This window comes from Malus sylvestris, chromosome 14 (genome assembly GCF_916048215.2).
Source record: "Malus sylvestris chromosome 14, drMalSylv7.2, whole genome shotgun sequence".
In the NCBI taxonomy this organism is placed as follows: Eukaryota; Viridiplantae; Streptophyta; class Magnoliopsida; order Rosales; family Rosaceae; genus Malus; species Malus sylvestris.
In genome coordinates this window covers 28,734,377-28,805,891 of record NC_062273.1, presented here as the reverse complement: position 1 = coordinate 28,805,891, position 71,515 = coordinate 28,734,377, and the positions used below count along the sequence as shown (strand labels likewise).

The following is a 71,515-nucleotide window of genomic DNA, read 5'->3' as shown; positions in this document are numbered from 1 at the left end:
CGAAAGATAGCTTCCTTCTTCCTCTTATTGACAGACTTATAGACTCTACGGCCGGGTGTGAACTCCTGAGCTTCATGGATGCTTACTCAGGATACAACCAAATCCTCATGAACCCTTCGGATCAAGAACACACAGCCTTCACTACCGACAGAGGACTATACTGCTATAAAGTCATGCCTTTCGGCCTAAAGAATGCAGGAGCGACTTATCAGAGACTAGTCAACTCAATGTTCGCCGAGCAGATTGGGAAGAGCATGGAAGTTTACGTTGATGATATGTTAGTCAAGAGCAAACATGCTGACCAACACATCACCAACCTATCTGAAACTTTCACTATTTTGAAGAGGTATCGAATGAGGTTAAACCCCAACAAATGTGCCTTCGGCGTAGGCTCTGGCAAATTCTTAGGTTTCATGATTAGCCAACGAGGCATTGAAGCTAATCCCGAGAAGATCAAAGCAATCCTCGACATGAAGGAACCGGTAACTTCAAAGGACATCCAGAGCCTTACTGGCAAGGTGGCAGCCTTAACCAGGTTCATTTCTAAGGCCACAGACAAATGTGCTCCCTTTTTTAAAGCACTTAAGGGAAGTAGGAAGTACATTACATGGACTGATGAATGTGCCGAGGCATTCAAAAACCTCAAGGAGTACATGAGTAAAGCCCCTCTACTCTCCAAGCCCGAGGTAGGAGACATTCTCATTATCTACCTATCGGTATCAGCTTCAGCCGTAAGTTCCGTTCTCATTCGAAAGGATGGGAATATTGAGCGACCTGTCTACTACGCTAGCAAAGCCTTACAAGATGCGGAGACACGGTACTCTAACATTGAGAAATTGGCTCTGGCATTGGTCATGTCTGCTCGAAAACTCCGCCCTTACTTCCAAGCGCACTCCATCATCGTGCTTACCAATTATTCTCTTCGACAGATACTCCAAAGTCCTGACACTTCAGGGCGAATGATCAAATGGGCAATAGCGTTGGGTGAGTTTGACATCTCCTACCAACCAAAGCCAGCTGAGAAGGGCCAAGCAGTGGCAGACTTCATTGCCGACTTCACATATCCGGTTGACATTGCTTCTACACCTGAAGCAGTGGCTTCATTACCCCCGGAAGCTCAGAAGATAGAACCAACAACCCCAGCATGGAGTCTGTATGTTGATGGCTCATCCAACCAACAGGGCTGTGGAGCGGGACTAGTCTTGACTACACCCGACAAAGTAGCAATGGAGTATGCTCTTCGTTTCAAATTCAAGGCATCAAATAATGAGGCCGAGTATGAAGCCCTTCTAGCAGGATTACGTTTGGCCAAACACCTCGGGGTTAAACAAATTGATATTTTCAGTGACTCCCAATTGGTGGTCAACCAGGTTACCAACAACTTTGATGCTAAGGACAGCTCCATGGCAGCATATCTTGCGCAAACACAACTTTTGCTCAAGCACTTCCACTACCAGATCACCCAAGTTCCTCGAGCGGCAAACAGTCATGCAGACGCCCTGGCTCGCCTCGCCTCGGCTGTGGAAGACAAGATTGGAAGAAAAATTCATGTCGAACTGTTGGCAACACCAAGCACCATGGCCGCAGAAGTATGCAACTTACAACAGGGGGATAGTTGGATCACCCCGATCTATAATTTCCTTGCTCATGGCACCCTCCCAAATGATAAAGTCCAGGCTAAGCAAATTCGATACAAGTCTACCCGCTACCTGATCATCAATGATCAACTCTATAAGCGAGGTTTTAGCCTGCCATACTTAAGGTGTCTTACGCCTGCCGAGGCGGAAATCGTCCTTCGGGAAATACATGAGGGAGTCTGTGGAGATCATGCTGGATCTCGGTCCCTAGCACACAAGACTTTTCGCCAAGGATATTACTGGCCAACACTCCACCAGGATGCCATCAAAGTATCCCGCTCATGTGACAAATGTCAACGATATGCAACTATTCCTCATTCCCCTCCAGAGCCTCTTACTCCTATGATCAGCCCTTGGCCCTTCGCCCAGTGGGGACTTGATTTGATCGGCCCAATGCCGGCAGGGAAGGGCAAAGTCTGTTACGCAGTCGTTGCAGTGGACTACTTCACAAAGTGGGCCGAAGTAGAACCCTTGGCAACCATTACTGAGGCAAAGATAGAAGACTTCGTGTGGAAGAACATCCTTTGTAGATTCGGCATTCCCAATGCGATAGTCACTGACAATGGGCGACAGTTTGACAACAAGAAGTTCAGGTTGTTCTGTTCTAAGTTCAACATCAACTTATATTTTGCCTCTCCAGCTCATCCCCAGTCTAATGGACAAGTTGAGGCCATCAACAAAATAATCAAGCGCACTTTGAAAATCAGCTTGGACAAAGCTAAAGGCTGTTGGCCAGAATTTGTACCCCAAGTTCTTTGGTCATATCGCACTTCATATCGGACTTCAACAGGAGAAACTCCATTCTCACTTGCCTTTGGCACAGAGGCGGTTGTCCCTGTTGAGCTCGAGCAAGCAACATTCCGAGTCCAGAACTACATTCAAAGTGAAAATGACAAACAACTCACCCTCAACTTGGATTTAGTCGAGGAACACAGAAACCAAGCTCACTTGAGGAATGTCGCCTACAAGCAGCGCATCTCCAACTATTATGACTCTAGGGTCAAGCCTCGTTCTTTCAAAATAGGAGACTGGGTCTTAAAGAAAAGATTACTCTGCGACAGAGTCCCGAGTGAAGGCACACTTAGTCCAAACTGGGATGGACCGTATGAAGTCATTGGCATCAGTCACCCTGGCTCTTACACACTTAGAAGCTCCGATGGCAAGACCCTTGGCCATCCATGGAACGCTGATCACTTGAAGTACTACTACAAATAGACTCACGATGTACAAGTGTTGAGCTATAGCCGTTCGGCATCCTATGTAATGAAGGCCATTTGGCAATGAATTCAATAAAGAGGTAATTTAGCCAACTCAGCCCTCACTCTTTTACATTCCTAGCAATGGAACACTCAAGTGTTGAAACCTCAAAGCAGATATATCCAACACGAAACAAAATCTAAGTATGTGTCGACAAGACTATACAAAGAAAGGAACAACCAAACAAGGGCTTATATCCAAACAATAGATCTATTCATACATAGCCAAACATGCATTAATAATAGTGCAAACACTCATAAACACCTAAAATCCAAAACTCTCAAGCTTATAACATGGGCACATGTTATACACACATCAGACTACTACATCCAGAATACATGCAGATAGTAAAGACACTGTTATTCATTCTCATCTGAAGCCGAACCCCTGGCAGTATCACTCTGCGTCCTACCATCATCCTCTGCATCCCCAAGATCCTCTTCACCATGCTGAGTCTGTGCATCAGCACTACCTTCATTATCAGACTCATCTTCGCTGCTAGGATCAACAGCAAGGACAAATGTCTCGCCCTTTCGATGATGCTCATCTATATCTTCGTGGTATTTTCGAAGAATGCTCCCATCATCATAACGATCAAGGACGGCCATCCATTTCCTTTTTTCAAAGCAAGCTTCTTGAGCACAGTGGGGTTTAATAGCAAGATGAAAGGTCGAAGAACTTAAGTATTCTTGCACAGCAGCCTCCCTTTCAGTTGGAATGCTCTTCTCCAGTTCAGAAATCTCAACTAAGGCACCATCCAATTCTCCCCTAACCTTGGATACCTCCAAGGTAGCCACCTCCAACTGTTTTTTAGTTGCCTCAAACAATTTCTTAAGCCTTAGGTTCTCACCATTTCGCCTTTTCAAGCTCTCCATGGTTTCGTCCTTCAGTTGGAGAGCCTGAGTCAAAAGTCCCTTATTCCTTCGGGCCTCGTCCACAAGCTGCTTATTCTCCTTCAGTTTTGCCTTGTACCGCTCAACCTCTTGCAGTCTGTCGTGATACTCGGCCATGACCTGCATGGCAAGACGATCATCACTACCTAAATAATGATAATAAAGAGGAAAAAGTAAGGAAATGACAAAGTAACACTCACATATGAAGAAAGCTTCAACATCCGGTCGCAATCCGATTCATCCTTAGCTAAGGGCTCTCCGAGCTCATCGAAGGCGAATCGACGCCCTGCCAGGCAATTGTTGATATCCCCAAAATCCTTTGGCCGCGTGGCAACCCTCAAGTCCTTCCACGGGACACTGCCAGCTCTTTCCTTGCCTTTCCCCTCATGGCGGGAACCGGGATCATTTTCCTGGACAATGTGCTCCATAGTAAGAGGAGGAGGCAACAGTCGGCTCCCTTCTCCTACAACTACGGCAGCAGCATTTTCAACGGCCTCGACTCCAGTCTTTCTAAAGGCAGGCCCCTTAAGGACCCTATCTTGGGACTTAGGTCTAACGGATGGTTCCCCTCAGAACTTATGAATTTTCTTATGCGGTAGGATGTCTTCCGAAGGAACTAACACTGGTGCTTTCCTTTTATGGGTGCTAGTCCCTGTTTTCTTGCTTACCTTCTCCACTGCATAAGGAAAATCAAAATAAGAAATACAACTTTCCAAATAAAGTAAGGAATTGAGCTAAGTTTACATGAAGGATACAACTTACTCGATCGTCCCTGGCTCTCGGAAACTAAGGGTTGGAAACCGTACCGACGAAATAAGGGTCGTAGCTTGCTTAAGTGTTTATCCTCTTTGGGCACCCTCAACACCTTCTCTATGTCAGATAGCTCCTGCCCAAACAGTTGGATGGTGCCCCGCGTCACTACATGAAGCAAAGTGTTAGAAGCAAGAAAAGACCACAACAAATAGCAAATAGTACGAACGGTTGATACGTTACAACCTACAGTCTGGAAGTGAGTAAGCACACGTCGCTCAGGCGTGACACCCTTATCATACTCCCAATCATTATACAGAAAGCACCAACGGTTTTTCCATGTGTAGTATGCCTTTTTCTTACCATACACAATACGCTCTCTCTCACTCCGACATGCACACTCGGCATAACCAGTGCATGATTTTGCTGGGCGCATCTTGTAACAGTAACGCCACTGATGGAAGGAAGGCTCACACAACCCACACTCCATCCAAATGATATAAAATCCAATCAAAGTATCCCAGAAACCAGGATTGAGTTGCCCAGGTGCATATCCGATCAAAGATAACATCTTTTGCAACCACGGATGTAAAGGTAGTCTCACCCCTAAAGTCAGTAATATCTGGGTGTAGAACATAACATGACCCTGGGGAGGCTCAGAAGGCCATTCTTCATCATGTACCAAACGTATCCCTACACTACGAGGGATATTACATGACTGCCTTAGCACCTCAACCTGCTTCTCATTATTTAACAAGTTATTCTTTAGATGGTCTGCTGTGAACTCAGAGCGAACTATGGGTATGGCATCAAAAACAACCCCCTCACCCAACGCCATGGAGGAAGAACTAGCAATAGCTAAAGTTCGACGGTTGGGAAGATCATCCAATGTTTCTCTAGTACAGGACTCTAACAAAGACCCTGAAGACTCCGACATTGCAGACTCAGACTTAGAGCTAAAGCTAGAAGAGCCCTCATCACTAGAACTTCCAGGCTCTGACATCTACAATAAGAAGAAACAAATTCTATCACTACATGCATGATCAAAACATAAGGAAGTTCCTATATTACCCACATGAAGATGGTGCAAAGCGATGCCGGAACCCTTCTCAATCAGAAAGCAATCCGTCTTCCACAGTCACTACAAAACAAGCAAATGAAGACCGTGTCAAGCGCCAAAAAAAAAAAAAACAGCTTCATCCAAAAAGCTTCACCCGAAAAGCTTCACCTCCAAAAGCTTCACCCGAAAAGCTTCACCTCCAAAACTTCACCCAAAAAACTTCATCCAAAAAGTTTCACCCAAAAAGCTTCACCTAAAAAAGCTTCACCCAAAAAAACTTCACCTCCAAAAAGTTTCACCCAAAAAGCTTCACCTAAAAAAGCTTCACCCAAAAAAACTTCACCTCCAAAAAGCTTCACCCAAACAGCTTCACCTAAAAAAGCTTCACCCAAAAAAAAACTTCACCTCCAAAAAGCTTCACCCAAACAGCTTCACCTAAAAAAGCTTCACCCACAAAGCTTCACCTAAAAAGCTTCACCCACAAAGCTTCACCCAAAAAAAACTTCACCCGAAAAGCTTCCCTTAAAAAAGCTTCACCTACAAAGCTTCACCTAAAAAACAGCTTCACCTCCAAAGCTTCACCTACAAAGCTTCAACACAAAACCTTGCTCCAAATAAACAAATTTTGTTCACAAAACCCAAGATGCCCTTGAACTTGTACAAAAACACTTGGGTCAACATAAACATTTTTTGTTTTACACCCACAAGGGCCCAAAATTTTCCTTCTTATTTATTCACTTATATATGTTCCCAAACATATTATGATAGATCAAATAATAATTCAAAGTCCAAAATTTAGTTATGGACAAAAATACAAGCAATTCACCAGTACTGAAGTTGCTACAAAAACTGGAATCTTCCCCAGCCTAGAAATCCAACAAAGCTTCGCCTCCTTTTCTCTATCAAATTTTTGCAGCTGCTGCTTTTCTCCAATGGAGCTGAATTTTGGACACCCTCTAGTTCTTGAGCAGATGAACAACTTTCAAGAAGGAACCATTTCTGTTTGAGCCACGGAAATTAAAGTGTTGAAGCTCCAAGCATGACAGTCGGATTCTTGCAGATTTCGAAGCTGCTGTTATGTTTCGAAGATCTGGAAATATTTAACCATTAGTTCATTCTGAATTTTTGATATGTTATGAAAGAGACGATGAGGAACAACTTCAATGAAGAAATCATGCTGATCTGAACAATAGAAAATGGAGTTTCGAAGCTCACAACAAATCTGACGGGTTGACAGAAAAATAATAACCAGTCATTCATCATACCTGAATTTCTTGAGTTATACAGCTCCGAGGGATCTCAATTTTGGATATGTTGTAGTTCACAAGTTAAGGAACAACTTCGATGAAGAAAGTATGTTGATCTAAGCAAGAGAAAATGGAGTTTTTGAAGCTCACAACAGGTCTGACGTGTTGACAGACAAATGATGAACAATCACTCGTCGTACCTGAATTTCTAGAGTTGTACTGATCTGATGGCTCTTAAATTTGGATATGTTGTAGTTAAGGAATTAAAGAACAACTTTCATGAAGACAACTTTGTGATTCGAGCTACAGCTGATGGTCTTATATTGAAAACCAATTCAGGTTGTTAGGGGAAATGAAAACCAATTCCACCAAAGAAACATCATTATGATGTTTCATCATTATGGTGTTTTCATCATTATGATGCTTTCATCATTGTGATGCTTCCATCATTGTGATGCTTCCATTATGATTGTAATGCACCAACGGTTACACCCTCTATCATAGCAGTATGTGTGTGTATCTCCCTATAGTCATCATGTGCAAGACTATCGTAGTCAGATGGCTTTCCATAAAACAGCTACCAACCGTTACACCTTCTGCAATTCCACTTATTCGGGCCTAGCAACCTTCATAAACAAAATATATGAAGAAAAAGTCCGGGGCTACCACTTAGAAAACAAAAGAATGAAGTTTTGGTACTTACGACATGGACTATTAGCAAGACACCTCATTCGTCAACTCCCTCGACTAGAGACTTGGGGGACTCCCACCATATGCTACTACGCCTTGATACTCAAAAGTTCGTGACTACTCAGTGACTTGGATTTTTCAAGTCTCCAACCGAGAAGTTTTCCTCACTCGGGAAATTAAGGGAACACTACCTCAAACTACATGCTTCACTCACAAAGCTTCAACAATACAGGTTTCAACAAAAGCAAAAATTCAAAGAACTTTATGAAGAAGGCTTTGGTGTATTTAACACAATATGTTGAAATGAAGCAAAGCTTATTTATTAATATTTTCGATAAGCCACAAATATGTACATATACATGAGTCAAAATAAACAAACAAAAGGGAGCCTTCACAAAGGTTGCTTAGGGGAAGTCTCAGCAGTCGGTAGAGCCCCAGAAAGAGAAAGCACCGGAGGGTGGTTATCCGGAGCCTCAGTACTTGACAAAACCCCAGAAGGAGGAGGCATTGGAGGTTCATCATTTGAAGCTTCATTACCAGGTACAGCCCCAGAGGACGAAGGCAATAAATGCCTTTGGAACAAACCCACAAACCGCTGATGATCAAGTAAAACCTTACCATCAGATTCCTTCATCTGGTCAAGCTTCCTCTTCATGTTTGTAGCATAGTCATGGGCGAGCCGGTGCAACTGCTTATTCTCATGCTTGAGCCCTCTAATCTCCTGTTTGAGACTCATCACTTCAGCAGCCAATGATTCAACTTGGCGGGTTCTAGCAAATAGGCGTTGGGCCATATTAGACACAGAACCTGCACACTGAACACTAAGAGCCAGAGAGTCCTTAACAGCCAACTCATCAGACCGTTTGGAAAGTAGTCTGTTATCTTTGGGAGTGAGAAGGTTCCTGGCCACCACTGCAGCAGTCATATCATTCTTCATCACAGAATCCCCAACGGTAAGAGGACCAGTAGGGGATATGAAGGATGGGCGCCATATGTTGTCTGGAGAAGCGTGGCTGTCTCTTCTCCAAGGTTCAAGTCAAAACGACGGTCGGAGGGTCCAGACATTTTCAAATGTGTTGAAGAAGGAAGAGGTCAGACAAATCAAGATCTTAAAAGTGCAAGAAATGAGCTTCTACTGGTAGAGATTCAAGTGTGCTGTGGAACTTAATGCCAGCCTCTATAAAAATCTGCACTCGACGGAGCTTCAGAAATCGAAGAGGCGTTTGCTTTCTCAAAAGCTGGGCTGCTCAGAGACCACGAGGGCCGATCTCAGAAATCGAAGAGGCGTTTGCTTTCTCAAAAGCTGGGCTGCTCAGAGACCACGAGGGCCGATCTCAGAAATCGAAGAAGCACCTGCTTTTGCAGTCTCGTCAGCACCTGTCACATGCACAATCAGCTTTGCGGAAATTACGGGCAATCTGTCGAAGATTTCTGGTGAAGTAGAAAGCACGTGAATCTTACTGATCAATCACCGCTCTCCATATGCACCATCAACTCCTCAGGTACCACATATAACTTTGTCAAAGATCTCTGACAAAGTTTAGGCACGAGAATTTCGAAGTTCCAGCTACCCTACTATTACCCATAAGGGTAAAGGAACAGCACCACTGCTTGACAACTGGAAAGTCCCTATGTGTGTCGACCTCCGTGTTTTGCGGCAAGACAGGTTGGCAAGAACGTCCAACCTTTACTCACATTCGAGAAAAGACTCCCAACATAATTACTTTCTAAAAAACCGGAGTAGCACCGCTTTCCGAATCTCGAGAGTCAGATCCTCGACGGGATTGCTTGTTCGAAAACCGAAGAGGCACAACTCTCAGAACTTCGAGAGCCAGATTTCCTTAGATAAAGCTTGTCTGTAATCTCCACACGTAATATCAGCTTTCCAGATACCACATACCACTTTTTCAAAGTGCTCTGACAAAATTAAAACACGTGAAGCTGGCAGCTCCCACTACATTGCTGTGACCAAGAAGGGTAAAGGAATAGCATTACTACTTGTTATTGGGAAATCCCTATATACATTGACCTCCCTCCTCAACGGACAGGTAAACCTGCAAAAATGCTCAACCCTTTCTCGCATTCGAAAGGGCACCCTCAACATAACCTCTCGAAATACTCAGCTTTATTTCCCCCCGATAATACCTCAGCAAATAAGCCACACCAAGAACAAGAGTATCTCATATCATCAGGGTCGAAAGCAAGAGTATCCCATATCATGCTTTCTCCCTGTCTTTGTCTTTGTCCTTGTCCACACCTGCAGGACAAGGAGAAAGAGAGCAGTCAGTCGGAACCTGAAATCAAACCTCCAATTTGGAACTGACTGCCTTGAGCCTTTGCCTGGTTGCTTACTTAGCATTGCTCTCGAGTACTCATCCTCAACTGCTGTCAAGGTCACGAATTCCACCGGCAAATACCTCATGACAGTTGATCAGATATTGGCTCTTTACACTGAAGCTGCCAAGCGTGGATGAGTCACTATGAAGGAATGTTCTGAAGGACCATTTAAATGCAAAGGTTGCACACCACTTCTGCCATGCAAAAGATTGAAGCAGAAGGTTCAACGGTGAGCTGAAACAGATCACTACAGCACGACACCTTTCCATACCACATTCATTATTCCGTCAACAGCAAAAGTATCCCATATCATCAAGGTCGAACGTACTCTAGATTTGATGGACTTGTTTTGACCCTCAAATTTTTGAGTCGGCCTTATACTCTGAAGGGCACCAGAAAACCCTCCAGCACAGTTCAAGAATAAGCCTGTGGAAAGTTACTTCTTCAAAAGCAAAAGTATCTCATATCATCTCTTATCCATTTGCTTCTCCTTATCCTGGCAGTTGAATGAGAGACAAGGAGAATGAAAACAATCAACCGGAAGCCGACGTCAAACCTCTGATCCTGGGTTGCTTACTTGGAAGTTTGACTGCTTACCTTGTCTGTCACCTCTTTCGGCAGATCTCCTAGCTCGGCGACTTGGGGGACTCCTACTATAGGGTTTGTATCACACTTGACTAAGCCCGAAACTACAACTAAGCTTCAAGTGAAATTGATACATTACCTTGTACGTCAACATCAGCTAAATACACCATTCCCGGATGGAGGAAAGGTACTTCCAGAGAAGGGCAGATGAAGATCAGACCACACTTCGGTACTTAGAAGTTTCGTGATTACTCAAGGGATTGGATCTTGCAAGTCCCCAACCGAGGGTTTTCCCTCACTCGGGAACTTAGGGGAGCACTGTTTGTACCATACTTGACCAATCCCGAAACTACCGAGCACCGGCCAACGCTATACTGTCAAGGACCCAGAAGAGTTCCCCTCCGACCAGGAGGCCAATCACTACTCGACACGTGTCAAGATTAGAAGCCAATCAGAGCGCAGCACGTGTCAACATCAAGAACCAATCATAACATGACACATGTCAATGTGACAAAGCTACAAGTTTTTCTATAAATAGGGGTCATTCCCCCACAATATTGCCTAATGCCATTTGTGTTAAATCATTCACAAGAACTCACTAAATTGAGAGCTTGATCCTTTGTACTTGTGTAAGCCCTTCACTACTAATAAGAACTCCTCTACTCCGTGGACGTAGCCAATCTGGGTGAACCACGTACATCCTGTGTTTGCTTCTCTGTCTCTATTCATTTACGTACTTATCCTCACTAGTGACCGAAGCAACCAAGCGAAGGTCATAAAACCTGACACTTTCTGTTGTACCAAAGTCTTCGCTGATTTTGTGCATCAACAAATATGAGCAGTAGCCTAACTTACTTATAAGCTCATGCAAAGTCTATCATCCCATCAATGTGGGACTCATACTCAACCCATTTATGAAATAACAAGGCCTGAACTTTTTTTAATCATTTAGATTTATTCCACCAAATTTGTGTATTCAACATTGCAACTAATTGCAATGGCCTAAAGGGGGAGGAGACGGAGAAGAGATATCGGCACAAAAGATTCACCGACATCGTGAAGAAGCCACAAGAAAGTGGTGGGCGTAGACATGTTAGGGCTTGATATGGGTTGATTTTTTTTTAATTTTTTTTTCACATTTATTTATAGGGATATAGGCCAAAACGTAGCCCGTTTTGACACAAAATTCGTCTCCAACCGAGGGTTGGGCCAAAAGGCTTGCGAGACCCACTAGGCCATAAATCAGCCACAAGGATTGCAGGCTGGCCAAAGAAAGCCAGCCAGCCAGCCAGATTTGGGTAGGCACAATCCAGTCCAGTGTCGGGTTATAAAACGAAAAATCACAATTTAACGGTTATTTTAACTCCGATTTTGATGATTTTTTACAGCTACACTCATTGACCCTATATGAATACAATGAATGAATTTGATCTTCAATTAAAAATATTTACACAAGTGGATACCACAAAATCTTATGTTGTACTTAATGAAAGTATAAATAAAAGTGTTAGTGAATCTATCGTTTTGATGAGATACGCATTCTACAAACTAATTTCAACGATCCAACCGTCAAACTTGTTTGTACATGCTTCGAGATCGCATACGCCAAAAATCGCAGAAAACAAACATTCAGAGATCAAGTAACGGGACAAACTTTTCGACAGTTATAAACAAAAAATCACAATTTAACGGTTATTTTAACTTTGATTTTGATGATTTTTTATATCTACACTCCTTGACCCTATATGAATACAATGAATGAATTCGATCTTCAATTTAAAATATTTACACAAGTGGATACCATAAAATCTTATGTTATACTTAATGAAAGTACAAATAAATTCTTAAGTGTTAGTGAATCTATCGTTGTGATGAGATACGCATTCTACAAAACTAATTTCAACGATCCAACCGTCAAACTTGTTTATATATGCTTCGAGATCGCATACGCCAAAAATCGCAAAAAACAAACATTTAGAGATCAAGTAACGGGACAAAGCTTTTCGACAGTTATAAACGAAAAATCACTATTTAAAGGTTATTTTTACTCCGATTTTGATGATTTTTTACAACTACACTCATTGACCCTATATGAATACAATGAATGAATTCAATCTTCAATTAAAAATATTTACACAAGTGGATACCACAAAATCTTATGTTATACTTAATGAAAGTATAAATAAACTCTAAGTGTTAATAAATTTATCGTTTTGATGGGATACGCGTTCTACGAAACTAATTTCAACAATCTAACCGTCAAACTTGTTTGTATATGCTTCGAGATCGCATACGCTAAGAATCGCAAAAAACAAACATTCAAAGATCAAGTAACGAGACAAAACTTTTCAACGGTTATCAAGGAAAAATCACAATTTAATGGTTATTTTAACTCTGATTTTGATGATTTTTTTACAACTACACTCCTTAACCCTATATGAATACAATGAATGAACTCGATCTTCAATTTAAAATATTTACACTAGTGGATACCACAAAATCTTATGTTATACTTAATGAAAGTATGAATAAACTCGTAAGTGTTAGTTAATCTATGTATTAAATTAAATTAAATTTAAAATTTTGACTAGTAGTGTATGGATGTTTTTTTATTAGGCTCTTATTTTCGAGTATAGATGTAGTACTTAAATGATAAATGTTTTTTAATGTTTTGAAGTAATATTTATGTGGCAATGTGTGGTATGTGCAAATTTAAGAAAAAAAATATAGTTTTCTTAACGAATCATAACGGATCATAACATGTTGGGTCACTTTACCCGTTGAGTAAAGTGACCCGACCTGTTAAGATAACAGGTGTGGCACGACACGACCCGTTAAGATAACATGTGTTACATGAAAACGACACGGGTAAAGTGACCCGACCTGTTAAGGACCTGTTAAGATAACAGGTGTAACACGAAAATAACACAAACACGATAGACACGACATATTTGTCAGGCCTACCTGACGTCAGTGTAATATGATGAATGAATTAAATATCTATTGTAAGACACGAAATTTATGATGAATGCATTGAATATCTGTTGTAAGACACGAAATTTATACGATAATGTACATGTCTTTATCACAAATTTAAAATTAATTTATACGTGGAAATATTGGGCGGCCAGATAGCCGTGTACTGTAAGTACATCGATGTTACTATTAGTCAATAACTACATTTCTCAGAAGGATCTAATTCATTTTCATGTAGGGCCTCTAAATTGTGTGACGTTTTGATTAATTAACTACTATACTATAAACTTATAACAACAAATGCTCCATGGTAAGACAAAAAGTGAAATAGTACAAGAAAGGAAAGAGATACGTATTGCTCCTTTTGCCAGGGAGCTTTGTCACTGTTTAGTTAGGTGGGCAAAATTTCAGATCTTTTGGATGTTGAAAGTTGAAAGTAAATCACGTCGAAAAATTAAGTAATCTTGCATGTGTTTATAACAAAATTAAGTTAATTTTTGTTATATTGTCAATTTATTTTAATATTAGAGTATGTTAATTTACATGTTGAGTCTAACAGTTCGCGTGTTCTCACGTCACTCAATATGCGTTGTTTACATGTTAAACTTAAATGATCTCACACAAATTTCAAATTCTGATTTGACTGCCGTGGAAAGTGAATTCTTATGCATACAAGCCAAGAATATTTCGAGAAAAGTTTGCTTAAAGAACCAAGGTAATTCCTCACTTTAAGTACTGTGTTTGACTAAATACGCAATATTTTTTCTGCGTTTGACTGTGATAACTAGAGTCTAGAGAGAAATCATGATCTCAAGAACTCAATGATGTTGGAAATTTTGAGTAGAAATTTCTTATGTGGGGTTTGTCCCACATTGACCATTCCCACAAGGTCTCCACACTTTATAAGGCTTTATCTCTTATAGAAAGTGATTGGAAGATAGGCCTTGGAGAAGAAAATTGGGCTCACCCTTGAGGTTGGGCTTTGGGGTGTATTACTTAATTGGTAATTAATATATAATTAATTATAAATAATATATAATTAATTATCAAAAGATGGGCCTTGGGGCTCTTGAGCTCGGGCTCTAATAATTAAATTATTTAATTAATTATTTTTCAAATTTAATTAATTATTTTTAATTAAATTCAAATTTAATTAATTTTTTTTATGAAAAGACTCATCCTTTCAGATGAAGTCTGAGAGTTCTTTTTGAACACAGAGCAAAGCACCCCTCTGAAGAGATGTTTCCCAACAGTCACACCTCATTCTCATACCTGTTGCAAACAAGCATCCATATGCTATATATACATCTATCTGCATGGCATTTAGAACACAGAAAATAATCAACTTCATCTTCTACATTCCTAAACCTTCATACTGAGAGAACCACACTAAATTCGCCAGAAGTTAAATTGTCCGGTGCTGGAATTTTAACTTGATCGTTGAATCGTAGTGAAGCAGACGTCCGTAGAACTACAAGCACAGAGTAGGGACAAAATTTCTGTTTCAAGGACATTATGGTACACAAGCATCGATCTTCAAGTTGTCTGTTTTTATAATTTGTATTCTAGTTTATATTTTGTTAATTCCTATTGCATTTATTATTTATTAGCATATATAAATTATCACAGATTGTTGTTAATTCCTATTGCATTTATTATTTATTAGCATATATAAATTATCACTGATTGTTGACATATATCCAGCAAATGATCCATCAACGAAACAGAAATGAAGAATAAGAGAGAGAATGAGGTTTAGATAGAGAAAGAACTTGGAGAACAAGTTGTATTTTATTGCAATGAATGAATACAATTACAAGTGGTTATCCCACTATATATATGGCCTTAGAATTACAGCTGTTACCTTTTGACAACTTAACCACTAAGCTAACTAAATGATGACGTGTACAATTCTAAGCTAACCAAATGCTAAGGTGTACCATTTAGCCAAATGCTTAGGTGTCTTATACTCCCCCTCAATCTTAACTGGGGTAACCCAGTCTGAGATTGGAACAATGATGAACAAACAAAGGACTGTGTAATCCTTTCGTTAAGAGATCTGCAACCTGAGCTTCTGTAGGAATGTACTGAACCTCCATATCACATTTTTGTACTCTTTCATGAAGGAAATGAAAATTAGTATCCAAGTGTTTAATCCGAGTGTGAAACACTGGATTAGAACATAAGGCTAATGTGGAAAAATTATCACAATGCAACAAAGGAGTAGAAGGAAAAAACATATGAAGATCCTTAAGAACCATTCGAAGCAATATCAGCAACTGCACTAGCCAAGACATTATATTTAGCCTCCGTTGAACTTCGAGACACACTACCTTACTTCTTGGACTGCCAAGAAATAGGATTATATCCCAAGAAAATAACATATCCAGTGGTTTATCGTCTAGTATTTATGTCAGCTGCCCAATCAACATCACTATAAGCAAGCAATTTCAATTTGGCAGTAGCTGAATAAGTAATCTTACAATTCAAGGTACCCTTCAAATATTGGAGTATGCGCTTCACCAAACAAAAATGAACCTTAGTAGGAGTATTCATAAACTGACAAGCATAATTGACTGCATAAGCAATATTTGGCCTAGTAAAGATCAAATATTGCAAAGCACCAACCAAACTCCTATAAATTGTGGGATCAGACAATGGTTCTCCTTCATCCTTCAATAACTATGTATGAGGTTTACTAGGAGTAAAACAAGGCCTACAATGAACTATACCAGCCTTAGTAAGGAGATCAGTAACATATTTTGACTGACTAATAAAAATATCCCCATTCTCCCTGTAACTAAATTGAAGTCCCAAAAAATAAGTAAGTCTACCCATATCCTTCATGTCAAACACAGAGGCCAAATCATCAATTACTTGCTACACTAACTTTGGAACATGAGCCAGTAATAATAATATCATCAACATATAGAAGAATAATCACCACATCTCTGCCACTGAACTTCACAAACAAGCTTGAATCCGAGTGAGAAAACTGAAACTCCAAAGTAGGAAGATAACTAGTAAACTTTGCATTCCAGGCTTGGGGTGCCTGTTTCAAACCATACAAAGATTTAAGAAGTTTGCAAACATGATTAGGATATCAAGGATCTTGAAACCCTTGAGGTTGCTTCATAAACACCTCTTTTTGTAATTCACTATGCAAAAATGCATTTTCACATCTAATTGCCTTAAATCCCATTTATTCGTAGCAATAAGAGATAAAACAAGTTGTATTGTAGTATGTCGAACAACCGGACCAAAAGTTTCGTCATAGTCCAAACCTTGTTCTTGACTATACCCTTGTGCAACCAGTCAAGCCTTGTACCTAGAAATCTTCCATTCTTGATCTTTCTTGATTTTATACACCCATTTGCTGCCTATAACATTTTTATTTTCTGTATAAGGTACAAACTCCCAAGTCCCTTGTTTGTGCAGTGCATTGAACTCTTTTGTCATAGCATTCCTCCAATGCTCAGATACAACTGCTTGTTTATAATGAGAAGGCTCAAAAGAATCATGAATATCTAATACAGAAGTGAAACCATAAAGGACTACATCATCATTATGTGACTAAGGAGATAACTGTATATCAGATAACGACACATGATAAGCTGCATAATTCCTTCTCTGTATTACACCACTTTTCAACCTTGTAACCATATTATGTTCAGAATAAACATATACTACAGTACTAGGCATAACAGTGGTTGAGACATCATGTTCATTATCTAAATGAGTGGTGTGAGTATCAAATTGTGTAGGTGTATGCAATATCTCTGGGGAAGAAGAAGATACCTGAGTTTGGGAATGAGTATAGATAGGCAACACTTGAGAGGAAGAATGAGTTGATAGTGGAGTAGTAGCTTGAGTAGTAGTTTGTACTGAGACACTGTCTGAACTTGCAAAGACACTTAAACTTTGAGAAGACAAAGATGGCACTTCCATATTCTGACTACACACATAATTCTCAGACAACTGATCTGCGAACTCATTCGAATGCCTTGGCAAAACAACAGGCATTGTTCTAATTGACAATCTTTGGGAATTGGAATCAGCCAGAGATGAATTAGATGTATTGATGGTTGTAGGACAAGGAGCCTTAAAGGGAAATCTACTTTCATCATGTATTACATGCTTACATAACAACAGCCTCCTTGTAGTTCTATTGTAACACAACACCCCTTTATAACCAACTGAGTATCCTAAAAATACACATTCATCATTTCTAGCTTACAGCTTATTAGCATTATAAGGTTTTAAGTAAGGGTAGATAGTCATACCAAAAACATTAATATTTACTAAAGAATGAGACCTTCCAAACAACTTAGCATAAGGATATGATATTTGAAAATTTAGGCATGGCATTCGATTCATCAGAAATACTACATGACTACAAGCATGATACCAAAATTACTGAAGTAAAGAAGCAGCACTGAGCAAAGTCGCAACAGTCTCAATAATATGCCTATTCTTCCCTTCTGATAACCCATTTTGTTGGGGCGTATATAGACATGAAACAAGGTGCACAATACCATGTAAATCCAGAAATTTCTTAAACAATCCACTCATATATTCACCTCCCTCATCTGTTTGTAATGACTTAGTGGTTGTCTTAAATTGATTCTCAATAAGAGCATGAAATTTAAGAAACACATCATATACATCAAATTTATTCACAAGTGGGAAGATCCAAGTAAACCTTGTGCATTTATCAACAAAGATTACATAGTATTTGTAACCTTCAACAGAGATAGTGGGTAAGGGTCCCCATACATCAGTATGCACTTTTTCAAATGGAATACTAGACTTAGTAGTACTAGAACTAAATGGAAGTCTAGACATTTTGCCCATAATACATGATGAGCATATCTGTGGATGTACATCTAAACAAACAGAAATAGAAAAATCTTTAAGCATTTTGGATTAAACCTCATTGGTTGGATCACCAAGTCGATGATGACAAATAGATGTCTTCACAAGCTGCCCCAAGAGAGCCTGTGGTAAAGTGTCCAAAAACTGCGAATACTTGAAAAAATGTTGTTGAAGAATGTAATACAAGCCACTACTACTACTTTTTCCTCTCAAGATGATTTTCTTTGTTGCCTTGTCCTGCACCCAAAAACCAAACTCATCAAGAATAACATAACAATTGTTATCTTTACAAAGTCTATAAATAGATAATAGACTTGTAGCCAATTGAGGAACATGTAAAACCATTTTCAAAGTTAACATTTTTTAAGGAGTTAAAATGGAACCCAAACCAGTGTTAGCAACCAGAAGTCCTTCACCATTGCCCACTATGATTCTTTCATTTCCTTCAAAAGAAGCGATCAGAGTCAAATTATCCAAATCTGCTGTCATGTGGTGTGTAACACATGTGTCCAACACCCAGTTTGGTTGAGAACAACAACAACAACAACAACAAAGCCTTTTCCCACTAAGTGGGGTCGGCTATATGAATCCTAGAACGCCATTGCGCTCGGTTTTGTGTCATGTCCTCCGTTAGATCCAAGTACTCAAGTCTTTTCTTAGGGTCTCTTCCAAAGTTTTCCTAGGTCTTCCTCTACCCCTTCGGCCCTGAACCTCTGTCCCGTAGTCACATTTTCGAACCGGAGCATCAGTAGGCCTTCTTTGCACATGTCCAAACCACCGGAACCGATTTTCTCTCATATTTCCTTCAATTTTGGCTACTCCTACTTTACCTCGGATATCCTCATTCCCAATCTTATCCTTTATCGTGTGCCCATACATCCCACGAAGCATCCTCATCTCCGCTACACCCATTTTGTGTACGTGTTGACGCTTCACCGCCCAACATTCTGTGCCATACAACATCGCTGGCCTTATTGTCGTCCTATAAAATTTTTCCTTGAGCTTCAGTGGCCTACGACGGTCACACAACACGCCGGATGCACTCTTACACTTCATCCATCCAGCTTGTATTCTATGGTTGAGATCTCCATCTAATTCTCCGTTCTCTTGCAAGATAGATCCTAGGTAGCGAAAACGGTCACTTTTTGTGATCTTTGCTAGATTGCTCTGGTCATTAGTGTGGATAAGTATATAAATGGATATAATTAGGAAAGCAAACACAAAATGTACGTGGTTCCTCCAGATTGGCTACGTCCACGGAATAGAGGAGTTCTCATTAATTGTGAAGGGTTTACACAAGTACATAGGTTCAAGCTCTCCTTTAGTGAGTACAAGTGAATGATTTAGTACAAATGACATTAGGAAATATTGTGGGAGAATGATCTCGTAACCACGAAACTTCTAAGTACCGGAGTGTGGTATCGTCTTGACTTGCCTTATCTGTCTCATAGGTAGATGTGGCATCTTCTCTGGAAGTACTCTTCCTCCATCCAGGGGTGGTATTTGTAACTGGTGGAGATGCACAAGGTAATGTATCAATTTCACTTGAAGCTTACTTGTAGTTTCAGGCTTGTTCAAGCGCGATACAAACCATGTAGTAGGAGTCCCCCAAGTCGCCGGGCTAGGGGATCTGCTGAAAGAGGTGACAGACAAGGTAAGCAATCAGAGCTCCAGCTGATTGTTCACATTCTCCCTATCTTGCAGGCAGCATGAAGGATAAAGAGAAGAAAAATGAGAAGAGATGATATGGGATACTTTTGCTTTTGAAGAAGTAACTTTCCACAGGCTTATTCTTGAACCGGGCTGCAGGGTTTTCTGGTTTCCTCCAGAGTATAAGGCCGACTGAAGAATTTGAGGGTCAAAACAAGTCCATCAAATCTAGAGTACGTTCGACCCTGCTGATATGGGATACTTTTGCTTTTGACAGAGTAGTGGATGTATCGGCACGTGTGCTGTTACGCTTGTCTCCACATGCTTCCTTGTATCCTTCTCACTTGCCCTATCTGTTCCTTGTATCCTTCTCACTTACCCAGTTTGGTTGAGAAGAGGAAGCAAAACTTGGCTGAGTTTGTGTAGTAAGAGCAGTGATAGAAGATGGTGGTTGAGCACCCTGATAAGCATAATTGCTCATGTGGTAGCAGTTAAGAGTAGTATGCCCTCGCTTCCCACATAGTTGACACTTTGGAACTTGAGGAGCAGTGTTAGAACTTGTAGAATACCTAGAATAATAGTTTGGTGTAGTATGACCGCACTTGTTACAAATCTATCATTCAGGAATCATAGTAGACTTAGAACCAGTGTTGCCATTCCAATTCTGCCAACTAGATCCTCTTTTTGAACTAGAACCTCCACTATTACCAAAATTTCCAGAAGACATGGTTGAATTCCCAAAAAATCTGCCATTGTTACCACCATTATACCTTGGTCTATTATTAAATCTTCCATTGTTGCTGCCATAATTTTGATCACTCCTCTTATTTTGAAAATTACCATTTCCTTGTGGATGAAATTGAGGCAATTGAGCTTGAGAAATTATCCCACCAGTGAGGCTTGAACCATTAGTCGAAGATTCAGCACTGCTTTTACCGACATAACCACAACCTCCATCGAAATATTATGAAGAGTAAATTGTACAAATGGTCCCTCAACTTTAATCAAATTGGAGCAATGGTCCCTCAACTAAAAATCCATTACCATTGGTCCCTCAACTTATCAAAATGTGTAGCTATAGTCCTTTTCATCAATTTTGTCAAAATTTTGTCAAAATAAGCTATGTTGGAATGACTATTTATATAATTAGGGTCCCTTAACTCATCAAAGTGTATAATTATGGTTCTTTTCGTCAACTATGTCAAAAAATTTGTTAAAACGAGTTATATTGGAAGGACCATTGCTACAATTGGGTTAAAGTTAAAGGACCATTTCTCCACTTGAATTAAAGTTCAGGGACCAATGGTAATGGATTTTTAGTTGAGGGACCATAGCTGCACGTTTTGATAAGTTGAGGGACCAAAGGTAATGGATTTTTAGTTGAGGGACCATTGCTCCAATTTGATTAAAGTTGAGGGACCATTTGTACAATTTACTCTATTATGAAGAACCTTGAGAATGTTGAGCAACATTAGAATATTCACCATGACAATACATTGTTGACATTAGAAAAGTCAAAGTAGAGTGAGATTCTTCAGCAGTTCTTTCAGCAGCCAACAATTGTGCCTGAAATTCCTTTAAGGAAATTGGAGTCTCACAGGCTACAATCACAGTTCGAATCATATTAAACTCAGCAAGTAAGCCAGCTAAAACAGCTACAATTAGATCATTGTCAGATACTACTTCACCAATGGCAATTAATTGATCTTTAAGAGCCTTGAGTCTGAGCATATACTTCTCTACACTATTAGCACCTTTCTTAATAGTGTGAAACTCTGTCTTCAAATGATTAATTCGAGCCCTAGACACAGTAGCATATCTATCTTGGAGATTTGTCCGGGCTTCATGAGCAGTTTTGCAACCAACAACATACTCAACTGCTTCATCACCAAGTGTGGCCAGTTAAAAACTAACAAGAGCTTAATCTTATTTAATCCACTCCTTATAAGCTTTAGTAATTCAATAGTAATCCCAGTCTCCTCAGTAAACACAAACTTCGGTGGACACACAGAAGAACCATCAAAATGATCAAATAGGTCATAACCTTCAAGAACTGATCGAAATTGAAAAGACCACAACAACAACAACAACAAAGCCTTTTCCCACTAAGTGGGGTCGGCTATATGAATCCTAGAACGCCATTGCGCTCGGTTTTGTGTCATGTCCTCCGTTAGATCCAAGTACTCTAAGTCTTTTCTTAGAGTCTCTTCCAAAGTTTTCCTAGGTCTTCCTCTACCCCTTCGGCCCTGAACCTCTGTCCCGTAGTCACATCTTCGAACCGGAGCGTCATTCGGCCTTCTTTGCACATGTCCAAATCACCGGAGCTGATTTTCTCTCATCTTTCCTACAATTTCAGCTACTCCTACTTTACCTCGGATATCCTCATTCCCAATCTTATCCTTTCTCGTGTGCCCACACATCCCACGAAGCATCCTCATCACCGCTACACCCATTTTGTGTACGTGTTGATGCTTCACCGCCCAACATTCTGTGCCATACAACATCGCTGGCCTTATTGCTGTCCTATAAAATTTTCCCTTGAGCTTCAGTGGCCTACGACGGTCACACAACACGCCGGATGCATTCTTACACTTCATCCATCCAGCTCGTATTCTATGGTTGAGATCTCCATCTAATTCTCCGTTCTCTTGCAAGATAGATCCTAGGTAGCGAAAATGGTCGCTTTTTGTGATCTTCGCTAGATTGCTCCGGTCATTAGTGTGGATAAGTATATAAATGGATAGAGATAGGAAAGCAAACACAAGATGTACGTGGTTCACCCATATTGGCTACGTCCACGGAATAGAAGAGTTCTCATTAATTGTGAAGGGTTTACACAAGTACATAGGTTCAAGCTCTCCTTTAGTGAGTACAAGTGAATGATTTAGTACAAATGACATTAAGAAATATTGTGGGAGAATGATCTCGTAATCACGAAACTTCTAAGTATCGGAGTGTGGAGTCGTCTTGACTTGCCTTATCTGTCTCATAGGTAGATGTGGCATCTTCTCTGGAAGTACTCTTCCTCCATCCAGGGGTGGTATCTTTAACTGGTGGAGATGCACAAGGTAATGTATCAATTTCACTTGAAGCTTACTTGTAGTTTCAGGCTTGGTCAAGCGCGATACAAACCATGTAGTAGGAGTCCCCCAAGTCGCCGAGCTAGGGGGTCTGCTGAAAGAGGTGACAGACAAGGTAAGCAATCAGAGCTCCGACTGATTGTTCACCTTCTCCCCATCTTGCAGCAGCATGAAGGATAAAGAGAAGAAAAATGAGAAGAGATGATATGAGATACTTTTGCTTTTGAAGAAGTAACTTTCCACAGGCTTATTCTTGAACTGAGCTGGAGGGTTTTCTGGTTTCCTCCAGAGTATAAGGCCGACTGAAGAATTTGAGGGTCAAAACAAGTCCATCAAATCTAGAGTACGTTCCACCCTGCTGATATGGGATACTTTTGCTTTTGACAGAGTAATGGATGTATCGGCACGTGTGCTGTTACGCTTGTCTCCACATGCTTCCTTGTATCCTTCGCACTTGCCCTATCTGTTCCTCAAGCAGATGCGGAATCTTCCCTGGAAACATAAGATGTTGAAGATGAGTACTCGAGAGCAATGCCAGGTAAGTAATCAGGTAAGGGGTTCCAGGCAGTCAGTTCTTGGCTGGAAGCTTGATTCCAAGTACTGACTGATTGCTCTCTTTCTCCTTGTCTTGCAGGTAAAAACAAGGCCAAAGGAAAAGACAGGGAAAAAGCATGATATGGGATACTCTTGCTTTTAACCCTGATGATATGAGATATTCTTGCTCTAGTATAGCTTGTTTGCAGAGGTATTATCGGGGGGAAAGAAAGCTGAATATTTCGAAAGGCTTCGTTGGGAGTGCCCTCTCAGATATGATGAAGGGTTGAGCATTTTTGCAGGTCTGCCTGTCCGTTGGGGATGGAGGTTGACATATATAGGAGTCTCCCTAACAAGTAGTAATGTTATTCCTTTACCCTGCTTGGTCATAGCACGGTAGTGGGAGCTATCAGTTTCACATGTTTTAACTCTGTCAGAGCACTTTGAAAAAGTGGTCTGTGGTATCTAGCTCTCGAGATTCGGAGAACGATGCCTCTTCGATTTTTGAGAAAGCAATCATGCTGGGGGTCTGGCTCTCGAGATTCGGAGAGCAGTGTCTCTTCGATTTTTGAGGAAGTAATCATGTTGGGAGTCTGGCTCTCGAGATTCGGAAGGCGGTGCCTCTTCGATTTTGGAGCAAGCAATCTTATTGGGAGTGTTGTCTCGAATGTGAGTAAAGGTTGGGCATGTTTGCTAGCCTACCTTGCCACGAAGCACAAAGGTTGATACACAGGGACTTTCCAATTATCCAGCAATGGTACTGTTCCTTTACCCTCTCTTCGATTTTGAGAAAGTAGTCATGTTGGGAGTCTGGCTCTCGAGATTCGGAGGACGGTGCCTCTTCGATTTTGGAGCAAGCAATCTTGTTGGGAGTGTTTTCTCGAATGTGAGTAAAGGTTGGGCATGTTTGCTAGTCTACCTTGCCACGAAGCACAGAGGTTGACACACAGGGAGTTTCCAATTATCCAGCAGTGGTACTGTTCCTTTACCCTTGTGGGTAATAATATGGTAGCTAGACCTTCAAAATTTATGTGTCTAAACTTTGTTAGTGTTGTTTCTTTGCTATTCTTTTACCTTTCTTGGTCAGAGCGATGTAGTGGGAGCTGCAAGCTTCACGTGCTCAACTTTGGCAGAGAACTTTGGCAAAGTTATCTGTGGTACCCATGAGCTATTGTTACGTGTGGGAAGTGGGTGATCGAACAGTAAGATTCATGTGCTTTCTACTTCGCCAGAAGTCTTCGACAGAATGCCCATAATTTCTGCAAAGCTGAGTGTGCGTGTGACAGGTGCTGACAAGGCTAGAAAAGTAGGTGCCTCTTCGATTTCTGAGATCGGCCCTCGTGGTCTCTGAGCAGCCCAGCTTTTGAGAAAGCGAGCGCCTCTTCGATTGATTCGAAGAACGATGCCTCATCGATTTTTGAGAAAGCAGTCACGCTAGGGGTCTGGCTCTCGAAGATTCGGGGAGCAGTGTCTCTTCGATTTTTGAGAAATTAATCATGTTGGGAGTCTGGCTCTCGAGATTCGGAGGGCGGTGCCTCTTCGATTTTGGAGCAAGCAATCTTGTTGGGAGTGTTTTCTCGAATGTGAGTAAAGGTTGGGCATGTTTGCTAGTCTACCTTGCCACGAAGCACAGAGGTTGACACACAGGGACTTTCCAATTATCCAGCAATGGTACTGTTCCTTTACCCTCTCTTCGATTTTTAAGAAAGTAGTCATGTTGGGAGTCTGGCTCTCGAGATTCGGAGGACGGTGCCTCTTCGATTTTGGAGCAAGCAATCTTCTTGGGAGTGTTTTCTCGAATGTGAGTAAAGGTTGGGCATGTTTGCTAGTCTACATTGCCACGAAGCACAGAGGTTGACACACAGGGACTGTCCAATTATCCAGCAGTGGTACTGTTCCTTTACCCTTGTGGGTAATAATATAGTAGCTAGACCTTCAAAATTTATGGGTCTAAACTTTGTTAGTGCTGTTTCTTTGCTATTCTTTTACCCTTCTTGGTCAGAGCGATGTAGTGGGAGCTGCAAGCTTCACGTGCTCAACTTTGGCAGAGAACTTTGGCAAAGTTTTCTGTGGTACCCATGAGCTATTGTTGCGTGTGGGAAGTGGGTGATTGAACAGTAAGATTCATGTGTTTTCTACTTCCCCAGAAGTCTTCGACAGAATGCCCATAATTTCCGCAAAGCTGAGTGTGCGTGTGACAGGTGCTGACAAGGCTGGAAAAGTAGGTGCCTCTTCGATTTCTGAGATCGGCCCTCGTGGTCTCTGGGGAGCCCAGCTTTTGAGAAAGCGAGCGCCTCTTCAATTTCTGAGACCAGCCTTCGTGGTCTTTGAGCAGCCCAACTTTTGAGAAAGCAAACGCCTCTTAGATTTCTGAGATAACCCTCGTGATCTCTAAGCAGCCCAGCTTTTGAGAAAGCAAACGCCTCTTCGATTTCTGAGCAGGCGCCTCTTCAATTTCTGAAGCTCCGTCGAGTGCAGATTTTTATAAGGGCTGGCATTAAGTTCCAAAGCACACTTGAATCTCCACCAGTAGAAGCTTCATTCTTGCACTTCTAAGATCTTGATTTGTCCGACCTCTTCTCTCTTCAACACCTTTGAAAATGTCTGGCCCCTCCGACCGTCGTTTTGACTTGAACCTTGTTGAAGAGGCAGCCCCGCCTTCTCCAGACAACATATGGCGCCCATCCTTCGTCTCCCCTACTGGTCCTCTTACCGTTGGGGATTCCGTGATGAAGAATGATATGACCGCTGCGGTGGTGGCCAGGAACCTTCTCACTCCCAAAGATAACAGACTACTTTCCAAACGGTCTGATGAGTTAGCTGTTAAGGATTCGCTGGCTCTCAGTGTTCAGTGTGCAGGTTCTGTGTCTAATATGGCCCAACGCCTATTTGCTCGAACCCGCCAAGTTGAATCATTGGCGGCTGAAGTGATGAGTCTCAAACAGGAGATTAGAGGGCTCAAGCATGAGAATAAACAGTTGCACCGGCTCGCACATGACTATGCTACAAACATGAAGAGGAAGCTTGACCAGATGAAGGAAACTGATGGTCAGGTTTTACTTGATCATCAGAGATTTGTAGGTTTGTTCCAAAGGCATTTATTGCCTTCGTCTTCTGGGGCTGTACCGCGTAATGAAGCTCCAAATGATCAACCTCTGATGCCTCCTCCTTCTAGGGTTCTGTCCAGTACTGAGGCTCCAAATGATCCCCCTCCGGTGCCTTCTCTTTCTGGGGCTCTACCGACTGCTGAGACTTCTCCTAAGCAACCTTTGTGAAGGCTCCCTCTTGTGTGTTTATTTTGACTCATGTATATGTACATATTTGTAGCTTATCGGGGATATCAATAAATAAGCTTTCCTTCATTTCAACGTATTGTGTTAAATACACCAAAGCCTTCTTCGCTAAGTTCTTTGAATTTTCTTTTGTTGAAGCTTGTATGTTGAAGCTTTCTGAGTGGAGCATGTAGGTTGGGGTAGTGTTCCCTTAATTTTCCGAGTGAGGAAAACTTCTCGGTTGGAGACTTGGAAAATCCAAGTCACTGAGTGGGATCGGCTATATGAATCTTAGAACGCCATTGTGCTCGATCCTGTGTCATGTCCTTCGTTAGATCCAAGTACTCTAAGTCTTTTCTTAGAGTCTCTTCCAAAGTTTTCCTAGGTCTTCCTCTACCCCTTCGGCCTTGAACCTCTGTCCCATCGTCGCATCTTCTAATCGGAGCGTCAGTAGGCCTTCTTTGCACATGTCCAAACCACCGTAACCGATTTTCTCTCATCTTTCCTTCAATTTCGGCTACTCCTACTTTACCCCGGATATCCTCATTCCTAATCTTATCCTTTCTTGTGTGCCCACACATCCAACGAAGCATCCTCATCTCCGCTACACCCATTTTGTGTACGTGTTGATGTTTCACCGCCCAACATTCTGTGCCATACAGCATCGCCGGCCTTATTGCCGTCCTATAAAATTTTCCCTTGAGCTTCAGTGGCATACGGCGGTCACATAACACGCCGGATGCACTCTTCCACTTCATCCATCCAGCTTGTATTCTATGGTTGAGATCTCCATCTAATTCTCCGTTCTTTTGCAAGATAGATCCTAGGTAACGAAAACGGTCGCTCTTTGGTATTTCTTGATCTCCGATCCTCACCTCTAACTCGTTTTGGCCTCCATTTGCACTGAACTTGCACTCCATATATTCTGTCTTTGATCGGCTTAGGCGAAGACCTTTAGATTCCAACACTTCTCTCCAAAGGTTAAGCTTTGCATTTACCCCTTCCTGAGTTTCATCTATCAACACTATATCGTCTGCGAAAAGCATACACCAAGGAATATCATCTTGAATATGTCTTGTTAACTCATCCATTACCAACGCAAAAAGGTAAGGACTTAAGGATGAGCCTTGATGTAATCCTACAGTTATGGGAAAGCTTTCGGTTTGTCCTTCATGAGTTCTTACGGCAGTCTTTGCTCCTTCATACATATCCTTTATAGCTTGGATATATGCTACTCGTACTCCTTTCTTCTCTAAAATCCTCCAAAGAATGTCTCTTGGGACCCTATCATACGCTTTTTCCAAATCTATAAAGACCATGTGTAAATCCTTTTTCCCATCTCTATATCTTTCCATCAATCTTCGTAAGAGATAGATTGCCTCCATGGTTGAGCGCCCTGGCATGAACCCGAATTGGTTGTCCGAAACCCGTGTCTCTTGCCTCAATCTATGCTCAATGACTCTCTCCCAGAGCTTCATTGTATGACTCATTAGCTTAATACCCCTATAGTTCATGCAATTTTGTACGTCGCCCTTATTCTTGTAGATAGGCACCAAAGTGCTCGTTCGCCACTCATTTGGCATCTTCTTCGTTTTCAAAATCCTATTGAAAAGGTCAGTGAGCCATGTTATACCTGTCTCTCCCAAAAGTTTCCACACTTCGATTGGTATATCGTCTGGGCCTATTGCTTTTTTATGCTTCATCTTCTTCAAAGCTACAACCACTTCTTCCTTCCGGATTCGACGATAAAAAGAGTAGTTTCTACACTCTTCTGAGTTACTCAACTCCCCTAAAGAAGCACTCATTTCATGTCCTTCATTGAAAAGATTATGAAAATAACCTCTCCATCTGTCTTTAACCGCGTTCTCTGTAGCAAGAACCTTTCCATCCTCATCCTTGATGCACCTCACTTGGTTTAGGTCCCTTGTCTTCTTTTCCCTTGCTCTAGATAGTTTATAGATATCCAACTCTCCTTCTTTGGTATCTAGTCGTTTATACATATCGTCGTAAGCCGCTAACTTAGCTTCTCTGACAGCTTTCTTCGCCTCTTGCTTCGCTTTTCTATACCTTTCACCATTTTCATCGGTCCTCTCCTTGTATAAGGCTTTACAACATTCCTTCTTAGCCTTCACCTTTGTTTGTACCTCCTCATTCCACCACCAAGATTCCTTTTGGTGTGGGGCAAAGCCCTTGGACTCTCCTAATACCTCTTTTGCTACTTTTCGGATACAACTAGCCATGGAATCCCACATTTGGCTAGCTTCCCCCTCTCTATCCCACACACATTGGGTGATTACCTTCTCTTTGAAAATGACTTGTTTTTCTTCTTTTAGATTCCACCATCTAGTCCTTGGGCACTTCCAAGTCTTGTTCTTTTGTCTTACTCTTTTGATATGTACATCCATCACCAACAAGCGATGTTGATTAGCCACGCTCTCTCCTGGTATAACTTTGCAATCCTTACAAGTTATACGATCCCCTTTCCTCATTAGAAGAAAATCTATTTGTGTTTTTGACGACCCACTCTTGTAGGTGATCACATGTTCTTCTCTCTTCTTAAAGAAGGTGTTGGCTAAGAAGAGATCATATGCCATTGCAAAATCCAAGATAGCTTCCCCATCCTCGTTTCTCTCCCCAAAACCATGGCCACCATGAAAACCTCCATAGTTGCCTGTCTCCCTGCCCACGTGTCCATTTAAATCTCCTCCTATAAATAACTTCTCCGTCTGAGCAATTCCTTGCACCAAGTCTCCAAGATCTTCCCAAAATTTCTCCTTCGAACTCGTATCCAACCCTACTTGAGGTGCGTACGCACTAATCACATTGATAAGTTCTTGTCCTATTACAATCTGGATTGCCATGATTCTATCTCCTACCCTCTTGACATCTACAACATCTTGTACCAAGGTCTTGTCCACGATGATGCCAACACCGTTTCTCGTTCTATTTGTGCCCGAATACCAAAGTTTAAACCCTGAGTTTTCTAGATCCTTTGCCTTACTACCAACCCACTTAGTTTCTTGTAGGCACATAATATTTATCCTTCTCCTCACCATAACTTCCACTACTTCCATAGATTTTCCCGTTAAGGTTCCTATATTCCACGTTCCTAAACGCATTTTGCTCTCTTGAACTCTACCCTTCTGTCCTAGCTTCTTCACCCTCCCCCGTCTAATAGGATCAAAGTACTTCTTTTGTGTGTCCCGGGTAAAGTTGATAGGAGCATATGCTCCCAAACAACTTTGAGTGGAGTCGTTCGAAAAGAAGTTTCTATGGCCCCCTTGCTCATTTAACACTGCATCCGGGTGCCGATGGAGATACAGCGACCCTTGCTCACTTATCACTGTGCTCGGGCCACACAGCGCGCCACTTACGGGTGACGCCCTAGCTTTAGCGTGATTTTGTTCTGGATTCATTTTCATAAGGATTCGACGTGATCATGGAGTGCCGGCTGTCGACTACCTGACGCCCTCCCCCTCCTCCTTTATCCGGGCTTGGGACCAGCCATGTAAGACATAGGCGGAGTTATCGAAATTGAAAAGACCACTTCACAAAATTGTCATTTGTAGTCTCATAGTTAACATTCCCAATAAACTGTCAATCTTGATAGAATTCATCGCCATACTTCAAGAAATTTCAATATAATATCTAAAAACCACCGAGAACTTTACTTCTTCAGAGAGCTTCGTGCTCAAGAAATTGATGAAAAACTGGCTTCGTGCCAACAATGAGTATCAACAGGCTTCGTGCCAAAAAGAAATGCAGAACAATCAACAAGCTTCATGCCAACAATTAACACTAACATGTTTCGTGCCAAACAAGAAACTCAGAACAATCCACAAAACTCATCATAGAAACTCAAATTTCAATTCTTCAACAAATGATCACCGCAGAGATACACATCGCATACAAAATGCAAATAACATGGAGTTTCGTGCTTGAATTGCTCAGATTAATAGAAAGAATCACAAACAATTACTTAGAGGCTTCGTACCCTAGAAATTCACTAACACACAATCACCGCCTTCAAAGAATGAAATTCCAGAAATTTTACAAAGATCGAACACAAGTAGTATGAACCGGCAAGAAATCGAACCCTGATTTGACAAAAAAACACAAAAACGATTTCCGTCAAAGATTAAAATTCCAGCCAAACAGCCACCAGATCCACCACCAAATAGCTACCAGATCCACCGCAGTGCCTGATGAGCCAACCAGGATCCTCTTCTTAGATATACTGAACCTAAGCTCTAGATACCATGATAACTAGAGAGAAATCATGATCTCAAGAACTCAATGATCCATCAACGAAACAAAAATGAAGAACAAGAGAGAGAATGAGGTTTAGAGAGAGAATGAACTTGGAGAACAAGTTGTATTTTACTGCAATGAATGAATACAATTACAAGCGGTTATGCCATTATATATATAGCCTTAGAATTACAGCTGTTACCTTTGGACAACTTAACCACAAAGCTAACTAAATGCTGATGTGTACAATTCTAAGCTAACCGAATGATGAGCTGTACCATTTAGCCAAATGCTTAGGTGCCTTCTGTTAATAGACTGAATATACAATATTTTTCCTTCTTTACGATTCAAAATTACGTATTTTGGGTTTCTTCTACTTATTTATGAAATGGCCCAGCTTAAGCAACCCAACCTCTATTCACATACAGACTTGGGCTGGCAAGGTGTCAAGGTTTTGAACAAAATCCGGGTCGAGCCACAGCCTACGGAGGGCTTGGTAAATAACAAATACATCGTCAACCCACCGCATCTCGAATTCAAACATTCTCACACTAAACTAACATAATACTATCACTTGTATTTGGAATAAATAAATACGTCCTCACATGCAAACGGACCGGTTGATAATTTGCCCTAACTCTACATACATTTTTGGGGTTCGTTCGTGAATAATGATAAGTGAGATATCTTGAGTTCGATTCTCGCCTTTGAACCACATTATTGCTAACCCATTGTGAGGCTTAGCACACTCCCCATCCCCTTAGTGTAGATAATATTGTTTGTTAAAAAAAAATTATTTCTACCCTACTCGATTACAAAAGGTAAGGGAATTATTGACTTTTTAATCTATCATTTGCACTTTCAGTTACACAATTTTATAGAATCAATTTACCACATATCATTGTGCTATTGTTCTTAAACATTATGTTCTAAAGAATGTACGCAAGTCTTTCTCTATTTAAGATGTGGTGTTCTGCTCAACGATACACAAAAGGAAAAAGAGGATGTCACAAATATCACGCTATATCACAATCATTTTGAAAAATTAACCTTATACACCTCAAATTACCCCAACAAGTAAAGAAAACAATTTCTAGAGCTTGGCCTTCATTTATTTTTTATTTTTTATTTTTTATTTCCCACAAAAGCTAATGACAAAAACAACCATAAGCCTTTTTAGTTTACAGAGAAATGAATGATGAGAAAGGAAAAGAAAACCTCTAAACCCTAAAAATCAATTGAATCTCATGATCTTTGGAGCAAACCTCAACAGCCTATCTAAAGAGTGTGGCAAGAACTTCCTTGCAAACAAAAAGCAAATATTGGTTGGCTTCCCATTGTACTCACAGTTGCTTCCATGTCTCAGCTTCTTCAAGAAGTCGATCGTTACATCTGTTCTCATAAACTTAGACGGATGGGGCCCACCCCTCGACCAGTCAACCCAGGTCAACGTCCTGTTAGAATTCTTCTTCCAAAACTTGATGCTTACATATGTGGGCAAGTAGTGCTCATCGGAGTAGCATGGGGGTTTGCAATACCTTGTGAATAACGGGAAGTACTTTTCATCCGAAACCATTGCGGTCGCGATCTCACGGTCCACTTCGAACCACTGTGAGCCTTTTCGCCACTGATCGAGTATGATATGAGGCCTCATTTTGTGCCTGTACCGGTCTCGGGCGACAGGGCCGGGAAGGTCGTAGGCCTCCACGAACGTTTGGTTTGAGTCCATGAGATAATTGTAGACTATGTTGAAGTTAAAGAGTGGTATGCATGACTCTGAGAGGAGCACAAAACGTTGGTTGGAGAAGTCAAGCAAAGCATTGGCTAATAGGCGACGCTCAGCTTGCACCATGTTAGGTTGACCCCATGTCACATTCTGCACATTGAACCATTTGAGTTAGTAGTTAATCATTACACTGGAGAAAATGTTTTGTCATACAATCCGTAAAGTTATATAAGTCATTGATTCAAAAGTTAACAGTCTAATAACTTAACATGTTCATCAACAGTTGACAATCTGATAACTTAACATGTCCGACATCAACTGTTGATAGTCTGATAACCTAACATGTCTCATCCATCCAGGAAGAAAATATGACACATGTTATGCTAATATGTTATGCTTGTTAATTAAGAGGGACTAGTTAGCCTAGCTAGGTTGCCTTTCTCTAGAATATGATGTGTTACACTTTGCTATATACTTACTTTTATGTACTTCCTAAGGACATAAAAGAAACTAAAGGCCACTTTTGCTTTCTTTCTTGAATTTGATACAATGCACATGCATGCATGACAAAGAGACAACATTACGAAAGGAATTTAGAAAGGTCTTGAAAATGAATAGAATTCTGTTGCAGATAGTTACAAAAGGAGTAGAATCCAAGCAATGCATGATGCAACAAAATTGAGTCCACCACTCAATCCATATGCCAAATTTATTAATATTTCTGAAATGTGAAATTTATATATCAACAGGCTTTATAAAAACATCTGGTGTGTCATTTGGTTATCTAGAAAGTGTTCATGTATTAGCATTATTTTAACCAAAAATTAAATCACCCCCACCAAATAATTTCCCAAAACTGATTTGTTATTTGTTCATCTTGTCTTCACGACTTCTTCCACAGTTGAATATGATTAATTTGTCAAAAAATATCGCAGGGAAAAGCTCATATAGACAGGTTTTACCCATGTTCTTTTGTCAAATCATTTCTTGACACTATATCAGTAATTCCAATTATTATAAGGATTAAAAGATGAAGATCTGCTTAGATTCTATAATGTGTGTGTGTGTGTGTGTGTGTATCTTATAAAGTGAATTAAGTTAATAAGTTTAATGTATTCTGAAACTTAGTTAATATATATATATCATTCCTTAAACACGATGCATTGAAAAGAATGTCAACTATCAATATTAATATTTTCAGTGCCTTTAAAACTATAAATAACTTCTGAAGAAAAGCTTAAGTAATTAAGGGAAGGTAGATTTTTTATACTATCGTATCGTCTTTACCCGAAAAAAGGGAAGGTAGATTTTCATGGGAGCAGATCCTCTACGGAGTTCAAGGATCAAATAATTTTGATCTTTAAATTTGATTATGCGGTCAAAAATTATTGTAGTTTTCAAAAGATAATAAAAATTTTAGCCGTACGATCAAATTTTAAAGGCCAGAATTATGTGATTCTAGGCTCCGGAGGTGTAAGTCTTGAGAGGATCTGCCTCCGATTTTTATTGACAAACCTGTCATAATGCAGAATCACACATATACATACTTAAATAAACAAATGATGATTTGGTCTTCCAAAGCCTTGTTATGCAAAATGAATAATTAAGTAATGCAACAACTCTACAGACCAATAATATATAAAACATGGGCATGAAGTTCTCCACTGTATGAGGCATGTTATGAGGCAAGATTGATGGCTTTTCCATTTACAAACAATGGCCTCAATTCTCAAGAAAAATCAATTTGATTTTACTAGTTCTCCAAAAGGTGGTGTCTAGAAAATGGCTAACTAATCTCTACTAATTAATGAAACTCTCTTTGTCAATCAAAAGAGAGTAAAAAAACAAATTAATCTTCTATCACATAAAAAAATGATGGGTAATAATGTAATTTCACAAGTTTAAATTTTACTGTTTGTTATTGAAACTTCACCTACATGTGATATTAAAATACCTCCAATATTAAAAATTAAAAATTAAAAAAAAATTGATTTAATTTAAAAAAAAAATCTCCCACTTCCCCACATTCTCTCTCTCTCTCCCTCTCTCCTTCCCATTTTCTAAAAAAATGTGTTCATACACACAAAATGTGTAGGCAAATACTAGTTTATATGAAAAGAAGTAATTAAGTGCGTAGTATAAAATCTAAATATAAAAATTTTAAAAATTAAAATAGTTGTAAAGCTTTACTGTAAAAGCCAAAAGAAGGAAAAAAAAACACTTTCTTATGCAAATTTGAATGTGGAGAAAAGTTGAATATCAAAATTAAAGCAATAATGTGTAGTACTATAGTTTAATGATTTTTTATTCTTCACTTGTAAATAAGGGGTCTCAAATTTAATATTTAACTATGGATAATCCATTATGTAAATTAACTCAAACAATTTTACAACGGGTAGAATATTGTTGCAACAAAAAGGAGAACATATTGCGTACACAAAAAAATTAATGAAGCTAGCTGCTAGCATAAAGCATTCTACTCCATACCATCAGTTAACTAGACAGAACACCCATAAAGGTTGGCTTGGGAAGTAATAATCATCATCAACTTCTATATCATTTAGTTTACAAAATTTATTCTACAAATTCAGTCTCTCTAGCATTACTCTTCGTGTAGTGTAATTCAATTTGCTATATATGTATACACGCAAAGTCATCATTGCTTTGAACTACTACAAGTTAATCATATATATTCCCAATTTTTTCTGTAAATTAGATAAAAACACTTGTAACAAAAATGCTTGATGAAAATTAATCAAGAAAAATTAGGATTGTAACATGATAAACTGACCTTACTCGGAACCCTCCTGCCATAAAAAACCGAGTTTTCAGGTATGGTGTCATTGAAATCCGGATTGGCATGGACATAAATGGAGTACAACCCTTCATGTCCTTTGAAGAACATTTCCCAGAGAGGAGCCATTGCCAGGCTCCCTCTCGTCAGAAACATGAATGCAACTTTTGGAGTCCGTTTAAATGGCAAACCCCGCCGTAGCGGCACCAGAGAAGCTCTCCACAACAGCTCATCGTCGTCCATTTCATGCAAAATATTCGGCGACTTAGTGTATTCTTTCAACCCTATTGGTGGTACAGGGCTGGCGGCGGAGGTTTTGGCTCTTGTTTGATTTGTCGGGATATTGAGAGATTGTGGTGGTGGTGGTGGAGAAGAAGATGTTCGATTATTTGTTGGGATATTGAGAGATTGTGGAGGTGGTGGAGAAGAAAATGTTAGATTATTTGTTGACAAATGAGAGTATTTGTTTTGTGTTGAATAAAGTTGGAAGGGGAAATCTTTGAGGTAGATGCTGAGGGAAGCGCCTAGTGCTAAACCGAAAGCAAAGATTAGAAAACTTGAGACGATTTTATGGAGGTGGATTTGGGCATTGAGGAAGTGCTTTGGAAATGAAGGTGGTGGGTGGTGTTGCTGATGCTTATTCATCATTTTTTTGGGAGAGGGTTTTGAAAAATGAGGAGTGTTCTTGGTTTTTGAAATGGAATGACTGAAATTTGCAAGCTTCAAAGAACTATTGGGGCTGCTCTCTCTCTCTCCCCTCTCTTTAAAAGATTCTTAAATTGATCTCGTCACACTAGTTTTTTCATTTTTTTATTTGTTAACATGAAGGGTCAGGGTCATGGAGCCTTAAATTAACTCAAAAGGAAACTACAAATAAGATTAACAAGGACCGTCATCATTAATCAAGGATAAATTTTAATTCATAAAAAGTAAATAAAAAAATGCGTGTTGGTGTTCAAGATACATCGAATTTCTCGAAGGATTTAGTAATAAAAGACTTGCTAAAAAAACGAGGAACAACAAAACATGAGTTGGGTTTTTTCTTAAAAAAAAAAAAACCATGAGTTGGGATAAAAATGTTTATGAAGTTGTATAGTGGGTGGGGAAGACAGTGTATGTAAAAGAAGTGGGTGTTGGAGATATGTCAACAATCTATGATAAATTTATATATGCTAATAATAAATAGTGTATGAACAATAAAATAATATTAAACATAAATATTGAAGATCGAGGCTTGCGTACCGCAATGTCCTTGAAACAGAAATTTCGCCCATACTCGGTGCTTGTAGTTCTACGGACATTTGCTTTACTAGGATTCAACGATCAAATCAAAATTCCAGCATCGAAAAACTTGACTTCTAGCGAATTTTTGTGTGGTTCTCTGATAAAGGATATTTGTGATTGTAGAAGAAGAATGTTGATTTTCTGTGTCTTAAATGTCATGCAAATTGATGTATATATAGTGGGATTATACATGTTTGCAACAAGTATGAAAATGGGATGTGATTGTTGGGAGACATCTCTTTAGATGGGGTGCTGAGTTCTCTGTGTTTTTTCATTGACTTCAGACTTCATCTGAAAAGATGAGTCTGTTCAAATAAAAAATAATTTAATTAAATTCGAAATTAATTAAAAACAATTAACTAAAGAAATTAATTTTGAAAGCCCCAAGGCCCATCTTTTGATAATTAATTATATATTAATGGGAACTATTATTAGCACTCCAAAGCGATTAACAATTTTCATATTAATTACCAATTAATTAGTACACCCCAAAGCTCAACCCAAGGGTGAGCCCAATTTTATTCTTCAATGCATATTACTCCAATTACTTTCTATAAGGGCCAAAGCCTTATAAAGTGATTAAATCTTTTGGGAATGACCAGTGTGGGACAAAGAAATTTCTACTCAAAATTTCCAACAAAGGTTGTAAGAAGTATGGATTCCTTGAGTTATGTAAGAAATTAAGTCTTAAGTGGGATATAAATCTGATTTAAAATGGAAGTGTTTTAAAGTTTTATACAACTTTGAAGTTTGAAGATTTGGTGAAATTTAACCATATATTATTGGAAACTTTAACGAAAAGCTCTTGGTATTGTTCACTTTAACAAAAAACCACATGTTTACACTAAAAAGTCAATCATGATACTATTCATTTTACTCTTTATTTTGTCCTTATCGTTAAAACTAAAAGTTTTCAAGCTTTTTTCATTAGTTTTCCTTATATTATAATCCAAGATAGGGAAGAACTGATTTCCAAATATACCCCTCAATTAAAAAAATTTGTTTCTTTTGCCATTGAAAGAAATGAAAACTAATGAAAAAGTTGAGTTTTAACGATAATAAAAAAAAAAGATAAAATAAATAGTACCATAATTGATTTTTTTAGTGTAAAAATATGATTTTTCGTTAAAATTCCCTTAAAAGAAATGAATGATAAAAAAAGTAAGAATGACACTGCCCCTCCCCAGTTCTATATTTGAATTATAATAAATAAAGGATAGAAAGTGATGAAGCCAAATAAAATATAGGGTCCAAGAACAATTCACCAAGTAACATCTTAGAAAAACAGAAAACAAATCATCAACATGAATTTTGTTAATGACTTTTTATTCTCTAAAACGCTTGCAGTTTCATTTCTCTTTTTAGGTCTAAACTCTCGTACGCAAGTTAACGCTACATGTATAGCATAGTGTGTTGTTATAATTAATACTAATTTCTTTTAAATTACGTGAGAAAACAGAAGTGCATAATAAAAACAATCAACGAGAGCTCTAAACTCTAAATCTAAACATAAAGTGTTTCTCCTGTCCAAAAATAACCACCTCGATTCATCTAAATTGTAAGTATTATTAGCTTTAAACATTTTAGGTTGAGGTATATATTATTATGTTGGAATTCATTGAACCAATCGATTATTTCCACACTCTAAATAGGTTGTAAACTTGTAATAACATTTTTATATAAGAGTAGGCTAGCCTTTGAAGTAACATGAGAGTTTGTTTATTTTTATGCCACGTGGGTGTTGTACGGTAATTGTCACTCTAATTAATGGGGTATATTACTTATTTTAGGCAAATTAATTATATTAAAAAAATTCCCAGGTCATGCCTGCCTGAGCTGCCACTGTTGAACATTGCTGGCTGCCCTACATGAATGCTAAAATTCACCAGGCATAACTTGCAGCCACCACATTCCTTAAAAAAAAATTAATTTTAATTATTACGTAATATGATAGATACATGTTAATTTATTACAGTTGTGATATATAAATAAAGTAATGTTATCTGGATTCTAATACAAAAGAATTTTATATACAAACGTATAATTATGAAACGGAATAAAAAAGAAATTTTATTATAACCCAATAAACTTCTTTTCACACTCAATTTAAAAGATATTTTTTTAAATTCCTATATCACCCCTGAATAAAATTGAAGAAATATTAAATAAATAAATTTCTTTCCACACCCAATATGGGATTCTAATCCTCGTCAAAAACCCCATGGCAACTTCAAATTAAACGACACCACTTTTTGCATTGCACCGCCTTCCATGGCAGCCACAATTGCCTTCCACAAGCTTTGACTTCGGACAACGTTCATAGAGCATGAAGGCTCCCTCTTATCTCAACTCTTATCTCAACGCCTTCTTTTCGATGCCTCCGCTACGAGAAATTTTTTATTGTGACCGAAATACGAGTGGTATACCACGTGTCATTATACAAATTGTGGGATATGTGTGTTAAAAAATTAATAACTTAAAAATTAAAAATTTTCACCACTTATATAAAAATACGTGATGTATCACCTCGTATTCCGATCATATTGAAAAATTTCCCCTCCACCACCCCTTCTCCGTCAAACTGGAGATCGTGGTTCCTCGTGTCATCGGTTTTGTACGACAGGATTGTAAGCCTCATATCTGCATTCCCTTCCACCAAATGCCAATTCATGACCAAATGGCAATTCATGAAGTAGAATGGCTATTTCATTATGAAGAAAGTTAATGTTTCACCATAAAATCAATTGGCAATATAAGGAGTAGCCTAATTTATTTATAAGTCCATGCAAGATCCTTCATTCCTTAATTGTAGGACTCATTCTCAACATGCCCCCTCACGTGTGGCAAATTTTCAAGTATAACACGTAGACAACACAACAGGATGATGTGTGATGGGACTCATTCTTAACATGCCCCCTCACGTATGGCAAATTTTCAAGTATAACACGTAGATAACACAACAGGATGACGTGTAACGCATGTAACCATTTGGCTTCACATATGGGACATACTATGAAGAAAGTTACGGTTTCACCATAAAATAAATTGACAATATGAGAAGTAGCCCAACTTACTTATAAGCCCTTGCAAAGTCATTCCTCTCATCAATGTGAGACTCATTATTAACTCATTCACAAAGTAAAAAAGCCTGAACCTTTTTTAATCATTTGGATTCCATTCCACCAAATTCGTGTATTCAACATTGCAACTAATTGCAATGGCCTGAAGGAGGGTTGACAATTTCTCTTTGGAAACTTTTAATAAAAAAAAACAAAAAGAAACAATGTAAAACGGAAGAGGAGGAGACGAATAGGAGATGCTGGCACAAAAGATTCACTGACATCGTGAAAAAGCCACCAGAAAGTGGTGGGCGTAGATGTGTTAGGGCTTAATGTGGGTTGATTTTGTTTTAATTTATTTTTCACATCTATTTATAGGGATATAGGCCAAAATGTAGCCCGTTTTGTCACAAAACTCATCTCCAACCTAAGGCTAAACCAAAAGGTTTGTAGGACCCATTGGGCCATAAATCAGCCACAAGGCATGTGGGCTGGGCAAAGAAAGCCGGCCAGCTAGCCAGATTTGGGTAGGCCCAATCCAGTCCAATGGTAACATGACGTCATCCTGACGTCACGTAGCCATTGGAATTTGAAAATTTTTTTTGACGAAATTTAAAAAATTTTAATTTAAAATTTTTTTTTTTGTTTTGTATAAATACCTAAGCCATTTTTACACCATTTCTCACATCTTTTTCACCATTTGAAAAGATGAAGGTGTGTGAATTCTGCCCCAATATCTAACCAATTTAGTAACATTGGAAGCTGAAGATAAGAAGTGTCACGTAAATAAGAATCCAATCTAAAATTTGCATAACCAATTACATCTCAACATCTGGCACTCAAAATCATATCCGAAAAATTATTAAGATTACATAAACAAAAAAATATGGAGATATACTCACTTTAGCGACATGTGTCACTCGAAATCCTATCCAAAAAATTATTGAGATTATATAAAGATAAGAAATTTGGAGGCTTATTCATTTAGCGACATGTGATACTCAAAATATGTCCGAAAACCTGATTTTAATATGGTAGTTTAATTCAATTAACCAATATATTAAAGAAAAAACTTAAAATAATAAATTATTTACAGGGCTAAAAAATAGCCTCATTCGGTTGGAGATAGGTTTTGTGTCAAAACGAGCTATGTTTAACCTATGACCCTTTGGCCCACTCAGTTGGAGATGGTATATAAATATGGTCTGACACTGTTCATTAAAAAATAATTTCTTGCAGGGCTATAATCTAGACGATGGCCCTTTTGGTTAGAGATGGCCTAAAGAAAATTGTCCAAAACTTAAAACCAAAACATAGGGGATGTTTCGGCCAATATGTGAGCCAATGTCTAAGAATCTATTCTTTCATTGGAGGTCAAAAACCTCCATTTTCATAGTTTTGGGTTCCCCCACTTGAGCAAAGTTTGATTCAAACTTATGACGACGAGAATGATACTCAGCTACAACCTTGGCGAGAGCTCAGCAAATGCGGGACCAATGGTCCTTGCCTCCACAATGATAACACAATTTGCATCCATGAGGTTGGTTCTCTTACCTTTATTCTTTAAGTTCAAGGCCTTGTGAGCGAGGTGACAACGCTTTTGGGCTCTTTTCCTCCCTTAGATGGGCCTTCATTGTTGACCTTGGGCATTCGGCTTACAGCCAAACCTACCAAGCTTAAAGCAACAGCTCGGGCATTGTTTCTTGCTATTGTGTGCTTCAGGCACAACGATCGAGCCAATAGGTCTAGCCTGATGATTTTTCATCAACAGCTGGTTTAGCTTTTCAGCAAAAAGTAAAATAGAGATCAAACCCGAAAATGTAGTGAAGTTATGTGCCCAATATTGTTGCTGCAAGACAATATTGGTACATGGAAGATTGAATAGGTCTTCTCCAGGAGATCCTATTCAGTTAAGTCTACTTTACAGAACTTAAGAGTGATTAGATTCGACAAACTTCAAAATTGCATTCATTCACATACTTAAAGTCTTGGAAGCGTAAATGTTGCAAGTCGTGTCTTACTTCATACAAGAATATATCTCCTTGGTGATCAAAGCAATCCTCCAAATCGTTATATGAAGCTCGTGAATCCTCCTCTGCGAGGTACTCGATTTGTAGTGCGTCATGATATGCTTTCATATGAAGATCATGGATGTTGCTTTGTCAGCTTCGCCAACCAAAACATTCTCCTCAGCTTCTATGGTAGCTTCAAGGCTCTTAACAGTAAAATGGAGCTTCACATCTTGGACCAACTTTTGGTAGTTTCTTTCGGAGACTTCCAAAGCAGTAAAGCCAAGTTTGTTCAAATTCAACATGTTACTGTAAAAAAAAAAGGGACAAAAGTGTGGTTAGTCCAATGAAGACAAAATTTAGCAATCCATACATAAGGAGTAGAACATTTCGGTTTTATTAGACATGTATTGATTTAAATTATCATAAAAAACTGTTAGTTTTCTTAGATGTAATGTTTTAAGAAAAACTTCTGGTTTTCATGCCATTATTCGAAAACTTCGGGTTCAAATTTTCTGAACTTCAGGTTCATTGGTTCCTACAAGAAAACGCAATATATACAGAAAATATGCAACAGATAAATGCATGTAGGTCTTCAGTGCCTAATGTACAAAAATAAATTGATATTTTTTTCATAACAAATATTCCGTAAGATGGATAGATACATGTTAATTTATCAAATTTGTAATAATATAAATAGAGTAATGTTATTTGGATATACAAAACCAACACGTTTGATGATATACTCTTTAATACGTATGAATTTCACATACAAAGGTATAATTATGAAATGGAACCTAGGAACCTAGCAACATGGGTGCAATTTGCAAGAGAGGCCGCAAAGTGTCTCCCATGAACTTCCTAGCGAACAAAAAACACATAGAACAAGTAGTAGTACTATTTGCACTACTATTACCACTACAACTGCAATTAGAACCAAATCTTATCTGATTCAAAATTACTTCTGAAACATCATTCCTCCCAAATCTTCCAGGGTGAGGACCACTTTTGGACCAATCGACCCAAGTAACGCTCCGATTCGAGTTTTCTTCAGGGCCAATGATGTTCACTAGGGTTGGGATGTAATGCTCATCCATGTAGCAAGGAGGGCTGCAATGCTCTTTGAATATGGGGTAGTACTTGTTGTCTGATATGATCTCAACTGCCAGCTTCCGGCTGACCTCGAACCATTGGGAGCCTTTGCGCCAATCCGATATGTTGATTTCAGGCCACATTCTCGGATTGTATCTGCCCCGACCCACCTTCCTCGGGTCATCGTATGAACCTATATTGCTCTCACTGGCATTCATGAGGTAGCTGTATATTGTGGTGAAGTTGAACAATGGGATGCAAGACTCGGATAGTAGCACAAATCTCTCGTTAGTGAAGTCAAGGAGGGCACTTGCTAGCAGGCGTCTCTCACCATCGATCATTGTAGGACTTCCCCATTCAACCGCCTACATTAGAGAGGTGATCAACTATATAATCAGTAAATATGATACAAATAACAACAGTCTTAATTTATATACGCATGAAAAATTACATGATTTGAATTGACCATTTTTATCCACAAAAAAAGTTCAAAACTAACCTACCTTGCTTGGAATTCTCCTTCCATAGAAAACAGAATTTTGAGGCCATGACTCAACATATGAAGGATGAGGGTGGAGATATATGTTGTAAAGTCCATCATGGCCATTGAAGAACATTTCCCACAATGGGGCCAAAGGTATGGGCCCCTTTGTCAAAAACATGAAGGCAATTCTAGGCACACGGTTATATGGAAACTTTCCAATCCTTGGAACAAAAGATGCTCTCCAGAACAACTCACCATCATCAACCATCTTGTGCACCAAAAGTGCCTCAGTATCCGATGCAACGTTATCAGTACCTGATTCCTGTAAAGGGAGAAGCGGCGGTGAGGGTGGTTGTGGCAGAAACTGTGATATTGAGGCAGGCGGCAGTAGCAGTGACGAGGAGGAAGTGGTTTGTAAGGTGAATGGGAAGAAGGTCTTGTAGTATGAACTGACCATGACTCCAATGGACAAACCAATGACAAAAAACACTAGATGAAAGGCATGGCTAAACTGCAAATACGATACCAAAAGCTTCGAAATTGGCTGAGATTTTCGGAGTTCGCTTCCCATTTCCGGGAGCAGGATAGGAGAGTTTAGCAGATCGAAGAAGAACTTAGCTAGCTATGTACTTCAAGCTAAACCAGATCGATGCCTACATTAATAAACCTAGGAGGGTAGGACATTAAAAGCGGAAGTAGCTTTCTTTTTCTTGGGAAAAAGAAGATTAGGTAGAGTGAAATTTAAGATGCATGCATGTGTTTTGGTATTGCTACGACCTAGGGTTTCGAAAGACCTCTTGAAAATCGACACCACATACATTAGGCCTTGGTCATCACCTTTGATCTTTTAAAGAGTTGACATTTCATGACCACTGGTCTTCCACCTGTTCGAGCATTCCTACGTCTAAATTGCAATCCTAAGTTTGAAGATTTTTTTTGTATGTTCCCAAGTATTTTACCGTTAATTCTTTAAAATGGTCAAGTTTGACGATTTCTTACACGACTTGTTATTCCGACATGAAACAATACAAAAATAACAAGTTTCAGGTCAATCCGTTAACAAGTCAAGTCGTTATCGAGTCATCTGTTAAGAACCCAATAAGATAACGAGTATAACACGAACAAGGCATGTTAATGGCAATTTCTTGCATGACCCGTTAACCCCACATGAAACGACACAATCCATTAACAAATCGGATCATTATCGGATCGCTTGTTAATAAGCCGTTAAGATAATGAGTTTAACATAACACGACCCGTTACGGTTATGATATGAAAACGACACGAACACAACAAACACGACCTATATGTTAGGTCTACCGAACATAATAGAATTTGACTTTCATTCCAAGTTGTTTTAGTTAAAGTTTAACTTGGATGTTACGACCTATTTGTTAGGTCTACCGAACATAATAAAATTTGACTTTCATTCCCGGTGCAAATGTCACCAAGTTGGTATGAGCTAGCAAGCACCTAGATTTGGGGCAACAATGATTGAAGAAGGAATGCATTAAAGCTGTTTCCCCTGTTCTTCCGGGGTAGAAAAAGTCCATCTTACGCATAGGAAAGAGGTTCATGCATATTACGAAGACGATACGAAACCGCCTTTCCGAGAAGACGAAAAGGCAAGTTCAGGAGAAACCGAACCCGATTCGCTAGGAAGCAAAACTAATATCCGTTACAGTTGAAGTTTAAGTTGATGGATCTAATTCAACGGCCAAAAATGTCTCTATTAGCTTCTCTTAGTACTCAAGAAAAATCGGTTAGCGTGGTTTCGACGAAAAAATGGTCAAATTTTATGAATACTCCTGTTCCGATTGGCCACTGCAATTTCAGTTTGATTTTGAGCCACCTAAATTTTACAATGTGTCAATTTACTCCTCCTGACAAATCTGTCGTTTTTATCGTCAAGAAGCAAGTAATACTCAAAACAGAAACTAGAAAGAACCTTAAACTTCATAGCTCGAATGAAATTCGCGAGACGATGCAACGATCGCGTCGTCTCGCTTAAAACAGAAAAAAATCCCAACAGTTGTGCAAACACAAACCATGACTAGAGAAACCAAATGTATAAAATCTCCGGCAGGACTGCAGGACTAACATCAACAGTATACAAGGACAAGTATGGTGAAAATGATGAGTAAGAAGTAAATTTGAACGTTGTTAACACTACAAAAGAAAATCTGGAATTACCGGTTTTTGTGCAACCACATTCAATGGCACTTCCGCTCGTTGTCGAGCTTTGTGCTTACTATGGGTATGATTACTTTTCTGCTGCAATTTCTGACCATTTTCTTCTGTTTCATCTCCTTTTTTCCCCGGGCTTCCGTGTCTTCTCCCTTTACTATGACTATGGTGCTTGCTTTTTCTTGAACTTGGGTTTCCTTGATCATGCTTTTCAACACCACCCAAGTTTTCTTTAGCAGAATCAACATTTAGTTTCTCCTTCCCTTTTCTCTTACTCGATGACTTGGTGGATGCTTGACCTTGGGATGAAGTGGGATTGGTGTCACTACCTAAAAGAACGTCTCTCACGGTACCAGACAACAAATCTTCCTTCAGACGAGGGTTGTTCGCAATAGTTGCTTGATCTCCATCTAATTTCACCACCACAGGCCGAGGCTTTGCATGGTTTGGCTTTTTCTTAGAAAGAAGTAATTGCTCTGTAAGCTTAACTAGATCTCCGTCGTCGTCATTGGTATCATGCTGTAATTTAGTATCATTGGCAGGTGGATAATCATCTTCTTTATTCGCAGAGGGAAGATAATATAAACCGTGCTGCTTACGGTGCTCTGCAAGTAGAGATGTGGATTCGCTCGATGGCACTGGCTCTTCTTTGCTTTCATGGATAGGAATAGAAAAACCAGCTCTCTCCACGTACTGTGGGCTTCCAAGAGAGAACGAATTTAATGAAGGTAGTTGAACATCACCGAAGATTGTTTCCAAGTCTTCAAGATTCTCCGCAAGCACTAACCCATCTGGTACAGGAACTCTTTCTTGAGCACTTGCCGAGACAGGACCTAGATCATTTGAAAAGGCATCATGCATCAATTTGATGATTTGAGACGCTTGGGCTCCTTCCCTTACCAAACTTTCTTCCTTCTGTATTGGACTATCAAGCAGATCTCGCTTAATCAACTCGGTGAAACAAAGTATATTTCGTGCTCTCTCTAGTATTTCTACATCATAGCTTCCTGTTAGGGGAACCACAGCCAATTCAACTCGATTTAAAAGGTTTACGATAGATTCATGTGTGAAACTATCCTTCAATGAAGACGATGCAGATGCTTGCCCAAGAGTAGCTGTTTCCTCCCCACCATGTTCTACAGAAAGACCTTCAAAAGACTGATTAAAAACCCTCGGGTTGAATCCTTCATCCTGTTTGCAATGCACAGGAGCATCACATGATGCCAAACTAGAACTCTCTGGGCCATCTCGTTCCGAAACCAATCCTGGAACATCTGGCACCAATATATCAAAAGTTGAGGAGGATGCAGCATTCCCCCTCTGCAAAAGGTAAGCATTTAGACAAAAGAGTAAAACTTTGAGAGCAGACTGTACATATACCGCTCTTATAGATGGTGGCAAGAGAGTTGTACGGGGTTGTAATAGTGCCTCCATGAGTTCAAATGGGTTTATTGAGAACTCAACATATTGCCCTGACAGCCAAGCAGCAGCCGACAACATCCTGTGTAAGAATGGATTACCAAGTAATGCAGGATCAATCAGCATATCACGACTAACCCGAACAAGCTCTGGTCTAACATCCTTGACCCTCATACCAATATCAATAAGTTGCTTCTCAATTTCTTCCCCCTGCTGGCAATGCGGGATCCTCGACATTTCTCCCAAAAGTGATACATACCAATCGAAGTCCACAATAATCTCATATACATCACTGCAGCATGTTGATAAAATGGAACCAAGAATCTCATTGCAAAACTCTGGATCAGATTTAAGAGCATAATTGACCAAAACCCTGCAAATTTCAGCCACATTATTCTCAGATACCATTGCCATAACAAGACGCAAAGACTCCAGCTTGATATTCGGATCCACATCACTCAAAGACTTAATCACAACCTCCTTATTCTCCAAAACTGCCCACAAATGCTTTGTTGCAACAACGGAAAGTGCCTGCAATGCGAGATACTTAAGATTCGGATCATCGTCAACTAGCATTTCGCGAATTTTGACAACCACCACCTTCACTGCAGATTCATAATCACTCAAACTGGTCACCACAGTCCTAATACACTCAAACAGCAACGATTTGGCCCCGGTCCTCCTGATATGCTCACATACCGGCTCAACAACCCTCTTTGCCAACCTAGGTTCTAAAGGGGCCAACTTTGCAAATATCTTCAACACCTTAATCAAAACCCAATTGTTCTTAGAATCAACCAGGATCTTATAAAACTCCGGCGCCAACGGAAGATACGATCTGGGTTCTCTCAAAGCAAGCTCACAAAACACCCCAACAGCCACAGACACAATCTGCGAGTCAGGACTCTCCAAATTCTCAACCAAACGCTTAAAACACACCCTCACAGCATCTGGGTATTTATCAAACACCCTCAAAAGCACGGCGATCGCTTTCTTTTGAACGAAAACCTTACCGCTACCCAGCAAGGTGAAAATCTCAGGTGTCAAATCCCTAGCAAGATCTACAGTAGCAATTCTAGAAAGGCATTCGAGCGCTAAGCTTACCTCGAACTCGTTGGTGGAGGTGAGGTCCTTGCGGAGCTGGTTGGTGATGAGGACGAGGACGGGGGTGTCATCGGAGAAGGAGTGGGCGGCGGCGTGATAGGCGATCTTCTTGTGGGAGAAGCGGGTGGAGGAGAGGAGCTCGACGACGTGGAAGGCGGCGAAGGACATGTCGTAGAAGTGGAGGGAGGAGAGGTAGGTGAGCTTGTGCAGGGCGTTGGCTTTGGTGTCGGCATCGGTGGATTTGACTTCGCGTCGGATTTCGTCGAGGGCTTTGGAGAGGAAGGCGGACTCGCCGATGAGCTGGAGGCGGAGGCCTTTGATTAGGTCCTCCAGCGTGCGCTGGAAGAGGTTTTCCATGAGGGACGAACCCGCCATGGGCGGCGGAGGATTTGAGATTTGGTAATTTTTACGGTGGCGCTACACACTCTGCACAAGGTGGGAATGTTGGGCAAGGGTGATGGCTTTGGGTAAAAGGTCCATTTGGACTTTGGAAATAGCTCACGGTCTGGTTTTTTTCGTTTGTATCTACTTGATCTTGTCCAAAATAAATATAATTTATTTATTTTAGCAGGTCAGAGAAAAAACTTAGTATGGATTTTTTTTTTTTTTTTTTTTTTTTTTGTCAAATGATGGGTTATGTTAGATTAGTCACCAACGAAGTTTGAATTCACGCTGTCATGCAAGGGCTTAACACTTTCACACCACTGTGGTAAATGGCCACTTGCAAAAACTTAGTATGGATCGAACCCTAAATGTTGTATATAGACATGATTGTTTATGCGGTAAGCATCATCTGCATTGATTGAAATAAAGAACATGTTTGTAAGTGGCTCTTTACCACAGTGGTGAAAAGATGTCGAATCCTTGCATGCCGAGTTGAGTTCAAGCCTTATCAATGACTAATCTAATATTTAATAAAATCTATAATTTGACAAAAATAAATAAAGAACACGTTGGGAGAATTGATAATATTGATTGAAATTCATTTTACAAATTCAATTGTTAGAAGGAATAAAAGTTATTAGATGTTGAGAATTTATTATTTCAGTAAATAAAACTTGCAAATTGATCATTTCGACTAACTTCATAGAAAAATTGGTAATACCTTGAACTTAATTTGGTACTTAGGACGTATCAATTTACGTTTTTTTTTTTTCATTAATTGAGATTCATCTTTTTTTTTAACAAATGATATTTTGGGTGGGCTTATCCTCACAATAGACTAATAATAATGTGATTCAAATTCATCTTTGGTGATAATCAAATTTAAGACCTCTCACTTACAAGTGAAGATGAATATCACTAGATCGCAATACTAAGTGGAAATCGAGAGTCATATTTAGTCTAATTAAATTTGAACAAGTAATAAAAATGGTGATGAATTTGACATTTGAAGGTAATTGAGATTTTTACATTTTTCTTGAAATTGAGATTTTTTACATGAACATTGGCTGGAACTTGGTGGATTTGGGAGGGGTGAGGTGGTTGCATTGATTGTGCACAGGGACAACTAGCCCAACGGGCTTTTACAATACGCCCTGTATTATGATTATCTTTTGGTTGAAATTATTCCAAGTGCCTCTAGGTCTTGGTTGTAAAAACAGTGTATGAAGAAGCATTCGTTATGCGTTTCTTTGGAAGTATTTAGATGTTTAATAAAATTTCCAACATGTTTTATATATAATTATTTTAGAAAAGCGTTTATTTTTAACAATTTTTGTTATATAAAATACTCTGTTTGGTTGTAAGAAAGTTAGGATAGAGTTATGTACATTGAACAATTCTTCATCGCGCAAACCTTTTTTTTTTTTTATGGCAAAAATATTTTTTATTTAATTTTTTATAAATGTTTTAATTAAATTATAAACAATAATTAATAAACCAAGAAAAAGTATGTAATTATAAAATATATGAAAATGTACATACAAGATGTTCGAACATAAAAGAAAAAAAACTACAACAAGTAGTCTTCTAGGTTTGATGCATCAGGCTACTGGGTATCGGCTAGGTGAAATGGCTATGAGGTCGAAGGTGGAGCAAGATCAGGTGTTGGCATCTGGATTTGGAGGCCAGACATCTGTAATGCCCGTATGATCATACTCATCTTCTCGTAGTGGGCCGATAACTGGGCTGTAATCTCGGTTTCCCGGGCTTGTTGGGCCGCAATCTGAGGGAGAGATAGAGGCAGGTATGGAGAATTTCTGTCTAACATTCTGTGGCATGGCTTTGCAAAAGCCAAAAGGTCCAAGTTCTTTGTTTCATAAACAGATTCAAATCAAGTTGAACAAATTGTTTAAAACAGAAAATTTGGATGGTTTCCTTTCTCCACCAAAAACCAAAAATTTATAATGGGAATTTTAACGAAAAGCTTCCGGTACTGTTCATTTTAACGAAAAACCACATTTTTACACTAAAAACTCAATCTTGATACTATTCACTTTACCCTTTATTTTGTCCTTATCGTTAAAACTTAAAGTTTTTAAGCCATTTTCATTAGTTTTCCTATTGTTTGTTTTATGCCTAAAACGTCCTTAACGTCTTGAATGAATGACTAGAAACATTACAGTACCAATGATCATCCAGTATATGTGCATAACCAGTAAATGGTTTACCTTGAGGGTTGAATATTTGCTGCCACTAAAAAAGTAGCATTCGAAAAAACTACTTGTAATAATTAGCCACTAAATGGCCTTCTCTCCACGCTGCCCTACAAATGACATATACAAGACAAAAACTTTAGGCAAATTCTAGAGAGCAATCATCAATCCAAAGAGACACAAACTTATATAGGTGTTATAGTTTAATTCAATTTACATCATGTTTAAGAGCAAGGGAGGGATTGGAGAAGGTTTTGAAGAGAGATGGAGGAGGGAGGGAGCTGCTGCAATTGGGTTTGCAGTTTCTGCCTCCTAAATTGATTTAAGTGATGTGGAAAAAGTCGTTGATTTTGCGCGACGAATGTGTGCATTCGTTGGGAAAGTGGGTCTGCAATATCTTTGTACATAGGAAAGTGCTTAAAGGGAAAAGAAAGAAGATTAGTGGCCAAGTTGGAGAGGGAAATGAACTAATTAACTAACTAATCAAACATTAAGGAAAGTAAAGTTAAAGTCTCGTTAATATTCGCTAATAAGAGGTTGATGAAACATCTCACCTAACGAGGAGATTTTCTAATGAAAAGGTTTGTAGTGGATTCATTTCAATAATTCGTTAAATTGCTAGTTGCTTATAACTTCAAAGTACTATGCATATATGATACACGTCATTTGTATTTTTTATGTTTAGTACACATTATTTTGACACATTTTTCAATAAAACATATAAAATTCACATTTTCTATACGTATTTTCACATATTACCAAAGAAATATAAATAAATAGTTAAAATATTAAAATAAAAATGGCCTGATTTTTCAAAATATATTTTTAGTAAAGTTACTATATAAATACACGTATGTATTTCTCACGTACTACACCAATTCCGTATTTTATTAACTATGCTATTTGAACAGACCACCAAAGTCCCAAAATCATATGTACATTTTAGGTATTTAGATTTTGTGTTGAACAATTTCCATGTACAGTCCTCAGTAGGCATGGCGAATCATTCATTGTGGAAAAAAACTTTTCTCGAATGAAAATACATTTATTGCTTCTTTTGTGACTTGAAGATATAAATCTATGCATGTAAATTCTTCTCATACTACGTGACGAGAGATAAAGAAAAATTATCATATATATTATGACATGCAAGTTCTTTTCATACAACGCAGTTTAATATTCATTGAAGTTGATGAAAGACTTCAAACATAGACCCTTTTGCTTGATTAGCAAGTTAATATAATATCGTGTCAATTATCCCACCAAACCTTGAAACAGTATCTCCCCAATTGATCCACGTCATAGTTTAGACCTTAAACATATTTTATTTTATGCTCAAGCAAATAAAGATACAACAATGGTATATTAAAATAGAAAAAAATCTAATAAAAACAAATAGAGAACTATTAGGAGACTTATTTTCGCATTTTATATATTTTTGAATTTTTTAACCGTTGAATCAAATTAATCGAATAAAATTAATAAACAAAAAAATATTAACAAGAATCCGTGGAAAGTTTTTATGTTCAAAGAAGGGCCCCAAATTTCAAAGAAAATGCAAACGACTCAAAGACTTGAAAGCTCCAAAAGGACCAAAAGACAAAACTGAGGTGAGCTTGTGAGGGCGTGGGCCGGCATGTGCCTGCTCAAACCATAACACAACAGGCACGAGCTCCCTGTGTGCCTTCAACCTTCAACGTCTTTCCCTCTCTACACTCAATCTCCAACCTTCTCGAAAACGACTCTTATTATTTTGATTTCATTTTCGTACACCTCAATAATTAAATTGGTCTGCTTTCAGCATATAAGAATGCATGTATATATACGTGTATACATATATATATATATATATATGTGTGTGTGTATTGCGTACTTATATTTAGGGACAGAACCGTGATATTACTTTTTTACACAATTTTTTACACATACTTTTTGGGGGCCATTTCGTAATGTGTTTCAACGATCCAGTCTTTTTTTAGAACATTAATCATAGATCATTCTTGCAAAAAATTAAACAAATCCAACACCGTAAGACATTCATTTGTAGTGAAGATGGACGAATACGGTTCTACAAAAAAATTCTAACTCCTTAATCTAACAATCATATGATTTCAGAATTGTGAGACTTTTGGTAAACATGATCTTTGAGGGAAAATCTAAAAATAGACGTTCAAATCATTAAGTGCATTATGAAGAGATGTAACAGATCCACCCTCTATATACTAATAATTGGTTATTTATACAAAATTATTCAAAGGGAAAGGAGATATCGTATTTAAAAGGGAAAATGATTCAATTATGTCACGTGTTGAGCCAGCCACAACCACGTTTTGAACTCAACATAAATATTATACATGATCGTCATTCATATGTTTTGATATGATACTTATCACTAGCAAATAAAGAAAAGTACAACTAAATCGTAATATTAGTTAGTAAACAATTGCTCCATGGCGTGATTTAGGATCTGTATGTCATGAATTCTTTGTTTTTAGTGGAGGACTCATGACTTAAGCCAACGACCCTATTTCATGTGTGTGCATATGTATATACATGTATAATATATAAGTATACATTAGGTAAGAAACAACGTTGGAAGCTTAATTTTAATTTCATATTTAATTTGAGTCACTTAGTACTATTGTCTATTGGTACTCCTCTTCACTTGTAAGTGAAAAAATTTAAATTCAATTCTCGCCAAATGCAAACTTGAACCACATTATTGTTAGCTCATTGTGAGGCTAAGCCTGTTCCTTCCTCTTTAGAGCAACTCCACCGTTGCAAAGGCCCTCTCGAGCTATTCACTATTTAATCCACCTAGTGAACAGTAAATGCCCTTAAGAGCAGTAACTGCCTTTTGTATCTCTACCTTTACACTGAATAGCCCCGGTAATAAGTAATAAAATATTAGTATTTTTTAAATTTATAATTAATATTATATTATTTACTTGTATAAATTAATATTATATTATTGATTTATCTCTGGATCCTCCTCTTTCTTCCTTTTTCTCTGCAGATTTCCTTCTTCCTTCTTCTCTACATATTTGGATCTGCTTATTTTTCAATTATGCATCTTCTTCTTCACTTCCTTCTTCCTTCTTTGTTTGTTTATCGGAAAACTTCTTCTTCAATTATGCATCTTCTTCGACAACCATCTCCGAGGAAGTCACGACGCCGACTTCGAGAAAGCACGACGCCAACTACGGGAAAGCCCACGATGCCGACTGGGCCTTTAAAGAAGACGAATCTGGAGGCTCCGGTGGGTTTAGGTCTGGAGATGATCCTTTCTGCAGCTTCCAAGGACGACAGAGGTTGAGTAGCTATAAGGTTGAGGCCCATAAATGCAAAGGAGATGATGGCTGACGTCGCCCAAACGTTAGCCTTGCATTAAGTGGCCTTCGGGCTCTTGGGCTGGCAATTCTTGCCGGGCTTCTCCCTCGGGCCTACTTGGGCTGGCTCGTCAGCACACGTTGGGCTTCATCACTCGAGCTCTTTGGCCCTGTTCATGTGCATGTCCCTCGGGCTGGAGCACACGGTGGAAGTGCTCTTAGTGTAGATAATATCGTTTGTCCAAAAAAAATATTCATATTTAATTTGTAGTAGTGGTTTGTTCCCAACTCCCAAGTTCCATAAACTATTTTTAAGCCTATAGGAATTTACAAAGTTAATTGTTCGATAACTTTTTAACTATCGACTCTTTAAAAATATAAAGTCTGACTCAGTTACTGATTACGTAAGTAAGATATATGTTTTTATGGAATTTAAGCACTCATACACCAGGCTGATTGAACTACTTTGTCTCATTTATGTGGTTTTCCTTTATGATCACGCTTTCCATTCTTCTTTTATTAAAGTCGGAACATAGTCAGTGGTGATTGAATTATCCCTTGAAAAAACAGAATAAAAGCTTGCATTTGATACCTTTTTGTTTTTATTTAATCCTTAATGTTTCCAAATAAGAAAATAAGAAGAAAAAAAAATCATCATTACATATAGAAGAATACTAAATTTAGGAACAAAATTATTTCAACAATCCTCAAAATATTGGATTAATTGAGAGAAAAGAATCAATCTTTTCTTTTAGAAAAATATTCTTGGGTAATTCTCACGTTACTACTCTCAAGTATTCTAACTTTCACAGTTTGTTATTCTTAGTTTTTTTTTTTTTTTTTTTTTTTTTGTCTAAGCTTTGTACCTAAACTTTGATTTTTCTGACACTTTAATACTTATGTTAGGTTTTTCGTCAAGTTCTCCATTACACGTGATATAACTTTGGCCCACCATATTTGCCACGTAGATGAGAGATTCTTTTGTAAATCACAGCCATCGTATCTAATGCTAACTCTTGGCAAATATGATAGCCAAAGTCATGCTATATCATCATTTAATGAAAGACTTGACAAAAACCTAACAAAGATATTAAAATGTAAAAAAAAATCAAAATTTAGGTATACGAGTTTGATACGAAAAACTAACTAATTATATCAAAATACGAATTTCGCGATAGTTGAGATAGTACTAACAAAACCCAAAATTCTTTAGTAATTTCCTTACCATACATGAACACCGCATGCATGATACACACGTGACTTCCAAGTGCCTCACGTGACCAGCCGTTAATGACATCACCGTCCACATCGGCGAACGTCGGCACCACGTGGCGCCGTGCCGACTATATAAACTCCTCCTCCTCCCTTCTTCTCCGTCGAACAAAAATAACAGACAAAAAAAATTAAAAGTTCAGATAAACAGATTTTAGAGAGAGAAAGTTTCCGTTATCAGAGCAAACGCCGAGCTAGAGAGAGAATTCTCCGGTAAGAAGATTTCTGGAAGACGGAGATGGCGACGCCGTTAACGGACGGAGGCGGAGGACTGGCGATGCTGTCGAATTCCGTCAACAAGGTGGATTCTTCGTCGGTCAATGGATGCTTGGCGAGCTCGGAGGAGCCAACGAGGTCTCCGATTCTGATTTTCTTGTTCTTTCACAAGGCAATTCGGAAGGAGCTCGATGCGCTTCACCGATTGGCCATGGCCTTCGCCACCGGAAAAAGAACCGATATTCAGCCGCTGCTCGAGCGCTACCATTTCTTGAGGTCGATTTACAAGCACCACTCCAATGCCGAAGACGAGGTCATTGATTTTTCTCGCTCTTTATTGGATTCGTTTTCGTTGAGTGTTTGGAATTGCATTCAGGATTTTCATTAGTTTGAAGAATTGAGTTTGTTCTGGATTTTGATAATTAATTGTGATTTCTGAATTTCTGAATAAGCTTTAATGTTAGTGAAGGTTTTGCTGCAATTGCATTTGTGTTGGTAAAGATTGCAATTTTGTTTCTAACATTTTGAGGTATTATAATCATATGTTGTTATGGATTTGTTAAATTTGTGAACCAGGATAACGTTTCGGGATTTCTCATCAAAACAAAGAGTTAATATTCAATGGCTGCACTTGAATTGTATTCTATTTTTCAAAATTCTCCTTCTTGTTTTAAGTTTTCTATCAGCCCGGCCATGCAATGTCACATGAACGTTTTGTTTTCCGCTGCATCCTCTCTTCGATTTATGGTTTTCGAACACTTGTAGCGCCAGTAGAACAAAAATTTCGTGAAAAGGCCAAGCCTTTTTTGTATCTTTGCAACTGAAGTGTTCGTTTTTGGAAATGTAGGTAATCTTTCCAGCTCTTGATATACGGGTGAAGAATGTAGCACAAACTTACTCCCTTGAACATGAGGGTGAAACAAATCTTTTTGATCATCTATTTGAGCTGCTAAGTTCAAATGCCAAAAATGATGAAAACTTCCCGAGAGAGCTAGCGTCTTGTACAGGAGCCCTACAAACATCAATTAGCCAACACATGGCAAAGGAAGAGGAACAGGTGTTGTTTCATATTTCAAAGTTTGAATCTTGATTCTTTTTCATGCCCCCAATTCGGCCTACTTGTTATTCGCAATTGCTTGCGTGTTATTCGCAATTGCTTACGTGTTATTTGTCATTGCTCTTTATAGTATGAAAAAATGGAAAGAGAGTTTCTAAAAAAGTTGGGATTCGTATAATATTTGCTGGTGGTAATACTATGACATGGCAGCTTGTGTGGTTATGCTATGCCAATTTGTGATAAGCCCCTGGTGCGTTCTATGGAAAGTTTAATAACCATTAATGATCATCACTTTTAGTAATTTACTTATTTTTCTTCATGAAATCCCATAACTATAATGTCCTGATCATGCAAATCCAACTTTTCAATTTTGCTATGAACATCTGATGATCACCATAGGAACTGAACACAAAGTTTCCCGACAAAGTTCCACCACTAATATACAGTTAGTTGAATTTCTGCCCTTGAATTTTTTCCAATTAGGAGATACAAAAAGTACAATACCGTCTAATCAACATCAAGCAAGTGCGTATTATATCCAGACAAAGTCCATTCTCTAACATGTGCATCAAGTTGTCTCTATTTTTGCGTACACATAATTGACTCTTCTCTCACTCTAATCAATGACAAGAAAACCCTGATCTCTTCCGTAATAGGAGGGGAAGGGGGGAACTACAGGTAAACATATGCACACCCGTTTGGGCCTAATAGTTTTGAGTACCATAATAATTGTCCTTACGGACTGGAAGAGCTGAAGATTTATGCTTCTCGACGAACTTCCCTTTGGCAACTAAAGGACCCCTTGGGAGATCTCTCTTCATATTCCAGGATTTTTCTACGATACAATTATACTGAACTTAATTAGTGAGATCAGAACTTAATTTCAGTTTTATTTTTGGCAGGTCTTTCCGTTGCTCATTGAGAAATTCTCAGTTGCGGAGCAGGCAGCTCTGGTCTGGCAGTTTCTGTGCAGCATTCCTGTGAATATGATGGCCGAGTTTCTTCCATGGCTTTCATCTTCTGTTTCACCTGATGAACATCAGGATTTACGCAAATGCTTAAGCAAGATAGTTCCAGGGGAAAAGCTTCTTCAACAAGTAATGTTTCAGAGTTGGTCAAAGAATTCAGTCCTTTCTAGTATTGCTTTTCCAAGCACACATAACTAACAGCTCTTTGTTACTTGAAGGTCATTTTCACCTGGATGGGAGGTAGAAGTAGTGCTGACATGTTCAGAAGTTCTATAGATACCCCTCAGTTCCAATGTTGTGTGGATTTTGGTGCTAGCACATCAAGTCAACATATGGAGAAGGCAAATCCTGCATGTGAGTGCAGGACTGGGAAAAGGAAGTATGTAGAGTCAAGTACTGATGTTTCTGATACCATTGAGGGGCACCCAATAAATGAAATACTTCTTTGGCATAATGCCATTAAAAGGGAGTTAAATGAGATAGCTGAGGAGGCTAGGAAGATACAACAGGCTGGAGATTTTACTAATCTATCAGCTTTCAACGAGAGGTTGCAATTTATCGCTGAAGTTTGCATCTTTCACAGGTATTTCTATATATCTGTCATGCATCTATGGAAAGTTAACTCTTTGCTTTGGAAAACTTACCTTTGATCTTTTCTTCTTTTCTGAATGATGCGTGGTTAGTGAAAAGTTCCTACTATGCTTGCGGTAAACTGGTACAGCTATATGTTAAAATTAATATATCATAGGGTATAATTCAACTTTGGTATTAATAAATTCCAGTTTTCCATATTTCCACACATGGAATTGTTTCTCACAGTATCATTTGATTTATCATTTAGTGTCTTTTTCTTGATGAATTCCTCGCCTGCTCATGTTATTTTGTTTACTTTTTTTATTTACTTTTTTTTATTGTGATCATTATGAATTCATTGGTTTTACGTGGCAGAGAGTTTATACCATAAATCTTAGTTTCTCTCCTTTTTATTTGAATATTACTTATTTGTTGATTTCAGTATTGCTGAGGACAAGGTCATATTTCCTGCCGTTGATGGAAAAATTTCATTTTTCCAAGAGCATGCTGAAGAAGAAAGCCAATTCAACGAAATTAGGTGTTTGATTGAAAATATTCAAAGTGCTGGAGCTATCTCTACTTCTGCTGATTTTTATGCAAAATTATGTTCTCATGCTGATCAAATAATGGAAACTATCCAGCGGCACTTTAGCAACGAAGAAGTTCAGGTAATTTCTTTATTGCTAGAATAGGTTTTTTGGAAGTTTTGGTAGCTTCAGTAAGTTGTGTGGGGGGAAGTTGATATGTTACCTCATGGAATATATATTCAAAATGATAATAAATTGGTAACACGGTATGTTTGGTAAGTGTTAGTTACTAGAAACCATAGAATCAGTATCCCCTCTAACTCCTAACAGTACTTGCTCCATGGCCTGCATGTCTAGGTTCTTCCACTTGCTCGAAAGCACTTCAGCTTCAAAAGGCAGCGTGAACTTTTGTATCAAGCTTTGTGTATGATGCCCTTAAGACTGATTGAGCGTGTATTGCCATGGCTAATCGGAAAGTTGACTGAAGATGAAGCAAATAATTTTCTCAAAAACATGCAGTTAGCAGGTTCTGTATTTATTGTTTGTATGTTCACCTTTTAATTGATAAATATCAATGTATTAAAAGAGTGAGGCGTGGGCAAGGCGTCCAAGGGATAGCCCCGCCTAGGCGCGAGGAGAAGCCTCACGAGATCTAATTTTTTTAATATATACACTGAGCGTACACATATATTATATTAAAAAAAAAGATTATTAATCAATATCACCTTGAGCACATCCATTATACACAAAAAAAAAAAAAAAGGCAGAGAGATGATAGTGCAAGGAAGAGGTATGAGGCAGTTAAAACCCTACCCAAAATTTGGGTTTGGGAGTAAAAAATAAAAAATTTAAATTTAAACAAAAAATAAAATCCCCTAAGGGCCTAGGTGGCTCCGGCAACGCCTTGCACCCACTCCCTCAAAACAGAGGCGGCAACCCTCACGCCCAGCCTTAGAGGACGCCTAGGTGCGCCCTAAGGCGAGCCTTTTAAAACATTGATAAATATTAATAAAAAAATTATTAGTTACTTTCTATTCTGACATCTAGTTTTATGATTCAGCTCCAGTGCCTGATTCCGCTTTGGTAACACTCTTTTCGGGATGGGCATGCAAGGCTCGTAATCAGGGTTCATGTTTGTCTTCAAGTGCAATTGGTTTCTGTCCTGTTAAAAGCTTCACTGATATTGAAGAAGGTTTTGTTCATTCAGCATGTGCTTGTTCTTCTGCATCATCTGCTAGAGACAGCTTGAGACTTCAAGCAAATAATGTGAAGAGGCTAGCCAAACAAAATGTTCCTATGTCATGCAAAGACAATGGTAGTGACCAGTCCTGCTGTGTCCCAGGTTTAGGAGTGAACAGCAATAATCTTGGGCCGAGTTCTCTTTTTGGGGCCAAGTCTTTGCGCTCCTTATCTTTCAGTTCTGGTGCCCCATCTCTTAATTCCAGTCTTTTTGTCTGGGAAACGGATAATTCTTCTTCTGATATTGGCTGTGGAGAACGCCCCATTGATACTATTTTTAAATTTCATAAAGCCATACGTAAAGATTTGGAGTATTTAGATATTGAATCTGGAAAGCTTATTTATTGTGATGAAACCACTCTTCGGCAGTTCATAGGAAGGTTTCGTTTGCTGTGGGGCTTATACAGAGCGCATAGTAATGCGGAGGATGATATAGTGTTTCCTGCGCTGGAATCCAAGGAGGCACTTCATAATGTCAGTCACTCATACACACTGGACCATAAACAGGAGGAAAAATTATTTGAAGACATCTCATGTGTTCTTTCAGAACTTTCTCACCTTCATGAAAGCTTGCAAAAGGATGACATGGATGAGGATTTAGTTGGAAGTAGCATTAGCTTTTCTGCTGCTAATGGTAACTACTCTAAAAAGTATGACGAGCTAGCTACAAAGCTTCAAGGAATGTGCAAATCTATCAAAGTTACACTAGATCAGCATATTTTCAGGGAAGAACTTGAGCTGTGGCCATTATTCGGCAGACACTTCACTGTGGAGGAGCAAGACAAAATAGTTGGCCGCATTATTGGGACCACAGGTGCTGAGGTGCTCCAATCGATGTTACCATGGGTAACTTCTGCACTTACTCAGGATGAACAGAACAAAATGATGGATACATGGAAGCAAGCAACTAAAAATACAATGTTTCACGAGTGGCTTAATGAATGCTGGAAAGGAATTTCAGAGTCAACTTCACAGACTGAAACATCGGAAAGTAGCACTCCTCAAAAAGGTTTGTTTCACGATCCAGGCGTTTCTGTTATTGTAGATAAATGGACAGTTAAGGCAGTCAATACACCATGTCAAGTGAGGGGTGTGCTTTTGTCCTAATGGGAGATATTAGTACAGTAATTTAATGTTTGAACGCCCAACTTGATTTTGGGAAAACAATTACCTGCTGCCGCTGGACCCCAATTATACTTCTGAACTAGTACAGTGACTTTAATGTCTAAAAACTGCCTTTCAACTGGATTAATTTAGCTATCTTAACTTTTATTTTGTTCTAGGTGTTGAATTTCAAGAAAGCTTGGACCAGCCCGATCAGATGTTCAAACCTGGTTGGAAGGATATTTTCCGTATGAATCAAAATGAACTTGAGTCAGAGATCAGAAAGGTTTATCGCGATGCAACTCTTGATCCGAGGAGAAAGGCATATCTAGTGCAGAATCTTATGACTAGGTTAGTTCTATACTAACCTTACAGAACTTTTCTCTTATTGCTACAGTATCTTTATTCTGACTCGGAAACTAGATCGTGATGTTAAAAATACATAAGCCTTGGCCAGAATTCTTAAATTATTAATGAGCGACTCGTTTGTTTCAGCCGCTGGATAGCTACTCAGCAGAAGTTGCCTCAGGAAATAGCAGGAGAATCTTCTAATGGTGAAGACATGGTTGGACACTCACCAGCATATCGATGTGCAGAGAAAAAAGAGTTTGGGTGCGAACACTATAAAAGAAACTGCAAACTCCGAGCTGCTTGCTGTGGCAAGTTATTTACTTGTAGATTTTGCCATGACAATGTGAGCGATCATTCAATGGATAGGTAATTTTCGGATATCCAGACTTACTTTTCAAGTTACGTTACATTATCTTTGTTCTTATTCTTCTTTTTTGGGTAAGACCTGTGACTCTATTAACCATTGCAGGAAAGCAACAACTGAAATGATGTGCATGCGCTGCCTGACCGTTCAGCCGGTTGGGCCAATATGCACTACACCTTCATGCAATGAACTATCCATGGCAAAGTACTATTGCAATATATGCAAATTTTTTGATGATGAAAGGTGAGTTCTTATTTGCAACTTCAATTTTGTAGATAATTAGTAAATTCTTATTGGTAAAGTACATATTTCTTTTGAAATTTCAGGACTGTGTATCACTGCCCATTTTGCAATTTATGCCGACTCGGAAAGGGTCTTGGCATTGACTATTTTCATTGCATGACATGCAATTGTTGCCTGGGGATAAAGTTAGTGAACCACAAGTGCTTGGAGAAGAGTTTAGAAACAAATTGCCCCATCTGCTGTGATTTTTTGTTCACATCAAGTGCAACGGTTCGAGCTCTGCCTTGTGGCCACTACATGCATTCTGCTTGCTTTCAGGTCTGTGCCTTTATAAAGCTTATTTTTAATCCATTTGTCATGTACTTTTCTCCTTTCCTTTTAGAAGAAAGTAAATCTAAACTATTGGATGGTTTTCTGTTAGGCGTACACTTGCAGTCACTATACTTGTCCAATTTGCAGCAAATCTATGGGAGATATGGCGGTAAGAGGATTTCTCGTTTGTTTTTAATCTTCTTTTTCTTTCTAGACTTTGTTCTCTTGCCTTTTTAAATCGTTAGTAGCGCAACTTTGTTATGAAACCCAACTCTCAGACCTTAATCTCTTTACCTACTCAGGCTTACTTTGGCATGCTTGATGCATTATTGGCTGCCGAGCAGCTTCCAGAGGAATACAGGAATCGTTGTCAGGTACACTGCTTCCATTCGTTTTATTTTATTCATGTTCTCGAAGTTAGTTGTCTAGACATGCTGAACTAGTTGGTCTCCCTTCTTAAGGATGGTTACAGGTTCTGCGTTATGCTAGTTCCGTCTCATACAAACTTGTGAATTGGATTCATATGTTGAATTGCAAAACTTTTGTCTTAACTCCTGATATGTGCACGTGTTTTACCCCCGAAAATTAGTCATAACAGTAAAGGCACCATCTGATGAATTATTTTTCCAACCAGGACATTCTGTGTAATGACTGTGATCGAAAGGGTACCTCACGGTTTCACTGGCTATATCACAAGTGCGGAAACTGCGGATCTTACAACACACGGGTGATCAAAGGCGAGACATCAAATACCGACTGCCCGACATCAAACTAACAACAGGTTTTATTCTTTGACAAAGATATATATATATACATATTAATATGTAGATACCTGTATAGGCAATTCAATTCCCGCAACCACAGAACTGGTTGTTTTACATCCAACAGAGCAATTTTGTAGAAGCCCGGTATGGTTTCAAGATATTCAATTTTCGAACGTGTAGACTGAGGAAGTAAACAGAGCGCATTGAAAGCCTTCTGTATAGAAATTTGCTCGTATCAGTTTTTCTTTGGTGCGGTAAATTTTTCGATCTATGATCTCGTTAGATTTATCTTTCCTTTCGTATGTTAACATTTTCGATCGTGTTTACTTTAGATGTAAGTTTTTCACCGGGGACTTTCTTCTCCATTGGATAAAGCCTTTGAACGGGGCAGAGTATATCAATATGGTTACGAGGTAGAATGATTGCTATATTTGGATTGAGATCAACTTCGGATGTCACACTCCGGAGTCCACATACCGAGCAATCCGGACCACGCAACAGAGATATCTGAGCATTGTACTAATTGCGACTGCATGATTTAAATTCAACGGTCTGAATTACTCGGTCTGTAGGCTCTGGTATAAGATACAGAGAGGATCTCAAGGCCAACTGCCAACTGTCACTTCCACTTGGTAAAAGTACCTTGTAACTTCGCTAGAAAAGAATAGGTTAGACTAGAGGAGAAAATGGGGTGGGGTTCGAGTGGAAATTTTTAGTACGTTTGAGATATTTATACATTAGAGATTTGGTTTATTGGATATTTGGTCAAAAATTCCGAGACTAAGATTTAAGAGAGAAAAATCTTAACATTTAAAATACGCTGAAACATAATAGAATTTTCAAAAACCGGAGAATTCTATTGCACAAGGTTATGATGAGCACTTTTCCCATCACATGGGTGACACAAATCCTTATAAAAGGTCGCATCCATCACGAATGACACACGTCCATCATAGTCTTGTCAATCCAACGAGTAATCTCCAAGCATTGCACAGATGACTCCAAGCATTACGCAGGGATTGACACGTTATCCGGATTTCAAAACTCCGAAACTATCGGAATCGGTAATTCAAACAATTCAATTTAAATTGTACAGTTCTCATTAGCTTCATTTTACTAATACACCTTATACAGAACCACACCCTTATCTCTCTCATATAATACGGCTTGCTAGGTCCATCGGATCTGAAATTTGAGATCCGGAAATGATCTCAATCCGTTGCACAGCCAAGTCTTTTGGTACTTTGTAGGGGGGAAAGCATCTAGGCGTTGCCCCAATATATATAAAAGTTTGGTGACGAACTGAAGGCATGGTCCGTAATTAAATTAGTTCAACAGCTAAAGGCTAATACTGACAAGAAATCTATAAAGTGAATGACATTTCAAACATGGATTTGGCTTTTCAAACCCACTCCATGAAACCAGCTCTCCCTTGTCTCGTCAATCACAAATCCTAAAGAAATGAGGAAAATTTAGTCATTTTGCTTCCCCTACTTTTTCGTTAAGAGAAATTTCGATAGGACAACTAAAATATGTGATTAGTTATACACTTTTATCAACAGAAGAGTTGTGACGATTGTACCTGCATGGGACGAAATGGTACCCAAATACAAAAGATTCTGTTTCTTCGTTAGCTGTGACTAACCAGTTACGCGGTCAAGATATCAGTCCTACTGTAATTTTTTCTTCTAGAGTAGAAAAATATTCATTTTGAAATGCCAAAATTGCTATACCCAAGAAAACAAAAACCTTGATTCATTTCACACATAGCTACGAACAAAAAGGTAAGCTGAATAAACGGAATCACTCGCAAAGAAACAACAATGAACAACCAATTTCAAAAAGTTTATGTTAATTAGCATAATATACATGGACCAAAAGCACTTTTAGAATAAAAAAAGCAATTATCCCATCACAAATGAAGACAAGTCCTGAAAAAATGGGGTACCCGTCGAGTCCCCCAGATCAATGACATTTGAACATGTTTAAATCTTCCAAGCATATCTAGCCATCCATTCTTTTATCTGTACAATAATACTATTATCGCTCACAATGTACACTAATCTAATAACGCACTAAATCTGAATGCCAAGTGTGGCAAAATTCGAGCAAATTTCTCTCCTCTTAGATATTGCTTCTAGGTTAAACATTTCTTCCTTCTTTCCAAGTAAACTAGGAAGATTTTAATGAACAAAGCAAGTGGATGAAAATTTACTTCTTGCCCTTTTTATCTTTCCCGGGGTGTAAAAAAGAACCCAAACAAAAGAGCTTTGCAGTTCCTTTAGAAATATAAGGAGATGGTACATTTAACACAGGACTAACTCGAACACCGTTGCCGTAATAAGATGATCCGTTGTAACCCTTCCTCGACGGTGGCCTCGGCAGCAGCGTTGCATACGGATTCGACGACGACGATGAAGAAGAAGATGATGAACATGATGCGGACTTCGACATCTGCTTTTGTTTATGAACATCCTTAAAAATCGTTTTTTTGGGATTCGGAGCTGAGCCGGTTGAGTTGCTTCTTGACAAGAGTTGCAATGAACAAAGCAAGCTCTTCTTATTTTCTTGGTTGAGGCTGATGCTTCTCTTGAATCCCCAGAAGGATTTCGACTGAGGCTTCTGCTCAAAATGATACGAACTCGAATCGTTGTCTTCCTTCGTGTTCATGATCTCCTTCTTTGGATTTGGATTGTCATAAGTTGGAGAACTTGGAAGTGGAGGAAGAGAGGCATAACGTTTAAGTTCGCTATTCGAAACCCTATCTTTCGGCTGCATAGGGAGGATCACACCGTGCGAAAAGAGCTCGTCGGCGGATGAAGATTGACGCTCTAAGCTGCTGTTGCTGAAGCTGAACTCAAAGTCACAGTTCATGTCCAAGAGTGATGTGTCTCTCCGACCAACTGGTAGAACATCTGGTTGTCCAAGATCCTGGGAAAACGATAATCTCGGAGGACTGGCTTCTGAGCACATGATGAGGATATGTTGGAGCATAAAATTTCGGCAAATATCTTCAATCCACGTTGAGAAGCCGGACACCAACCTTTGCTTGCCAACACAATCAACGAGAAAGGATATCTGCAAGAAAACACTGACGCTCAACTCGTCACCAACCTTTTTTATTGCCAACAATGAACGAGGATGAGATACCTGCGAGAAAACACTCTGATGCTCGAGAATCTTCAGAAGAAACCAACAAAGATTTGAAGAACTTAGAAATGGAGTTCACGAATGTTGGGAAGGCGATGGCATGTGGAATCAAGAAATAGAAATTTCAACTTATGAGGGCTTGAAACTTGAGATTATGGGTTGGACTTGGAAGTCAAAAGAATAGGGACAAAGAAAACAAAATGGGATTCTCTGAAGGAACAAAGAGGACAAGAAAAAAAAATGGCAGCTTTTGGAAGGAGAAAAATCTTTGTTTGTGACAGATTTGGATAACTTGCAGGTTGCAACTTACAATGAAAGAGATGAAATATGAAACTCAACGTGTGGGAGGAGAGAAACAACACTGGGAGAAAGTACTATTATAAGAAAATGAATGACCCAGGAAGAAAGACTTTATACAACAGGAATATAATTCTTGCGGTATTTCATACTAATCACGCATGTTACGCTTAACACTGTCATAGTCCCTAAGTTTTTCTTTGGAAGATGAAACCAAGCCAAGATTATGAGAACTCTTTAGCTAGTGGTATTTTTTCTTTAGAGCCAGAAGTTAGGGAAGATAAAAGTGGGTGAATAGGAAAAAGTGTGATGTATTTTCTCTAAACAAAGACAAGGTCTAGCCCTTCTAGGTCCCTCTTACCATATGTTTAGACTTTTGGGGTGCCATCCTAATCACCAACTAGGCCTTTTTCTCTTTTTTCTTCAAAATTTCTTTCGCTCATTTCTTTCTTGCATAAAGTAATTAATCAAAAGTTTAAATAAACAAATAAGGTAGAAGAAGAACATTCTGCCACCTCTAGTATTGAAATTTCTCCTCGTCTAATCACATCTTTCTCCTTCTGAATTCTAATGCAAAAGCAAATCCCTATTGCAATTTAATATTAGAAAACCTTTTTGTTGGTACAAGTGGGACTTTGTAAGCAAATCAAAAGCTGGTGAATGGGACTTTGTAACTTCATTTAGGTGCCCGAATCCTGATTACACAAAAGACACTTTTAAATGACTTGAAAATGATATGAAAATAAGTTTCACGATTACTTTTGTAAAGTTTGTGAAAAAAAAAGGGATAAAAATTATGAGTATTTGTCCAAAGATTTTATGAAACATGCAACTATTGAATTTTTGCAGTATCTTTTGCATGCGCATTAAGAAAAATTTTAAACTCTTTTACAATTCATCGAGTAAATCATGGTTTATCTTTAACATGAAAATGATTTATAGGCAACTGAAACGTTAATGTAATGATATTTCAAACCCATTACTTGATGTTATACATAAGTAAACACATAACAACACGTGATATACTCGATATTGTAAGTATGTGACGTCCTGATTTCAAATAACTTCCTGCCCAAGGACACAACAGATTTTCTCGACTCAGCGAAGATAGGTACTGACAAAATTTATATATAGCATCGTGAAAAAACATGGCAGCAGCTGAACCACGACGTACGTTTTCGAAGCGGCTTGAAGCATTGTCAGTAGTTTTACAATGCAAGTTATTGAGTAAGCCAAAAGTACTCAGCAAAAGATATTCCCGAAATTCAAAAAACTTTAAATTATTCAGTACGATCAAATGCTTAATTATTGCACAAATTGGTTACAACTTACATCAGATGAAAGAACCAACTGACCAACCAACCAACCAAATCTAAAAAACAATCAAAATTAGATGCTTCAAACAAATATGCGAGGGGTAGTACCTGGTTTGGCAATTGTAAAACAGATTTGCTAATGATTAAGCAGTTTATGCAAATATATATTTAGCATCCACCAATCTCTGCATATTCAATTGGTAAATTGATAATTGCTTCATTTGTTGCCTTTCAAAGATGGGATGCCATCAACTTTCTCATTCAAACATTTTCGTGCTAATTTCTCAACTCTCATTTTTTTTTTTATAATGGTATACAACGATCGGAACTCTTGACTTTATAGTTCACTGTTTTAAAATCAATTCTAGAAAACATCAACCAAATATGAAATCATTTAGCCGACAATTAAATATGTCAAATTTCAATATTCAATTGAATAATATTGTTTATCTATTTATCGAATGACTAAATAATTTCCGATTTGCTTGATTTTTGACATAGTTGATCTCTAAATCTCTAAAGAATGATCTAGAAAATAGACATTTCAAATAATCGCAGATTGATATTGAAAAATGAAAGAGATAATTTATAAAGTTTTACAAGAAAATTCAAATGAAAAAGATTGTTGGTATTATATCAAAGCATAGGGAATGTGATGAATTGGAACACAGGAGTAAGTAAGAATTAATAAAAAAGAATAGGGTGGGTTGAAACTTGGAGATTGAAAGATGCTTTGAATTATTGAGGTGGTGATGCTATACAAATACCATCAAAATTTTGAATTAACCATGACATAGTACAATTGACTGGGTTAGGTTAGGTTAGGGTGCACATAATATTCATGCAGTCTCTTTTTCGTAAACATGCACTCCATCTTCTCATAAATTATTGAGACTTAATTAGACATTGCATCCTCTAATCCCCATATAATAGTTTAATACACCTTTGCTAGCAAGGACGTATTTGACATTCTCAAAACGTGTTCATTGATGTAAGAGAGTGAGACCTCTTGTCATTATGTATTTACGAAGAGTCTGATTTTGCTTACCTCTTAAGGTTGTAAGGTTTAAAATTATCAGATTCTCGAACCTCTATTAGGATATTCTTGAATAAACATATTTGTGGGCATTGTTGACTTTTGACTCCAGAAATAATAAGGACTCCATTTTTAAGAAAAGGATTAGATAAAAAATCGTATTATGGATAGGAACAAACTTGTAAGCTAACCCTCACTGTCCATGTAGGTCCATTTGAGCAATTTTCTTGTACTTTGAATTGCTACATGCTATTGTTTAGTTAAGGCTGAAAATACAATTTTGGTTAGTTAGTCAAGATAATGTAGTCGTTCTCCTAAAATCAAGTTCGAATTTCGCATTTTGTAACTTATAGTAGACTAGAAGACCGAAACATTAAGGTATGGGGAGGGTTGGGAACATGAACCCAAAAGGCTCATACTCTTTCTACCTTGTAGAGGACAATCCATATATGGCAACTGGCCATGTGACCAGTCTCCTTTTTTTCAAACTTTAGAATGGATGATTGAAGATGCAGAGACTTCCCCACAAGGCCACAATGGCCACGGATGAATCTCTGTGTTTGAAGTTCGTGGACCGAGAGATCTATACCACTCAATTTCAATTTTACAGCCTTCATTAGCCTATTCCACTAATCTACTTCACAAAAGTCCAAAAATTTAAACGGCCCCTATCTCTTTTTCTCTCTCTTGAACGGTCTAGATCTCTTGATTTGCGGACTCCGAATACAGAGACCGGAGTTGATCTCATTCTCAATGGCCACAAGCTTCTAGCTTGCAATGCTCAACCCTCCCTTTGGAAGGACATGTTGATAGCCACTCACTGTGTATATATGGGACCCACTTGGGACATGGTATCTTGTTGTATCAGCAGTCAGCAATGGTGAGTGATATGAGAATACTAGATGGGTACAAGCAGGTACATAAACATAGATAAGGAAAATGCGTAGTTCTCATTGATTCTTTGCTTAACTAGCTAGGGAGATAATTAATTGTAATAGAAGTATTAAGGTGGCAGTGTCTCAAATGTATTAGGTGTAACTTAACGCTTTTACTTAACGTCGCATGATTAGTTTGAGACATTGGCACTTGAGCATCTCTCTTTTTATCAAAGTTCACCAAATTAGTAATCCTGAGGGTATGGACATGAAGTTACCTATACTAAGAGATGTCACAGTTGTAGTATCTAAATCAAATCACTAATTTTCATGTGATTTAACATTCTTATATAGTAATAAACTATTGACTTAAGATATTATCACAACGACATATGATCGAAGTATGCTTGTTTGTGAACCACAACTGAACAATCATCATATCAGCATCTTCATGTAGAAGGAAATAATAAAGGGACCGACTCATGAGGAATCATTTCTATCGGTTTGGTGGTACCTAATTCAAGATGCCTTTCTTTCATCGGAAAAGCTCAATAAAAAACAAAGAAGAAAGTAGATAATGTAATTCTCAATCCCCATTTCTTGAGAGATAGAGAAAGATGGGAGGCATTGGTTTCTTTCTTGTGGAAAGGTAAAAGTGATGTATTTTCAAAGCTAAAAGTGAAAAATAAAGACTCCCGTTAACTCTAATCGTTTTAGGTAAACGATTAGGGTTACAAAAAAATTCAGATGAATATGTACATCACAAACAATAGTTTGTAAGATGGGATCATGGTATATATATAGCATCGTGAAAAAACATGGCAGCTGCTCAACCGCGACGTCCGTATTAAGGCTTAACACTGTCAGTAGTATTACAATACAAGTGATTGAGTCGAGCCATAAACTTGACAAGGTATTCCTGAAAGTTAAAGACTTCTATGTATTAAGTAAATTAGATGATGCTTCTTGAAGAAAGTTGAGGTTCTACCATAAAGCCAATTGACAATATGAAAAATAGCCTAATTACTTATAAGCATATGCACGTATCTCCTCTCATAAATGTGAGATTTATTCTCAACACGTCCCCTCACTTGTGGCGAATTTTCAAGCCTAACACGTGGACAACGCAACTCGGGTGACGTGGAGCACGTGTGGCCGTTGGGCTTCACATATGAGACAACCTACTCTGGTACCATGACGAAAGTTGTGGTTCCACCATAAAACCAATTGGCTATATGACATCTATTGAGAATGTATTCCACATTGATGGGATGAAGGACCTTGCATGGGCTTATAAGTAAGTTGGGTTATTCTCCATATTGCCAATTGGTTTAATGGTGAAACCTCAACTTTCTTCACTTCCAACAAACAGGTGCTGCTGAGTTTCATCGAGAATCACAAATAATTCGCGTGATGAGGACCGATCGCCCTCATCACACTCAACTCAGCTTAAGACTAAACGTTAGACGATAGTTTAAGGCCAGGCAGGCAGATACATAGTGTCGAAATGGACACAAGTCCAACTGATGCAATCGATAACCATAAACAAGCTAGAGATGAGAAAATACCTGTCATGTTTTTACCAAACCCTACATAAGATATTTACACCCCTACATAAGATATTTACAGACAAAAAGACATAGGACTTGTTTTTATCAGTAAAAAAACAAAAA

The 71,515-nt window shown here is 38.7% G+C and overlaps 6 protein-coding genes across 8 annotated transcripts; 1 reads left to right on the top strand and 5 right to left on the bottom strand.

The window, feature by feature from the left end:
• Window positions 1–2,780: 2,780 nt before the first annotated feature.
• LOC126599783 (uncharacterized) lies at window positions 2,781–4,050 on the bottom strand. The gene is made up of 2 exons (XM_050266228.1): window positions 3,988–4,050; window positions 2,781–3,907 (listed from the first exon to the last, which is right to left on the bottom strand). Exons 1-2 carry the CDS (start codon window positions 4,006–4,008, stop codon window positions 3,254–3,256), a joined length of 675 nt encoding a protein of 224 aa, XP_050122185.1. The 5' UTR covers window positions 4,009–4,050; the 3' UTR covers window positions 2,781–3,253.
• Window positions 4,051–4,356: 306 nt separating this feature from the next.
• LOC126599188 (uncharacterized) lies at window positions 4,357–4,997 on the bottom strand. The gene is made up of 2 exons (XM_050265518.1): window positions 4,550–4,997; window positions 4,357–4,463 (listed from the first exon to the last, which is right to left on the bottom strand). Exons 1-2 carry the CDS (start codon window positions 4,971–4,973, stop codon window positions 4,357–4,359), a joined length of 531 nt encoding a protein of 176 aa, XP_050121475.1. The 5' UTR covers window positions 4,974–4,997.
• A 27,208-nt stretch (window positions 4,998–32,205) lies between these two features.
• LOC126599781 (glycosyltransferase BC10-like) lies at window positions 32,206–36,305 on the bottom strand. The gene is made up of 2 exons (XM_050266224.1): window positions 35,612–36,305; window positions 32,206–32,970 (listed from the first exon to the last, which is right to left on the bottom strand). The coding sequence occupies exons 1-2, from the start codon at window positions 36,260–36,262 to the stop codon at window positions 32,329–32,331; spliced, it is 1,293 nt and encodes a 430-aa protein (XP_050122181.1). The 5' UTR covers window positions 36,263–36,305; the 3' UTR covers window positions 32,206–32,328.
• Window positions 36,306–41,902: 5,597 nt separating this feature from the next.
• On the bottom strand, window positions 41,903–48,772 carry LOC126599716 (AP-3 complex subunit delta-like). 3 transcript variants are annotated; one of them, XM_050266129.1, is made up of 4 exons: window positions 45,736–48,771; window positions 43,562–43,864; window positions 42,929–43,423; window positions 41,903–42,275 (listed from the first exon to the last, which is right to left on the bottom strand). In XM_050266129.1, the coding sequence occupies exons 1-4, from the start codon at window positions 48,625–48,627 to the stop codon at window positions 42,273–42,275; spliced, it is 3,693 nt and encodes a 1,230-aa protein (XP_050122086.1). In that variant the 5' UTR covers window positions 48,628–48,771; the 3' UTR covers window positions 41,903–42,272. The 3 variants fall into 3 exon arrangements, with proteins under 3 accessions (XP_050122086.1, XP_050122085.1, XP_050122087.1); XM_050266128.1 differs by lacking the exon at window positions 41,903–42,275 and having other exon boundaries at window positions 42,575–43,423; window positions 45,736–48,772; XM_050266130.1 differs by lacking the exons at window positions 41,903–42,275; window positions 43,562–43,864 and having other exon boundaries at window positions 42,575–43,423.
• A 6,772-nt stretch (window positions 48,773–55,544) lies between these two features.
• Window positions 55,545–63,437, top strand: LOC126600025 (zinc finger protein BRUTUS-like). Its single transcript, XM_050266524.1, has 14 exons — window positions 55,545–55,979; window positions 56,514–56,723; window positions 57,626–57,820; window positions 57,910–58,274; window positions 58,707–58,932; window positions 59,149–59,317; window positions 59,852–61,039; window positions 61,314–61,485; window positions 61,630–61,851; window positions 61,955–62,092; window positions 62,176–62,410; window positions 62,514–62,573; window positions 62,707–62,778; window positions 63,039–63,437. Exons 1-14 carry the CDS (start codon window positions 55,689–55,691, stop codon window positions 63,177–63,179), a joined length of 3,684 nt encoding a protein of 1,227 aa, XP_050122481.1. The 5' UTR covers window positions 55,545–55,688; the 3' UTR covers window positions 63,180–63,437.
• Window positions 63,438–65,100: 1,663 nt separating this feature from the next.
• Window positions 65,101–67,146, bottom strand: LOC126598559 (uncharacterized). The gene has a single exon (XM_050264926.1). The coding sequence runs from the start codon at window positions 66,160–66,162 to the stop codon at window positions 65,380–65,382; it is 783 nt and encodes a 260-aa protein (XP_050120883.1). The 5' UTR covers window positions 66,163–67,146; the 3' UTR covers window positions 65,101–65,379.
• Between the last annotated feature and the right edge of the window lie 4,369 nt (window positions 67,147–71,515).

Bases quoted from the DNA above. Each gene is read 5' to 3' on its own strand.
- LOC126599781 (XM_050266224.1), bottom strand. From the start codon at position 36,262: ATGATGAATAAGCATCAGCAACACCACCCACCACCTTCATTTCCAAAG. The intron at 32,971-35,611 runs GTCAGTTTATCA...TTCAATGTGCAG, and splicing joins GCAGGAGGGTTCCGAGTAAG to AATGTGACATGGGGTCAACC.
- LOC126599188 (XM_050265518.1), bottom strand. From the start codon at position 4,973: ATGCGCCCAGCAAAATCATGCACTGGTTATGCCGAGTGTGCATGTCGG. The intron at 4,464-4,549 runs GTAAGTTGTATC...TTCCTTATGCAG, and splicing joins CGAGAGCCAGGGACGATCGA to TGGAGAAGGTAAGCAAGAAA.
- LOC126599716 (XM_050266128.1), bottom strand. From the start codon at position 48,627: ATGGCGGGTTCGTCCCTCATGGAAAACCTCTTCCAGCGCACGCTGGAG. The intron at 43,865-45,735 runs GTAATTCCAGAT...CTCCCTTTACAG, and splicing joins ATGTGGTTGCACAAAAACCG to GAATCAGGTACTGATAACGT. The intron at 43,424-43,561 runs GTAGGTTAGTTT...TCTCTAATGTAG, and splicing joins GAAGGAGAATTCCAAGCAAG to GCGGTTGAATGGGGAAGTCC.
- LOC126598559 (XM_050264926.1), bottom strand. From the start codon at position 66,162: ATGCTCCAACATATCCTCATCATGTGCTCAGAAGCCAGTCCTCCGAGA.
- LOC126599783 (XM_050266228.1), bottom strand. From the start codon at position 4,008: ATGTTGAAGCTTTCTTCATAT. The intron at 3,908-3,987 runs GTGAGTGTTACT...CTTGCCATGCAG, and splicing joins TGTTGAAGCTTTCTTCATAT to GTCATGGCCGAGTATCACGA.
- LOC126600025 (XM_050266524.1), top strand. From the start codon at position 55,689: ATGGCGACGCCGTTAACGGACGGAGGCGGAGGACTGGCGATGCTGTCG. The intron at 56,724-57,625 runs GTGTTGTTTCAT...TATTTTTGGCAG, and splicing joins TGGCAAAGGAAGAGGAACAG to GTCTTTCCGTTGCTCATTGA. The intron at 62,779-63,038 runs GTACACTGCTTC...TTTTCCAACCAG, and splicing joins AATACAGGAATCGTTGTCAG to GACATTCTGTGTAATGACTG.